The following is a 72089-nucleotide window of genomic DNA, read 5'->3' on the forward strand; positions in this document are numbered from 1 at the left end:
TGAGGTCAGTAAAGGGGTTATGCAAGCTATGGACGAACCAGGAAGAAACTGTTTAGTTTCTAATGAGGTCAGTAAAGGGGTTATGCAAGCTATGGACGAGTGGAACCAGGAAGAAACTTTGGCAGCTTTACAGCGCTACAGTATCAGCTAAAGCTACAAATGATTGATAAGTAACAAACTTCCTAAAATAGACGTCAGCCAAACGTATAGATAACAGTATAGTGACGGTCACTCCCACTATTCGTTGGTAAAAGAATAGCGCAAGAGTTGGCGGTGGGTGGTGATGACTAGCTGCTTTCCCTCTAGTCTTACACTGCTAAATTAGGGACAGATAGCTCTCGAGTAGCTTTGCGCGAAATTCAAAAACAAAAACAAACGAAGAGCATTGCTCTCTCCTGAGAAAGAACCTGCTTCAAGACTCCAAAAAGGCTCTCTCCCCAGGAAAAGAAGTTGTCTCTACTTCTATACGAGTTTCTTATTCAACATGTCTTTTACTGTAATGGGACATCAGACTGTTTTTCCCTTGAACTCTCTGTAAGTATTTAATGCCATTATTTCTAAGCATCGGTTATCATCTTAAGTATTATGAAATTAATTAATGTTTTGCAAAAGTGTTATTAAAATAGTCAAAGTTAATCTACTCAAGAAAATGTTTGTTGATTGTAACTATTAAGCCCATAAAAGTTAATAAAAGAAGTGTTATTGAAATCTTAGTCTCAGAGTTCTTTGTTTTAACTGTAAAGTTTCGAGTTAGTGCATTCTTACTTAAAAACAAATAAATCACACCACGAAGAATTAGCCGAAGCTCATACTGCCGGCCTGATCCAATCACTACATTACAATTACAAGGTTTGTGTTTCTACGTTTTACACAATATGGAATTTAAAATAGTTTTATAATTAAAATTTCTACATTGGTAATCACATTAATACATTTTTTCATTTATAATTGAAATTCCTATCATAATATAAACCTATTTTTACCCCTACTAGGTCTTCAACATTTACAGCGAATTATATGTTGAAAAATGCAAGCAGACGTAACAGTTTAAAAATTCAAGAATAGACAAATCTAAATTGCCAGCCCACTGATCACAAGAACGTGCTAATGGAGTTGGACAAAACGTGGATAAAACCAACTTGGTACAACATGACATCACATCACAATAATCAAATGAAAAATTTATATTTAAACTTTAATAACTTAAAACTAAAATTCGATTATTGCATGTCTGTCAAATTCTTGTTTGTGGATATTATTACAGATTTTATTTTCTGCTGTTTTATAACTTTCATATTGTCGAAATTGTAAAACAGGGATTTTAAAAATAATTCTATAATTAAATTGATAATGAATAAATTTAAAATTATGAGACATTTATTTTACTAAAAACAATTGTTACTGATTGGAAGTAGCTACTTATATATGTATGTTTATAAATAAAACAAAGTTTTTGTGGTAAACTCAAATTTTACTTGAAACGGTGAGTATAGGTTATCATCAACAAGAAACTTGCAGTGGTATAACACCAGACTTTGTTTGTAATATTTCTTTCTTGCACTGTTTTATAAGTACTACAGCTACATAACATTCACTGTATGGAAAATAGTTCCATTTTGTAAACATATGTGATCAGTATGTCAAAAAAACAACAACAATTCATCATACTTTTCATGTAGGGTTTGAAGTATCTTTTGTGGTTAATATGGTTAATGTTAAGAGTGCAGGCCTAAGGCAAACATATAGAGTGCTGTGTAACATTTACACAGAAAGAAATGATACAATCTTTTTTTCAAAATTAGCTTCTTGAGCCTTTAATAAAGCGAAATCTGGAACATTTTTTAAAAAGTTTAATCGTTTATCGAGCTCAAGCTTGATCAGTATGAGTCGGTGTGTACAATCATCAATAGTGTTGGTTCATTCGATGTTTATATGGTAACCATGAATTGTCAGAAAATGTATTACTTCGTTATAGGATTTTGAATCAAGAAGAGAGACAAAACATACCTTGGGAATAGGACTTATTTCCACTGCTTTTTCATAGGTTTTCAGTTTTTAATTTAAAGACACAAGTACTTAATCAGTTAAATTAATTTGTTATTATGTTTAACAAAACAGATTATAAAATAGCATCTAATGAGGTCATTGAGAATATAACAATAAAAGAAAGAGCGAGATTGTTTATTTTATATCCTTTATACAATTTTGGATTCTTTAACAATTATCTTTAGCTTGTTTGTTTGTTTTGGAATTTCGCACAAAGCTACTCGAGGGCTATCTGTGCTACTTCAGCTAGTACAAATCCGTAGTTGACAGGTCACGGATAGCCCACTGTGTAGTTTTGTTCTGTTTGTTTTTTTGAATTTCGCACAAAGCTACTCGAGGGCTATCTGTGCTAGCCGTCCCTAATTTAGCAGTCTAAGACTAAATGGAAGTCAACTAGTCATCACCACCCACCACCAACTCTTTCACCAACGAATAGTGGAATAAACCGTCACATTATAACGCCCCCATGTCTGAAAAGGCGAGCATGTTTGGTGTGAAGGTGATTTGAAATCGCTCCCCTCGAATTACGAGTCGAGTGTCTCCACAACCTGGCCATGCCGGGCCCTATTAAAAAAGTAGGAACACTTCTAAAAATATTACAAACTGATACTGAAGTCACAGAACTCAGAATGAAGTACAGTAACAATTATATTTATTTAATAATCAATAACATTAACAATTTATTTGAACATAAACGCATCATAAAGTTCCTTAGCGTACTATTATTTGTAAAAAAATGAATTACATTGGTATTATAGCAATATTAGTTTGGGGATTTACTAAATACGCCAAGGAGAATTCGAATCAATGAACACGAAAATGGTCAATGTAGTTACCAATGTCGTAAACAACGACCTTCATCCTTAGGGTGACGTGACAGACAGCTGAATGAAGTTGTGAACACGGGAAATTTGCATATTTGCCGGTAGATGGCAGCAGATAACCTTTGCTAATCTATAACCCATTGTTATTATTTTGCTGTTAATTCGGTTTAAAAGAAATGATAAATCTCTGCAATGATGTGTCATAACAACGTTGTTTTCATGCCCACAACTCGCAGTGTATGGGAAGTAAAGTTTTAATACCCATACCAACCGTACAAACATCCAACACTTTTACAGATTATTTTTTAAATGAAACTTAAGTGTAGTCAGGAGTTTGATTGTGAAACAGGTAACTTCTTATCTCCAAATAAAATATTAGTTACGTAGGTTGAGGTACCATTTTAAAAAAGGTTAAACTAGGCTAGACTCATTTTCATGCATCTGTGATAAGGTTTTTCTTAAATAATTTTAGACAAAGATATATGAATACACACATCTCATTATATACATATATAAAGACAGAAAGGTTCCCCTCGATGGTTTTGAATTTCACCAAAAGAAAAACAGTTTCATCATTAAAGTAGAACATTTATTCTTGTTGGTTCTGAAGTGGGAAACTTTCATCATTAGCAGTGTTTTACTAAACCTTACAAAAACATCATGTAGTATTTTATAATGAGACAAGTTTCATTTTAATCTAGAAAAATTCGTCAAGTTGGGTGTTTCTTGTTTTTTATGGTCAGACTGTAATGATAACTATAAGTCAACCCTTTAACATACGCGTAGATAGACAGACAGACAAATATCTAGATAGATAGACAAACAGACAGCTAGATAGACAATTAAACAGACGGAATTACAGACAGGCGATTAACTACACGGACATACAGATAGATAGACAATTAAAGAAACGGATGTAGAAACAAATAGACAATTAAACAGATTATGTACAGCTACACAATGAAACAGAGATGCGCAGATAGAAACTTAAACAGATGGATGTAGAAACAGACAATTAACTAGACAGATGTACTGATAGATAAACAATTAAACAGGCGTATGCACTGACAAATAGACAATTAAACAGACGGAGGTGCAGACAGATAACAGAATAAATTTATTATAATCTTTGTTTACATAATTATAAAGTAATACACATATATATTTTGTAAATTTTAGGTCAATTTATTTTTTTTTTATTTATAACAGCTCTTTTATTCTAGAGTTGCACTTTATAAAAACAAATGGAAGATATAGAGAAACTTTAAATCATGTAATACAACATGCGTAGCTATTGTATTCACTTCATATCAAGTACTTTGTTTCGTTCATGAGTATCGGCATACTTTAAAACACAAAAGGCACCTCTACGAGTTTCATTAGTACTTCTAAAATCATTACTGCAACATTCTATATATAAGGAGACTTTTTCGATATCCCATATAAGCCCTGTACAAGTATCGTTACACGAGGTTAGGTCCCACTGGCGTTTTCTTAGGTCTCACTACTTCTTTCTTGTATAATTCTTATTAGGAACTAAACAAGTACCTTTACACCTGTACGAGTATCTTTACATCTGTTTAAATCAGTTGCACCTGTACAAGTATTTTTACGTCTGCTCAAGTCAGCTTTAGATCTGTTTATATCAAGTCATACCAAGACAACCCCACTATAACACACAAAACAACCCCATTATAACACACAAAAGAATCCCATTATGATGCCCTTTTGTGCTACCTCAGCAAGTATTTTTATTGGTTAACAAAAGATACAGATTGAGGTATTGGTCTGTACTAAGTGGCACCACTACGTATTGATTACTATATATTGAGTGGCACCATTAGGTATTAGGATGTGTTATCCTAAACTGAGTAGCACCACCACCAAGTATGAATTGCTCTATACTGAGTGGCACCATTAGGTATTAAGGAATACTGTCCTGTATTGAGTTACACCACTGGATATCAGGGTGTTATTACCCTACAGAGAATAACAGTACTAATCACTTGATTCAGAGGTCATTATGCTGTAGCAGCAATTTGTTGGGAAGACATTTTACTTCATTTGTAAGTTCATCTTCTGTCAGACTGAACAGTTCCATTCCCCCTCTTACCTGTGCGGCCAGAGCTTTCCTTCTTTACTTCATTGTTCTAGATACTGCTCTGTTCCACGCTGTCCAAACCTGTAAAAAAACGTTCCAGAAGTTCTTCTATACTGAACGGTCCGTTCTCGGTTCTCCTTCGTTTCACGTGGTTCCAGATACTTCTCTGTACCGGATAGTTCCAGATTCAAATGTTCAAAGAAACATTCTCGAAATTTCCATGAAAATGTTCATGCACAGTAATGCTAGCAGTGTTTAGGACTTTAGATTTAAATGTGTTTTACAAACAGTTAGGTATAACCAACAGCATGAAAATAAAAACTGGCTATTTTTGTCGTTAATTAATAACTTGTTTATTTCTCAATTCAGCCTCAAACGTGGCTGTTTCTAATTAAAAGTACACACAGTTTATTACTGAATTGACATTCCAAGCCTAAACAAAACGTGTTACTTGTTTATACGAAACTAATGACTATACGCTATAGACGATTGCTCTAGGAGAGAGTCTCTGCCTTTTTTTAGGTTATCCCGGCATGGTCAGGTGATTACGACAATCAACTCGCAACTGAGGGTCGTGGGTTAGAATCCCTCTCACATCAAACATGCTCACCCTTTCAGCTGTGGAGGTGGTACAATGTTACGTTCAATCCCGCCATTCGTTGATAAAAGAGTAACCCAAAAATTGGCGGTAGGCGGTGATGACTAGCTGCCTTCCATCTAGTAACTAAACTAATGCTATATTAGGGACGGCTAGTGAACTTTTCTTGGTATTTATAGTGTTGTTTATACTATTGTTAAGTAATAAAAATTATATTTATAACATCGAACACAATGTTAAGTTATTTAATATTATGTTTTATTATTAGTATTTGAACGTACTCTTGTCATTCATTTTGTTTCTGACCCTTTTTTCTCATGAAAACAGCCTGTCATGATAGCCTTATTGTGACCTCTCTTCTGAAGAGAAGGATTAGATGAGTCTGGGAGAGCTGGTTCGAAGATTATTTAACATTCTTCTTGTATTCTACGTGTGATGTGAAACGGAGAGTTAATGAGGATCCTTTCAGCTTACGAGACTCCTGAACGTTATATAAAGATCTCATTCTTCATTATTTAAAAATATTTTCACAAGAAGAGCTTTCTCCTCGTCTTGAACAATCACCAGGACTTACTTAATACTGAAATCTTTACATTGTAATGCGTTATTAAATCACCTCGCAAATTAAAGTCACCAACACGTGTCTTTTGACAACGAAACTTCCATATAAAAGTCGAGCCTTGTCACAATATTAATAGTTCTTCTTGTTATTCTGATAGACTCAGATAATCATCGAGGCTTAAACTGAGATTATCGAGGAAGAATATCAGTTCTAAAGAAAGAACTTACGTGTGACTTAAGGACCTAGTTAAAAACCATAAAACTCAAACCTACACTTCCCTGAATTTCTCCCAGACAGTTTTTCTCCTAGTATTGAGTTTTAAGAATCTCTTATTAGTATTACTGGTATACTATAATTTCCCTGTTAGGTTTTCTTGTATTTGTTTGTTTTTCTTAACTGAAACTTGAAAGTTAGGGACATTGAAATTTTCTGAGTTACAACGTTAAATTCCGGGTTTAGTTCCCGCAGTAGAAAAAAATGTGCAGATAACTAATCGTGTAGTTTTGTGCTGTAAACAAACCAATATATATTTCCCCAACTGAATAGCGATAATTTTACAGTCTTCAATCCTAAAATCCGCGGTTCGATTCCTCGCTGTGGACAGAGAGAAAGTAGCTCATTGAGTAAATTTGCGCTAAAACAACAGCAGGAAATCCATCTCACAAGGATCTGAGTAAATAACGTAATTAATGCATCACAGTTATTTAAAAAAAAACATTGATTAAAAATAATAACAATAATATATATATATATAAAGTAACTACAGCCAAGTTAGAAACACTATCGTAATTATGCACACATAATTTAACGTTTGATCAAACTGCAGGTTCTGACACTGATGTTCTAGACACTTAAAGTTACATTAATTACTCCAACGTCACGTACAGAAAAATAACAATTTAATATCTGTAATAAATCAAGAGAAATAACCATTCAAACAGAGGCGAAAATATTGTTTTTGTTCAGAAAACAAAATTTATAGCAGATAAAGGAAAGTATACTATTGAATGTTCAGTGCCTTATAAAACGATTTTGGAGCCATACCACGTCGTTACAATCCATGTTGTCAGATCCATGACGACCGGGAATCTCGACAATATTAAAAGTTATATAACGTAGTTTCCATTGCGGAAGGCTCATTCGTAATATTGTCGTGTCCAAACCACACTTATTCTCACTAAAAGGTTTACATATTCCATCTGGTTTACGAGGACAACGATTTTGTAACGCCAGTTTCTAGGAACAGAAATCAGTATGTGCAACTTGTTCAGTATGTTTACATACGCAATAGAGCGATACCCGTTTCATTCTCCACTCACTAGAGGTATTAGATGGTTAAACGTTAAATATGACTGTAAGCCTTATATTGGTGAACGTTTACCCAAATGACCTAACTTCCAGATAAAGATATTTCTTTATCACATTTCTTGTAGTCGCCTGAGACACGTGGATGGCTTTTACTACTAATTTTTTTGAATTTGTGAACACTCACCTCTAACAAAATGTTGCACTTTGCTCATTATGGTTGTGATACGACTTGTTACAGGTCTCTTTTTGGATGGTCCTGGGGTTCATTTTGATCCATATTCTTTTGTTATCCAATGTAATTAAGTACAAAGGATATCTCCGTCTTGGAAATTCTAAATCCACGAACTGAATACATCTTTTCAGTCTAAATGTATGATATTTATGTCGGTAAAGCTATTACATATACCTTCCAAAAGCGGTCCGTTTTCTGTGATATTTCACTGCCTACGATACACTAAAAATGTCACAATGTAGTTCTGATACAATCCATTCCACCACGACTTTGAATTGCCTGTGGTTGTCACGGTTCTTGCTAATTTGCATATTCAAATTGTTTCAACTTATAGCATTCAACCCTGTATATTAAAAAGAATTTTATAAATATATATAGCCATTATTATTATTATTATTGTTGTTATTAAAATTTGTTTTATCTTCTACATCTTGTAAATAGGTTAAAATTAGTTGCAAAGTTCCCAACGGACGGCAGCACATATGAATAAGTAATACTTTTTGGTAACAGTTTTTCAAATTTCTTCGATAGAATTAAAATATACAAATTAAAAATTATTTTAACTTAAATCTTACGAAGCTAAATTTAACAAAAGATTCTAAATCATTCATCTGATAAATCTATAAATTGTTCAAGTTAATGTTAAATACTTGAAATAATAATTATAGCTAAAATCAAGCTTCGTGTTGTGAAAAATTAAACTTTCAAATATATTGCCGTGATCCGACCAAAACAGATTACATGTAAAAAATAGCCAACAAAAAGGACCAGGAGTTTTAAAACATGTAAAGCCGTGTACAATTCATGGCTTCGTAACTATTAATTACACAAACAATGCTGCATTGTATAAAGATGTGTAAATATTGAACGTTCAAATAGCTAACTTAAAAAACTGCCAAGTTTCCTAAGTGTGTCCTCTTCAACTTGACATTTCTAGCGTTTGTGAAAAATGATATATATAAAACGAAAACAAACACAAAAAACTACCCAGTTGGATATACTCCACTAATTACGTAAAAATCACTTTATGTTATCAGTTGTTTTAATTATATTTGGAACGAATGACAAACAAACCTCTTTCGTGGATATCCTTACGTTAATTATGTCTTGTAGTCTTGACACAATTATGAATCTTGCTTGATCAGAGTTTATTGGAAAGAATTTTTACGAAGGTTGTATCCAAATATTTTCCTGTAATTACTAATAAAACATAAACTGACAGAGAGAAGTAAACAAAAGTTTATAAAAACTGTAGAAAAATACACATCAAAGATGTTCAGGGTTATGTAATCTGTTCCTGTAGACAAATTCACATCCAAGATGTTCAGTCATGTACTGTACTCCTGCATGTATATGTACACATATATATATCCGATATGTTTAAAGTTATCTACTTTCTACTCGTAAGGCCCGGCATAGCCAGGTAGTTAAGGCACTCGACTTGCAATCTGTGGGTGGGTCGTGGGCTCGAATCCCCGTCACATCAAACATGCTTGCCCCTTCGGCCGCGGGGGCGTTATAATGTTACGATCAATCCCACTATTCATTGGTAAAAGAGTGGCCCAAGAGTTGGCGGTAGGTGGTGATGACTAAACTCCCTTTCCTCTAGACTTACTTTGCTAAATTAGGGAAAGCTAGCGCAGGTGGCTCTCGCCTAGCTTTGGGCGAAATTTCAAATAAAAAAGTACCAGTATGTATATACAGTCATGTGAAAAAGTTAGGACACCCGATGAAAGCCTGTGTATTTTTGCAACATTTTTGAATATATAGATATTTAATCTCAATTTTAACAACACCAAGAAATTATAGGAATATAACTAAATAATTAAAACTGAAGAAAAGACTTTTCAAGATCTTCGGTAAATGTAATTCTACAAAAATGCATATTCTAACTGAGGAAAAAGTTAGGACACCCCCCACATTTATTCCCACTTAAAATGGCTCAACTCACATACAGGTGTATCACACCAGGTGCAAATGATTAGAAGATCGTTACTCATCATTTTGAATGAGGCTTGCCTCATTTAGTTTGGTGTGCTCCTGACTCTTGAAGTGAGAGTGAGCACCTTGCTGAGAGCAAAAGAGCTGTCTGAGGCCATCGGAAAGAAAATTGTAGAAGCTTATGAGTCTGGTAATGGATTTTAAAAAATCCCAACGGATTTTGAAATCAGCCATTCCACTGTCCGGAAAATAGTCAACAAGTTGAGGGCTTTCAAAACAACTGCCAACATGCCCAGGTCTGGTCGTCCAAGCAAGTTCACCCCGAGAGTAGACCGCAAAATGCTAAAAGAGGTCTCCAAACACCCTAACATGTCATCACGGACCCTACAGCAGGCTATGTCTACTGTTGATGTGAAAGTGCATGCCTCTACAATCAGAAAGAGACTGCACAAGTTTAACTTGCGTGGGAGGTGTGCAAGGAGGAAACCTTTGCTCTCCAAGAGAAACATCAAGGCCGGACTGAAGTTTGCTAGAGAGAATGTAGAAAAATATCAGGACCTCTGGAATAATGTTCTTTGGACAGATGAGTCCAAAATTGAATTATTTGGACACAAGAACAGAGGACATGTTTGGCGTAAACTAAATACAGCATTCCAGGAAAAGTACCTCATACCAACTGTGAAGCATGGAGGTGGAAGTGTCATGGTTTGGGGCTGCTTTGCTGCAGCAGGACCTGGACAGCTCACAATCATAGAATCCACCGTGAATTCTATTGTGTATCAGAGGGTGATTGAGAATCATGTGAGACCATCTGTACAAAAATTAAAGCTGAAGCGGAACTGGACCCTGCAACACGACAATGACCCAAAACATACCAGTAAGCCCACCAAGGACTGGCTGAAAACTAAGAAATGGAGAGCCTTGGAATAGCCGAGTCAAACTCCAGATCTTAATCCCATTGAGATGCTGTGGGGTGACTTGAAACGGACTGTACATGCAAGAAACCCCTCAAACATTTCACAGCTGACAGAATTCTGCATTGAGAAGTGAGGCAAACTTTCTTCAGACCGATGTCACAGACTGGTAGATGGCTGCAAGAAGCGTCTCACTGCAGTCATTTCAGCCAAAGGGGGTAACACTAGTTATTAGGGGGTAGGATGTTCTTACTTTTCACATGACTTTACATATCCGAGATGCCCAAAATTATTTTACACTGTTACAACTTGTTTTGTTTTTTCACTGTTACAGATTGTTTTACACTGTTAAAGGCTTCGTATAGCTTATTTCTTTAAATTGGATGATTTCTTTTCCAGTTCTTCCCACTAATTTTTACACACCTTACAGAAACCTTAACCTAATAGTTTCTTTTTAAAAATAAAACGGAATATTTTGTTTACGAAATTTACATTTTTATTATTTTCACTGCATAATGAAACGCACTCCACTCTGTCTCCGTAATAAAACTGATGTTTTGCAGTCTATTTCAACAAATGATCAAGTTGTCAAGATTAACTTCATCAGAACCAAAAATCACGGCCATTTCTGTGACGATCAACCAATCAGACTTTGTCTAAAATCGGATACCGCGGCCATTTCTGTGACGATCAACCAATCAGCCTTTGTCTAAAATTGAATACCGCGGCCATATCTGTGAGAGTTAATCAATCACCCTTCCTCTAAAATTGGATATTTATGAGGGTTAACTACTCAGTTTTCGTCTACTAATCATATATTGCGGCCATATTTTTGAGGTTTAACATAATATTCATTACTCATAACTACAATCATATTATACAATCAAAAGGCCAGTCCAATTTTTGCATCCTAACGAGGAAATCTAAGCTTACAAACAGAGACTAGGACATGTTTTAATTTATTTCATTCCTTCACCTTACATCAACCAACAAAGATATTATAATGTAAATCAATTCTTACAAACTGTATCCAAGTATGAGTTTACATAAAAATAGTTTCTTGATTTTCGATAAACGTATGATTGAAAGTTTTTCAGAATTTTGGCTGTAAACTAATTTTATAAGATGTAAAAACTATTTGAAAGATATTTCAGTCTATTATTCTGCTAATGTTGACTTGTGTGTAACACTATGTTTTATGTGGACTCCTCATGATTGCTTTATAATAATATTTACAGGAAAATTATTTAGTAACAGGTCCCCCCTCAAGTGGTAATAGCTGTAAGGACAAATAAATCATGTTGACATGGTTGTCAAATACGTTTTTTATATTCATATATCATATATCTCAATATTTGTAACATTTGATCTAATTCTAAGCTTGATTACTAAACAATACAAATATATTTCACTAAATTATGCAGCGTTTTAATATTACCAGGGGCAAGAGAATAAAAATTATAACGTGATGATTCTAGAGTCTAACCTTGGAACCTTAAAAACGTATTTTCGAGTGTATCTGCTCTTTATTTAACGCCCCTTAAGAGGCACGACGGTAAGTCTGCGGGCTAATAATGTAAAAACCTAAGTTTCTATACCTGCGTTAAGCAAAGTAGAAATGACATATTATGTCGCTTTGTATTAGACTCTAAAAATCTTTTAACTGTATGAGTTATATGTGAGTTGCTGAGTGAAGTCTACTGTATGAGTTACATTGATTTACTGAGTGAAGTCTACTGTATGAATAATATGTGATTTATTGATTGAAGTCTACTGTATGAGTGATATGTGAGTTGCTGAGTGAAGTCTACTGTATGAGAAATATGTGATTTACTGAGTGAAGTCTACTGTATGAGTTATATCGATTTACTGAGTGAAGTCTTCTGTATGAGTAATGTGTGAGTTGCTGAGTGAGGTCTACTGTATGAGTAACATGTGATTTACTGAGTAAAGTCTACTGTATGAGTTATATGTGATTTATTGATTGAAGTCTACTGTATGAGTGATATGTGAGTTGCTGAGTGAAGTCTACTGTATAAGGAATATTTGAGTTGCTGAGTGAGGTCTACTGTATGAGTAACATGTGATTTACTGAGTGAAGTCTACTGTATGAATAATATGTGATTTATTGATTGAAGTCTACTGTATGAGTGATATGTGAGTTGCTGAGTGAAGTCTACTGTATGAGAAATATGTGATTTACTGAGTGAAGTCTACTGTATGAGTTATATCGATTTACTGAGTGAAGTCTTCTGTATGAGTAATATGTGAGTTGCTGAGTGAAGTCTACTGTATGAGTAATATGTGAGTTGTTGAGTGAAGTCTACTGTATGAGTAATATGTGAGTTACTGAGTGAAGTCTTCTGTATGAGTAATGTGTGAGTTGCTGAGTGAGGTCTACTGTATGAGTAACATGTGATTTACTGAGTAAAGTCTACTGTATGAGTTATATGTGATTTATTGATTGAAGTCTACTGTATGAGTGATATGTGAGTTGCTGAGTGAAGTCTACTGTATAAGGAATATTTGAGTTGCTGAGTGAGGTCTACTGTATGAGTAACATGTGATTTACTGAGTGAAGTCTACTGTATGAATAATATGTGATTTATTGATTGAAGTCTACTGTATGAGTGATATGTGAGTTGCTGAGTGAAGTCTACTGTATGAGAAATATGTGATTTACTGAGTGAAGTCTACTGTATGAGTAATATGTGAGTTACTGAGTGAAGTCTACTGTATGAGTAATATGTGATTTACTGAGTGAAGTCTACTGTATGAGTTATATGTGATTTATTGATTGAAGTCTACTGTATGAGTGATATGTGAGTTGCTGAGTGAGGTCTACTGTATGAATAATATGTGAGTTGTTGAGTGAAGTCTACTGTATGAGTAATATGTGAGTTGTTGAGTGAAGTGTACTGTATGAGAAATATGTGAGTTGTTGAGTGAAGTCTACTGTATGAGTAATATGTGATTTACTGAGTGAAGTCTACTGTATGAGTTATATGTGATTTATTGATTGAAGTCTACTGTATGAGTGATATGTGAGTTGCTGAGTGAGGTCTACTGTATGAATAATATGTGAGTTGTTGAGTGAAGTCTACTGTATGAGTAATATGTGAGTTGTTGAGTGAAGTGTACTGTATGAGAAATATGTGAGTTGTTGAGTGAAGTCTACTGTATGAGTAATATGTGAGTTGTTGAGTGAAGTCTACTGTATGAGTAATATGTGAGTTGCTGAGTGAGGTCTACTGTATGAGTAATATGTGAGTTGTTGAGTGAAGTCTACTGTATGAGTAATATGTGAGTTACTGAGTGAAGTCTACTGTATGAATAATATGTGATTTATTGATTGAAGTCTACTGTATGAGTGATATGTGAGTTGCTGAGTGAAGTCTACTGTATGAGAAATATGTGATTTACTGAGTGAAGTCTACTGTATGAGTTATATCGATTTACTGAGTGAAGTCTTCTGTATGAGTAATGTGTGAGTTGCTGAGTGAGGTCTACTGTATGAGTAACATGTGATTTACTGAGTGAAGTCTACTGTATGAGTTACATTGATTTACTGAGTGAAGTCTACTGTATGAATAATATGTGATTTATTGATTGAAGTCTACTGTATGAGTGATATGTGAGTTGCTGAGTGAAGTCTACTGTATGAGTAACATGTGATTTACTGAGTGAAGTCTACTGTATGAGTTACATTGATTTACTGAGTGAAGTCTATTGTATGAATAATATGTGATTTATTGATTGAAGTCTTTTGTATGAGTAATGTGTGAGTTGCTGAGTGAGGTCTACTGTATGAGTAACATGTAATTTACTGAGTGAAGTCTACTGTATGAGTGATATGTGAGTTGCTGAGTGAAGTCTACTGTATAAGTAATATGTGAGTTGCTGAGTGAAGTCTACTGTATGAGTAATATGTGAGTTGTTGAGTGAAGTCTACTGTATGAGTAATATGTGAGTTGCTGAGTGAAGTCTACTGTATGAGTAATATGTGAGTTGTTGAGTGAAGTCTACTGTATGAGTAATATGTGAGTTACTGAGTGAAGTCTACTGTATGAGTAATATGTGATTTACTGAGTGAAGTCTACTGTATGAGTTATATGTGATTTATTGATTGAAGTCTACTGTATGAGTGATATGTGAGTTGCTGAGTGAAGTCTACTGTATGAGTAATATGTGAGTTGTTGAGTAAAGTCTACTGTATGAGAAATATGTGAGTTTTTGAGTGAAGTCTACTGTATGAGTAATATGTGAGTTGTTGAGTGAAGTCTACTGTATGAGTAATATGTGAGTTACTGAGTGAAGTCTACTGTATGAGTAATATGTGAGTTACTGAGTGAAGTCTACTGTGTGAGTAATATGTGAGTTGCTGAGTGAGGTCTACTGTATGAATAATATGTGAGTTGTTGAGTGAAGTCTACTGTATGAGTAATATGTGAGTTGTTGAGTGAAGTCTACTGTATGAGAAATATGTGAGTTGTTGAGTGAAGTCTACTGTATGAGTAATATGTGAGTTGCTGAGTGAGGTCTACTGTATGAGTAATATGTGAGTTGTTGAGTGAAGTCTACTGTATGAGTAATATGTGAGTTACTGAGTGAAGTCTACTGTATGAGTAATATGTGAGTTACTGAGTGAAGTCTACTGTGTGAGTAATATGTGAGTTGTTGAGTGAAGTCTACTGTGTGAGTAATATGTGAGTTGCTGAGTGAAGTCTACTGTATGAGTAATGGGTGAGTGAGTTGTTTCTATCAGTATATTTCGGATAATTGTTTTGTTGATGTAATAATAATTTTTGTAAAGTTCTGAGATTCAAAGTTGATTTATATTTTCAAACCTGTTTTACAATCATATTTAAAGCAAGCTTGTTCTGTCTGAGTTTAGTATTCCAGCCCCCAGTATGGAAGAAAGGCACTAATTGAGAGCATAGAAAAAAGAACTATATCAGTACGATGGGACACTTCTTGTACACCATGTTTGATAGTGCAAATTATCTTTAGACTGAAAAAATGTAAAGTAGCACTTCACGTATTAAATGTGTGTTATAGTGAACCTATGAATATTGGTCACTGACTCACAGGTTCGGTAGTGACGTAAATAAAATCGATAATAATTACAATTCACTCACTTAATCTTATTCTCGCGATAGCACTCGTTGTTCTTGAAATGCAATGATAAAAAATAAAATAAAAGCATCCAGACTACTACTACATCTCTCATTGGCCTGATAATATGTTTGTTTGTAGTTAACCACAAAGTTACACAAAGAGCTCTGCCCACCACGAGCTTTTAGCATTGGCTTGTTTCTGTTTGCATTTCTCTTTCACTCTACTTTCTTTCAATTTTCAAGAAATTCCCACAGTAAATACAAAACTATAGTTAGAAATAGTAACCTTAACGTCAATTAGTAGTTTACTTACTGTGATAAAAATTTGTAAGTGTAAATATCGAGATTCAAAGGATGGAAAAGACTTTACAAATCATCAAACGAACTCGAAAGTTAATAAATAAATGCACTTATATTGTTCCTTGGCTTCTATTTTTTCAAAGTCCTTGAATAGTAGGCAGGAACCAGAGGATTGGGAGTCACCTAATGGACTCCTCTTTTCTAGGGAAAGAATAAACATTGTCACTGTAATTATAAGCCCATTCATTAATTTTAACGTCAGTTGTGGGAAACGTTTTGGAAAGTCTGATGGGAAATGATTTACGAAGTGTAAAATGTTATTCGATAGTTAGTATTGTTCCACTAGGTAAAAATATTGCTTTACAAATCTTACGACACTCTTTGAAGAGGTTAATGCTTATGTGAAAGAGGAAACGGGTGTGGATTTGGTGAATTTAGATTTTAAGATATTTATAAAACCTTTGACATGGTACCACATGAAAGTCTTTCTTGTACAAATTATTTCTGTGTGTGTTGGAGGAAATATATTGTATCCCTAGGTAGAAAACTGGTTAGATGGTAGAAAGCATAGGTGTAATAAATTAATTCAGTGAAACTGGGTTAATGTCACAAGCTCGGTGGTGGGTCTTTTTCTCTTTTGATTTACATCAATGGCGTAGCTACTAGATGACCCTGTTAAAAGGGCATTAATTATGACATTCTTTAAATTCTGACGACTACACACACATACAAATTAAATTAAACAGTATCGCATTTGGATAACGTGTGTCTGTACCTATAATAATTTTTCAGCAATATTATCCATAGATAATTTGAGTGAAATAAGATATACAGTCCTTCTTTCTGTTGTACTAGTTATTTTAGATCGCGCAGTTAATGTGTTGAACTGCATATTGGTAGGTGCAAAGTTACACTTATAACTCGACCAAACAATACGCTCCTTATTTTCAGTTGTGATCACGTTATAAAAGTACCAGTTTGTTAGATATATACCACTGTGTCGTTTTAAGTTTAATTTGAAAATGTTATTTAATTTACATTGTGTGAACGTTAAAGTAAGCAATAGTTATGGCAAGTTTGATTAAGTAATGGTTTATTAGTCATTTGTCGTGTAGTTCGATTGTTGTGAACTGAAATCAGGTTACTCAAATATTCTGAATTCTTCTCATTAATGTAATCGATTATTGATGAACCATATATTATCTGGTTGAGTGTAAAAGGTTCTAGGCCTCTTTTGGCTTATTGATAAGTATGTGTACAAAATGTGATAAGAAGTTAGTAAAAAACAGATAGATATTGATGGTGAGTTCAGCCAGAAAGTGTGTATAGTGGTGACTTTTAAAATGTAATAACCGCAAGTTCTATTGTAATAACTATTATTTTAAAACAAATGGACCGTGCGTTGTATATTTATTATTAAACATTTATGACCAACAAGTCACAGTCATCTGTCACAAAAACTCCTGTCCACATGTTTATCCGCATACACATCTCACTTGCTCTTAGGAGACTCTAGTAGCTTTGGCGATCCTTGTTTTCTTGTTGCTGCTAGAAAAAATGTGAGACCAAAACTATAACTTAACGTAGCAAATTTGTTTCAGATAACAGTCAAGTACTAATTCAGAGCGTCTTCTCACTCATTTTTCACACGCAATATTTACATGGAGTAGACTTTGACTTCATGGCTTTTAACATAAGGATAAAATACGTAATACATCAGAATTTATCTCACAGAAACAAATAAACTAACAAAGAAAAAGACTGGATGGTATAAAACACAGTTTCTAATTGTCTGTCAAGAAGTTTAGGTAATTTGGTAAAAACCACTGGAATGTATATCTCACATAGTCACCAAGCGGGGTAATAGTCGAAGGAATATTTCACACATAAACACAACAAAACAGAACCTATTCAGTAGAGTCACCACGTGGGGTAATAGTCGAAGGAATATTTCACATGTAAACACAACAATACACAACCTATTCGGTAGTCATGAGGGGGATAATAGTTAAAGCAGTATTACACATAAACAAACACGTACAATAAAAGAGGAAACACTGGTCGTTGAAGATAATCTTGTAGTTTAAGGATAAATCCCTCTTTAATCTCCTTTCTTCAACTCACAGTACAGCTTTTCTTTTGATAGTAGTTATCAAACACTGTTCGTAGTCAAGTGTAGATTTCACAAAGTGAAACATGACGTCATAACTGAAACTTGTCCAAATTTGAAACGTTGTGATACAATTAGATGCAATTTCAAAGTATATTTGTATGAACTATAATTATATTTATGACAATTATAATTGGTATTTATTAGGTTAGGTTAGATTCATTGTTGTTTAATTAGACAAACTTGGTACCAATAAGCTTCATGACGTCATACGTCCACATGACGTCATGTTTTGTTTCATTTCGTTCTGGCTTAGTAATTTGTTATTTGGTGTAAAAACGTCTGTTAAAAATTGTAAAAATAATAGGTTATCCTTTTCCTTCAGAAAAATATATTATTCTAATGGTCTAGCCTTTTTTCCACAAATCTTTATTTCTGACTTCGTTATGGCAGCACTGATCCAAGGTCAGCATGTCATTGTATGATGATAAAACATAAGTGCTTGAACGAGTTTTCATTAAGAAGCTATTTTGTGTTTGTGAAAATACTTTTGTTTGAAGTGCAAAAGATATAAGATATAATTAATGATTAGTTGTCACCCTTATAATGGATATGTGGCTCAATATCAGTAATAAATCTTATACTAGTAAAATTCTTTCTAGGTTTAGGCCTAATAATAATTCATCAGCGTAAAAGTCGCGTGCAAGCATTTCAATACAGGATGATGCATGGAGTACTGAAACAAGAAAGAAATGAAAGTATGGTGAAAGTTTTGTTCAATATGGTTTCACATGAACAGGTAATGAAGATGGACCTAATGGGTTGTGTGTTGAATATGGAAAAGTATTGAGTAACAGTAGTTTGCATCCAGCTAAGTTAAAACGGCATCTAGAAACCAAACACTTCCAATTAAAAAATCCAACTTCCTTGTATTTCAAAAGAAAGTGTTTGCAATTAAATACAAGTAAAGCTACATTTCGTTCGTTTGTCCATTAGGACAACAGAGTTTCTCTTATTTCTTCATGTCTTGTTAATTACCGTATTGAAAAAGCAAATGAAACTCATACAATTGCTGAAGATTTGATAAAACCATGTGCAAAAGATTTGATAGAGTGCACGACTGATGAGAAATTTTTTTAAAATATTAACTCTGCGCCCATTTCTGACAACTCGATTTCTCGAAAAATCAAAGATATGTCAGCAAATTACTTAACGGAGTTAATAAGGCGAGTAAAAGCGAGACCAACTTTTTCGATTCAGATGGTTGAATCAATAGATGTCGCAGGTTATGCGTTGCTGATTGTGTTTGTTCGCTATGTTCATGAAGCTAATTTTGAAAAAAGGCATGCTAATTTGCAAACCTTTGCCTACTCAAACAACAGGCGAAGAAATATTTAAACTGATCGATATATTTATGGAAGAACATGATATTCAATGGCAGCTTTGATCAAGTATTTGCAAAAATGGGGCTGCAGCTATGATTGGAAAATTTTCATGCACAGTGGCACACATAAAAAAGGAAAAACGCTGACATCCAGAGTATCCACTGCTGTCTTCATAGTCATGTACTTGCAACGAAACGAATGCCAGAAGACTTAAAAGAGGTATTGGAGATGTCCTAAAATAGTTAAGTTTATAAAATGAAGACCGCTTAATGTGAGGATTTTCAGTTTAGTCTGTAAGGATATGGGAAGTTTGTATAAAAATTTGCTGTTTCATACTGAAGTCCGATGGCTTTGTCGGAGAAAAGTGCTTGCTCTGTTTTACGAATTGCGTGAGGAGATAGATTTCTTTTTATCTGAATGCCATTTTGAACTTGCATACAAATTAAGAGACAAATTCTGGGTGCAGAAAGTGGCTTACCTTTAGGATGAATTTGCCTGTCTAAATGAAATGAATGTTACAATGCATGGTACCAGGGTAACGTACTTCAACGTTCAGAGTAAAATGGAAGTGCTTCAACGTAAGCTAAACTTTGGGGTGAATGTATACTTACGGAAGAACTTGATTGCTTCGAAAATCTCAGTTTGTTTTTTAATTATGAATGAAAGTTCTTTAAGTGAAGATACAAAAGTTTCAGTCTTGCAGCACTATCTGATTTGTGTACAACTGTTGAGGGGTACTTTCCCTCTAATTTAAAAAAAATATTGTGAATTCAAAATCCCTTTGTTGACTCTGCAAATACCAATGATTGTCTTTGAAAGAGAAAAAAAACAGCTTTTAGAAATTTCAACCGCGTGTGTATGTTTTTTTCTTATAGCAAAGCCATATCGGGCTATCTGCTGAGCCCACCGAGGGGAATCGAACCCCTGATTTTAGCGTTGTAAATTCATAGACTTACCGCTGTACTAGCGGGGGACGAAATTTCAACTCATTACACCCTAAACTCAAAATTTCAGCAGAAAGAAATTACACAATTTTGGATTCAAATGGCCATGGAATACATTGAAATAGGTGACAGAGCTTTGAAAATTTTAACGCATTTTTCAACAACATATCTTTGAGAGCAAACATTTTCACTGTATACAGCTACAAAAACCAAATTTAGAAACAGGCTAAATACTGAAGATGATCTGCGCTTACAGGTAATAGCCATAACTCCAAATATTGAACTACTTTGTGAACAAAATCGAGCCAGTCGGAGCCACTAATAAATAAATAAATACACTGTACTTTTACTGATATAAAATTTGCAAGCAAATATTTTTGAACAAGTGAGTAGAAGTAAAATATTTTCTTTAAATAGTGATATTTTTAATAAATTTATATTCTAAAAGCTAGTGACCGATCGTTTCTATTTTTAGTGTATCTTTTTTTATTAATGCTCCGAAATGTTTTTTTTTTCTGATGTGAAACTCCGCAGGTCTAAACGTTTGGGAATCCCTGTCCTAACACGTAAGTAAATATATATATATATATAAGCTTCTGGTACAAGCAATAACATATACAGCATACAAAATTATTACGAAAGTTTTGTTTTTACAAATATTTCAAAAAGTATAGTTTGATTTAGATGAAATTTGTGCATATTAACTGTCATATTATCATACAAAAGTTGTGCATTTTTCATCATATTCCACTGACAAATAAGAAAGTTATAAGAGCTTCCTAAAATGTTATGAATTCCACAGTGCCATATTATTAAGCAAGCCCCTGACAAATGAGTCTACATAACAAAAATATATCTCTGATATAGGAAAATATCTGTATATCACATATAGAAATAATAGAAAAAAAGCTTCTGATATCCTCACCGTTACGCCAAATATACTCGCTCTTTCAGCCGTGGGGGCATTATAATGTGAAGGTCAATCCCACTGTTCGTTGATCAAATAGTAGTCCAAGAGTTGGCGGTAGGTGGTGATGACTAGGTGCCTTCCCTCTAGCTTTACACTGCTAAATTATGGACGGATATCGTAGATAGCCCTCGAGTAGCGAAATTCTAAAAAACAAACTAAAGACCAAAAAGTTTGTGGTATAGACAAAAACATATGTAAGCAGCCTTTTAACGCTGAACTAGATGTATATATTATAACCATAAATGTTTAAGCCATAAACATATATATATATATATATGTTTATATACACACACATAATAGTCTCTGGTTTACAGAAGTTTATTCATATTACCCTCTAGTGGTACAGGGAAGAACTCAGATACATATATATATATATACTAGCCACTAATGAATGTGTGTGCGTTTTAACATTCATATTCCAGCGTATGTTAACTGCAATTCGCCCGACAGTATACATGGTTTGTATCAAATACAACAGCCCTGAAACAGGACACACTTTTAAGTTCATACACATTTTTCGTTTAATAAGTTAAATGGGTCAGTTATTACCTTCTACAAAGCGTAATATTGAATTATCATCTAATGAAGTGATTACAGATTAAATAACAAAAGATGAAAGAGGCACGTTATCTTGTATTGTCTTTTTTATACGATAAACAGTTTTCGTTCCTCAACAGCTAGTACTGAATAACAAAGAGTCATACCTGAGTAATAACAAACGGTCATTTTAATTTAAGTAATAACAAAGTCACCTTCTAATATTAGTAATAACAAAGTCACCTTCCAATATTAGTAACACCAAATTTTTGTGTCTTAATATTAGTAATAACAAATTTTCGTGTCTTAATATAAGTAATAACAAACTGTCATCTCCTAATGTTAAGGTCTGTGAATAGTAAGCTTACCAAGAATTCTGTTTATTTTTCTTGGAAGTTAAGGTTTGTGAAAAAGTGTATGTAGTGGTTATGTTGATTTAATCAAGCTACTGATAGAACGTGATCATTCTGTTTATGAAATATAGTTCTGCTTTTGTTTTGCTTTTTTATTTCTGTCGCTGCGAGTGCTCGACATTGAATAATACGATTGTGCTGCTTTACATTACAGCTCACGTACTACCACGTGGTAACATGTACATCTTTCGCGCCTTCACTCACATCCTCAATGGTAATTTCCATGCTTATCAGTAGCAACCAATGAGAAACTCGGTCGTTACTCCACTAGCGATCCCAGACAGCAAAATGGGAACTATTTTAAACACAAAGTGGATGAAAACCTTGAAGTTGAAGAACGTGCCGGTGAGAAAGACTTACCAAGTTTACATGAGTAGACACTCTGAAGACACGTTTTGTTTTGCTCGTTGTAGACAACTTATATTTAACAATTGACAAAATCGGAGACTTCACTCATTTCTGTGTACAGTTACTTTGTTTTAGTAAATATAACTGTCTTTCAAAATTTTATCACGTGCTTTATATTGATCGCTAGACATCAGTCGTTTCGCTCCTGTACAAGTCATAATACTGAACTCGATTTTCAGCACTTTCACAAAATATTTGAGTTTATTCTCAAAAGAACTAAGAAGTGTTGATACCAGTTTGTTCCATTATTAATTGTATAAGAACTAAGAAGTGTTTACACCAGTTTCTTTCGTTATTAGTTGAATAAGAACTAAGAAGTATTTATACCAGTTTGTTTCATTATTAGTTGTATAAGAACTAAGAAGTATTTATACCAGTTTCTTTCGTTATTGGTTGTATAAGAACTAAGAAGTGTTTATACCAGTTTGTTTCATTATTAGCAGTATAAAAACAAGAAGTGTTTATACCAGTTTGTTTCATTATTAGCAGTATCATCGACTTCGGAATTAAGTTATTTTTGAAGAGTAACATTAAACAGGTGAGTGACTTTAAGTATTTTGTTTTAACATGTTTTTATATTTTAAATCATAAGTAAACGATTCTCTCTTATCTAATTATTAAAACGTTGGTACTAAATAATTTAACATTTTTTTTTCTTTCAAACAAGACGTTTAATAACCATTATTCCACCTTAGAATATTTTAAGTGTCTTGAAATCGATAAATTAGAATATAACTGAAACATCCATGCACCATAGTTAATTTTAAAATGTTTCTTGATGTAATAATTTTTAAATACTTAACCAGGGGGCTGCTTTTTTAAAAATAAAAACGTTTAAATAATATCTTCTCATTTATAAAAATAAAGTAAAAAATAGTAACTGTGATCTATTTCAATACGTAAATTTTGTATCAGTTTTGATTTTTGGAAGTTTTGGAACGTTACTTTGTTAGAGTTGAGAATGTACTTGTTTTTTTTTTTGTTGGAATTGTACGTTAGACCATATATCTAGAGTTTGTGTTATACCTGAGATGATATAGCTAGAGTTACATTGTGATTCTTTCCACAAGATATACCTCATTTTCCCTGTCTATACAGCTTGCTCTTTCAAATGCTTACTTTTTATTGATTTATATAAATGTTTCAGATCGCACTAGTATCTATAGAGTAGATTAGATCATGGACAACTATTTAATAATTAGCACCCTTTATGGTTGTTTATTTCACAGTGAACGAGTTTTGTTTTCATATTTATTTATTTGCCTTATGAGCAAGGAATAGATATCCTAAGGAAACTGTCATAGTATATGCAATTTCAAACTGTGACTTACAATTTTAAATTGTTTATAGTCCGAAACATACCAAAATATTCTTAAATACTGTTTTTTACGTGACCATCCTCGAATAAAAAATAATTATTTTGAGTTGTTTGATAATACGTTATTTTTTTATTTATATGTTTTTCACCTCTTCTGATTCGTTAGTCGGCCCGACATAGCCAGATGGTTAAGGCACTCGACTCGTAATCTGAGGGTCGCGAGTTCGAATCCCGGTCGACACCAAACATGCTCGCCCTTTCAGCTGCGAATACGTTATAATGTGACGGTCAATCCCACTATTCATTGTTAAAAGAGTAGCCCAAGAGATGGCGGTGGGTGGTGATGACTAGTTGCTTTCCCTCTAGCCTTACACTGCTAAATTAGAAACGGCTAGCACAGATAGCCCTCGAGTAGCTTTAGGCGAAATTCAAAACAAACAAACAAGAAATTTCAAAATACCATTTTTCAATGATTCATAGAAATAAACTTCTATATCAGAAACTCACAACTTTAAACGTACTCTTACGCAAGATGAAATATTACGTTATCAAACTAAATAATAACACGTATGTTTGAAACTTTACTATAAAAAAACATTAATTCACTAAATATATATACGTATACAATTTATAAACTTTTTGAAACTTTATTATATAAAACATTAATTCACTAAATATATATACGTATACAATTTATATAGATCTGTCTAACTATGTTATTTTGTTACTTTGATTTGCGTGTTATGACGACATGTGTACTGATATTGGTATTTTTGTTTTTCATAGTTCTGCACCGTGGAAGCTCTGATAACAGGAATTGCGGACGAATGGGCGTCTGTATTGAGACCACGAAGGAAATTATTTACTATAGGTATGGTTATCGTATTTTTACCTGTTAGGTTTACCAATGGTCACTGAGGTATGTTCCATAATATTAAAAATCAATAAACGAGTAAAACGAAAAACCACAGTTGTCACAGTGTGGTTGTTATAGTAAGAAGTTAGTAATAACAATTGTAAAAGCATGGTTGTTATAATGAGAAGTTAACATAAGTTTCAGGGACAATAAGGGATATATTGGTCCACCTCAGCTGTCCCACCCTGTAAGCCAAACTAATACTATTAAAAACAATTAGTCATCACATGTCATTCATATATGTATCAAGTTTCTTTAAAACTCACTCAAATTTATTAACATATCTTCATATACTGGAAAATAAAGTTCTCATCTTTTATATTTCCTAAATCTATATTTGTGTCATCAAGTTCTATAATTCTCACTATTAAGTATGAAAAATGTTGATGCATCAACATTATAAATCCTTTTACAATCTTAAACATTTGAATCAGATCGCCTCTAACTCTTGAGAGAGAAACTTTTAAGGATCTTAATCTCTCCTCAAATGACAACCCCTCCATCCCAGGCACCATTTTAGTTACCCTCTTCTGAATCATTTCCAACAATTCCATGGCTTTCCTAGGGTAAGGAGCTCAAGACTGAACACAATACTCCTAATGCAGTCTAACCAGTGACCTACACAATGAAATTATAACATATTTATACTTGTATTCAATATTTTTGTAGATACAAATTAAAATCCTATTTGCCCTACCAATATTAGCAACAGCACGCTGCTTGGATTGCTTAAAAGATTGAGCAGCCATTACAACAAGATCATTTTCTTTCATGACATTGTTAAAATTATTCCCATCCAAATTATTCTTATAATTCAAATTATTATCACCCACATACAATATTTTGCATTTATCATAATTAAAACCCATCTGCCATTTATTCACCCAACTCATTAAGTGAGCTAAATATTTTTATAAAATAGCAACATCCTCTTCACAGCCAGCAACACCCAAGACCTTGGTGTCATCTTTAAGCATAAGTAATTTATTGACTTTCTTCATCAATGTTATTTACATAAGTCAAAAAGAGTAAAGGTCCTAAGACTGATCCCTGAGGTACATCTCTTGCAATATTAATCTAGTTTAACTGAACTTCATTTATATCAAACCTCTGCTTTTGAATCCAGCTACTGTTCTATACAGTTACTTAACTTATCCTAAGCTCCTGTAGAGATAAGTTTCTTTACAAACCTTTTATGTGGCACTTTGTTTGTTTAAAATTAAGCACAAAGCTACACAACGGGCTACGTGTGCTCTGCCCACCACAGGCATTGAAACCCAATTTATAGTGGTGTGAGACAAGAGACACGCTGCTTTCCCACTGTGGGGAATGGCACTTTGTAAAATGATTTTTGAAAATTCATATATATCACACCTACACCCTTACCCTTATCTACATGTGCAGTAACATTTTTAAAACATGCAAAAAGATTTGTAAGGCAATATTTTTCCTTACAAAATTATGTTGCTATCCAATAAAATTATAAACTTGTTAAATGACTTTGCAAAGTATCTTTTATCAGACATTTCAAATCTTTTCTCACAAATGAGGTAAGACTGACAGGCCTTTAATTACTTGGACAACTTCTATTACTTCTCTTGAGGACAGGAGTCAGATTAACCAATTTCCAATCAGTTGGTACTTGTACATTATTCAAGGGCTTAAAACCTTGTTGCAAGTGATCACATGACCTTGTTTAAAACCCTTGGTGAAGTATTATCTATTACAGAAGCCTTAGCATTCTTTAAATATCCCATTTTTTTAACCAGCTCAGAATTAAGGCAGCCATCTTCTTTGATCTCGTTTCCATTTATCAACTGTTCAAGATGTTAAATACAGCTTAAGTCTTCATTAGTAAAAACTGAAGCAAAATCAGAATCTAATAATCTAGGCATTTCATGATCATCAGACACGAGCCTTCCTTCATCATTCCTCATGGGTCCTATCTCCATAATGTTTACCCATAATGTACTTTAAAAAAGTTCAAACTGTTAATTTTTTATGTTTTAAGCCAAATTTTTGTTATAGACATTTTTTTGGATATCATAATTTCTTTTTTGACCAACTTTCTTGATTTTCTATAATCTTTCACAATACCAGTCAATTTAAATTTCTTTAGTGTGTGGTACTTTTCTTTGATTCTATCTCTTATTCCCTTTGTGAACCAACCTGTCTTTTTAACTTCCAGATCCCATTTTGTTTCTGTAAGGAATATGTTTATCTTGAATCTTTAAAAAATTATCTTTAAACATTTTCCACAACTGATTAGTGCCTCAAAATAACTCAGCTGTCCAATTCAGAACACATCTCTTTTAAATTTACTTTTTTTTAAATTTGGAATCAAAATATCATTATTTCCAATTTCCAAATGCAGCTGAATATCAAACATAATACAGCAATGATCACTTGTACCTAGGTGCTTCCTAGTTTACACCCTCTTAACCATTTCTATATTAGAATTTAACAATAAATCTAAGATAGCATTATTTACAGTAGGTTCCTTGACCAATTGTCAAGAAATCCATCTTAAAAAAGTTTTCAGAAACCTTTCTCCCTCATGGTTTGAGGGATTTTCATTTCCCAATCATTATATCTGTACTTGGAACTACCCTTAATTAAGATTTCATTAACAACTGAGATCTTTATCTTATTACAAAGTTTCTTCCTGATTTCATCAGTTCCATCTGGTGATTTATAACACATTCTTACTAAAAGCTTTATCCCTTGCTATCCACTAACAGAAACCCAATCTCCTTGCTATTATCCTTAATATTCTCAACTTCAACAGTAACTCACACTTCACATATACAGCCACTCCTTCCCCTTTCTTTAATACTCTGTCCCTATTAAATATCCTATAATCATGTATTTATCTACATTTAACCATGTTTCAGTTATTATAAATCTTCTATTTCTACCAGTGCCCTAAAGTCTTATACTTCTTTAACTTCTAGCATTACTATAATAACGATTAAGCCTACTCTTGTAACTTGTACTGATTTCTGATGTTAAATTTTCCTGTACATCTTAGTTTTGTTTTATTTAGTTTATCTTTACCCTTTATTAAATAGTCCTAGTTTAAAACTTCCCTTACAGCTGAGTTAATAGCTTATAGACGTGTATTAAAATGCTAATTCGATTTGTCAATAGACACCGCCAAAATTAATTTGAGAAATTCTCAACTTCCTCGTACATGAAAAGCACGTACGCCACTTGTTTTCAAAATATTTATTTTTCGGAACAAGTTAAACGTACGTACATCAAAATCTTCACATTATAGGGATATTATAAACACTACACACATACACACAAATATATATATAGTTATCTTCCTCTTGTCAAAAGTCCACTTAGGCCTATTCAGTTACTTTAAAATTTCAGTTGACAAAGCGAAGTTTCTTCTGTTACTATCTAAATATACTTCACTTACTTTATTATTGACTTGGGCCCGGGATGGCCAAACGTGTTAAGGCGTGCGACTCGTAATCTGAGTGTCGCAGGTTCGCATCCGTGTCGCGCCAAACATGCTCGCCTTTCAGCCGTGGGGGCGTTATAATGTGATGGTCAATCCCACTATTCATTGTTAAAGAGTTGGCGGTGGGTGGTGATGATTAACTGCCTTCCCTCTAGTCTTACCCTACTAAAATTAGGGACGGCTAGCACAGATAGCCCTCGAGTAGCTTTGTGCGAAATTAAAAAAACAAAAAAACAATTATCATGGACTTACCGCGGTTGTATCCTACATGTTTAAACTTTTATACTGTCGCTTCTTCCTTCGTATTTCCCAAGAATCGTTTGTTTAGATGTCAGAGTCTACTGATACTAATTCATTCACTTTAGAACTCTCTTTTCTGAAATAAACTATTATTTTTATCTTTCTTCTGCTGTTATTTTTCCTCTAACACATTAATAGTTAGGCCTATAGCAACCGTTCGGCCTTTCCCCTCTTACAACAGACAACTTCTCTCTCTCCTCTTGTCTGTCTACTGTTCTCGCTTATCTCACACTATTTGTATATTTTTTCCCAAATCGTCTGTTCATTATATTCTCTGCATCAATAAACACAACACCCAATACACGTCTATTTTTAAATCTCTTATAAAGTAATTAAAAGTAAACAACTAAACAATCGTAAAACATTCTTTCGAAAACTAAACAAAATTACTATTATCGAAACTAGACAGTCTTTTATATCATGGCAATAAAATGAACTAGAATACGATTGTGAATACTTGACAACAGCAATGTTTAACCAAGCAAGTGTCAATTACCAATATATTAATTTTAATTAGTAAAATACCCATTATCAAGACAATAACAGTTTCTTTGTTGTGGTCAAGGTATATATTCATGAATTTACTGATGACAGAACTGTCCAATAATATTTCCGTTATTCATAACCTGAATTTGTTTGATTTTTATTTTAGTTTTATTGTTAAAACTAATTACCTTTATTGTTTTCTTTTGTTTCTTATTTTGGGGTCTTATATTCATTTCAGTTGATGAATTATTTTTTACCAGTATCGTAATAATTATATTTTATTACACGTTTTATCTTTTACAGTAAGTAAGATTTGTTTTCAAAACATACATAAAATCAAATCATATTTACTGTAAAAATGACGTAATAAATAAAACTTACCATAAGCACAACTCCCAATACTATTATATTTATTCAGTAACGCTCCACTTCTGATATATCTTTTTATTTCTGTGGCTTTACCATGGTGTTATCTTGTATCTAGAATATGGAGACTGTAACTTGTAATAATATATATTTAATCAAAACGAAACTGTTAAGTAATAATTCTGACTGGATTTTGTTAAACTGATCGTATTATTCACTAAAATAATCTTTTTACTTTTCAGGGGGGCATGTACATATTTCAACTGATGGATTATTATTCTGCCAGTGGAATGACTCTACTGTTCACTGTTTTCTTTCAAACTATAGTTATTACATGGGTTTATGGTAAGTTTCAAATGACATGTCCTTCATTGGTAAAATAGACCATTGTTTTATACATCACTTACAACTTCTAATACATCTGTTTATTTCTATGGTGTAAATTTTTATGTTAAATGTGGTGATGTGTTATACGTACGTTGATCCTGGGAGGATCTGTTGTACACAAGCTAGCCCTAAAAGATGGTATATGTGAGTTAACTCAATAACGTACTGTTATACTATATGCAAGTTATCCCTAAAATGGGCTGTATTATTCTCAGGTTAACTCTAGAAGATGGTGTTTTATTGTTTTCTTTGGAGGTGTTAATTAATTATTCATTACGTTTAATCCGTGTATTATTGTACTCAATAGCCAATACTTTTGACAATTTAATTTCTTTTCATTTATTGCGGGATTTTCAAATGTTTTCAGTGTAAGCCAGTATTATTAATTAACAATTGGACATTTAATTTGTAGATTTGTTTGTCTTTTGAATTCAGGTTTTATGTCAAGTGTTTTTTCACATGAAAATTCTAGTTTGTAAATCAACAAATTTATAAAACTAGTAAATTATTACAGGTGTAAAATGTTTTCTAGCAACATTGAAGAGATGACAGGACATCGGCCCAACTGGTACTTCCTTGCCACCTGGGTCTTTGTCTCTCCAGCCGTTTGTTTGGTAAGTTTAATGCTGTGTTTTAAAGAAAGAATATTCAACGGTTTAATTAAATAAATAATTGAGTGTAATGGAGGACATGGATCTGTACATAGGTTCTCTGTAAATCATAAAGTGATCTTCCAACTTGCAGCACGTGAGAATATACGTTAACTGTAAGAACAGATCATTTATCCTACTTACTCAGTTACGTTTCTCATAGTATCAAAATAATATAAATAAATATCTTATCTTTAGTACCTAATATATATACAAATGATGTTAAATTTTATTTCAGTTTCTTTCAGAGAATGTTATTTCTAATTCTAAATACATATTCCCTTTAGGAAATATTTCTGTTTTCAGTTATGAGTCTGGTGTATGCAGAGACTTACGTTTATCCTTGGTGGGGAGAACTCTTAGGCTGGGGGATAGCCTTGGCTTCCATGGTATGGATTCCATCTTATGCTGTTTATTTCATGCTAGTCACACCAGGTTCTCTGAAGGACGTGAGTAGCTTTTAGTCTTTATCAAAAGTAAACTTTTAAAGATTATTGACAAGTTATTCAGACTGAAACCTATTGAAACTCAACACTAGGTTATTGTTTCCTTTGTAGTAGATTTTCAAAACTTGTATTGACTAGTGAGACAGTCTTAAAATTGGCAAACAAGATATTAAAGTACTTCAGATTTTTACATATAATATTATGTATGTTATTCTTTCCATATATGATATATACGATGATAAATGAAGTTAACAATCAGATTTGAAATTTATACCTCAACTGTTGGTTCCGTTTTTATTTCAGCGACTGATAGCTGGCCTAACTCCGAAACTTCAACCTTCTCAGAAATTAACCAAGACACTTGTTCAAGATTTCGAGCTTCCCAGAAGTAAAAACAATAAATTGTCAGACTCAGGAGATTATAAGTCGACAGCCCAAGACGTACTTCATATTTAACTGTTAAAAAGTCTATGTGATCATATTACAAGCACTAGATCTTCCTTTAGTACATGATCATATTACTAACACTAGATTCTCCTTTAGTACGTCATCATATTACTAACACTAGGTTTTGCTTTAGTACATGATCATATTACTAGCATAAACCAAAACTGTTTTTAATTGTGCACTTAATATTGGTGACAATGAAATCAGAAAAGCAAGTTTTATATTATATTATAGAGGAAACTAGACTCTAATGCACTCACACCACGTAAAGATGAACTAGATTATAATTATGATAGTTATGATACAATACCTTTGGCCATAGGTGTATTAAACCTCACTCAAGCTGCATCCAATTGTTTATGTTCAGTTTTTGTTTCTAGTTTACCATAAACAACAACAGATGTAACGTATATCATTTTACCTTTTTTTCTCGCACATTTGTAAATATTATGTCGTTATGATTGATAGTTAGTTTATTAGTAAAACCAACAATTAAAGTAGGTAAAATAAAAGTGAATTATTTGTAACTCCCTTCAAAATGTCGTAAAGAATTTATTCGTTATATTAATTTCACACTTGATTGTATATTTTATACAAATGGTTCTGTGCTTTGAGTTTAATTAGACGTTAGGTGATAATTAGAAAAGAAAATATTGAAATATTAGAAATAACACGATTTGTTTTGCATAAATATGTCTATTATCAACACACACTTGTAATTTAGTGTTCAGTGAACATTTTTTTTTTACATTTTCAAACCTTATAAATAGTATGTAAATACAATTTTTTACCTTTATTATATTAGTAATTACTGAACACTTCACTTTTATGAAAATCTTTGATAAATTTAATAATTTTCTGATATTGCAATTTACCCTTACACGGACAATAAATAAATAGTTTATTTACGTTTAAAAGCCGAGATGTGTAACAAAAGATGTTATGTTTTATTTACGTTTAAAAGCCAAGATGTGTAATAAAAAAATGTTATGTTTTATTTACAATTCAAGTATGTAGTTCCCTAACACAAAATATGAAAGTACTAACCTCATATTTCTGAGCATACTTCTATGCATATTAATAAACAATGGAATGATTTATTTCTAAATTAATATTTGTAGCTACTGTGTGTTTGTGTATTTCATCCTCTGTATATGTAATGCAAAGACTACCATGTAGATTCCATATACAGATAGAATTGGCGGTGAGTGATTTGACTTCGTACACGTGCGGGTAATAATCACAATAAATTTAATTTTACGATGAGTCTTTAATGTAGATTTCTGGTCCAGTGTCCTCCGGAGGTTCTGCGGTAAGTCTATAAACTTATGGAGCTAAAATTCGGGTTTTGATTTCCCACGGTGAACACAGTCTGATTTCCTCTGTCACAAACAGAAATCAGTTCCTATACTAAAAACTACCAGTAGTATAGTAGAACAATACTGTATTAAAACATAGATTGTCGGGTGAACCAAGGAAGCCTTCAGAGTAAATATTATCAATAACTATCAGTAATAACAACAATATTATATTAGAACATAGATTGTCGAGTGAACCAAGGAGGCCTTCAGAGTAAATAACTGTAAGTATTGACAACAGTATCAGAATAAAATGCAGATTGTCCAGTGATCTACAAAGGCCTTCGGAGTAAATAGTATAAATAATTACTTCAATTAAAAGATCAGATTTCACGTTTTATTATCAATTAATAGCAGTATAATATAGAAAAATATAAATCACGAAATAATATCAAATGGATATACAATTCAATATTAATAACTTAAGAAATAAACAATGTTCAGTCAGCATCCTTTAGAATATTATATAACACACGAGTATTTAGCCCGTGTTGTCTTGTGTTATACACAATACACACAATTTAAATCTTTATCTTCTATTTATAAACAGCACCGAGTGTTATATCGGTGTTCTATACTATTATACACGATATGCAAGTGTTAACACTGTGTTCTCTACTATTGGTCAGGTGGTTAAGGCGCTCGACTGGTAATCCGAGCGTCGCGGATTCGAATCCCCGTCGCATCAAACATGCCCTTTCAGCCGTGGGAGAGATATAAAATGACGGTCAATCCTGCTATTTGTTGGTAAAAGAGTAGCTCAAGAGTTGGTGGTGGGTGGTTCTGATTAACTGTTTTCTCTCTAGTGTTACACTGCTAAATTAGGGCGACTAGCGCAGATAGCCCTGTTATAGCTTTGTGCGAAATTCAAAACAAACAAATCAAACTATTTCGTTTGTCTCTTTACAACCAGTCTTTCCATTTACATCTTACTGTGAAGTCTCTCTGTAATTCTTACCTTAAATGCTATTATACAACTTAAGATGGAAGTGAAAACGTTATGTACTTTTATTTGAGATAAACAGATATCGATACAGATATTTGATTTGCGTTAAGAAGTGTCAGGCCTTTCGTTTGGCTTCCTAGGTATGGCTGGGGACTTAAAACGCTAGAAACCGCTAACCTGATACGGACCTACAAAGTTAACTATAAACAAACATCTCCTTCCTGCTTGTGCCAAATTTTGTTTTACAGATATCTTGTCGTTTAACATTTTCGAAGTTCATTCTCTACATTATATAGGAATAAATTTAATGAATCAGCTTTTTTGTTTAGTTGGGAAATAGCTCAGTGAGTCGTTCTTTTTAAAAAAAAAACGAAAGGAAATGGTATAAATTACATCAGCTGGCGAAGAACGACATTTTAGTATTAATGTATGTCTAACAGTAAGACACACCATTCTTTTTGTCCACCAGATTTTCATTTGAGGCCATGTATTAGATGACCTGATAGGTTTTGTTATGAAGCGAAAGACGTGTTTATTTTATATATCTCTGTTAATCAAATACGATTCACATTTAGTATCGAAATGAAGCCGGCTGTGTTTTAATCTTAACCTAAAACATACATAACAGTAAAAGAGGTACATGTACTTACTTTAGGTGTCTCAATTTATTTTATAACCACTATTTCAAGTTTCATAACTGTAAACACATTTTCAAGTGTCGTAGTGCTAGACTTGACTAACAATTGTTCAAATTGTAATACTCAAAGAAATCAGGACAAATCGTCGCATTTTTTATAAACAAATCACTACACGTCAATCATTATTCGCACTTGTTGATAAACTCAACAACACTGAATGAATATTTTATCTCTACACATAGCCAATATCACTTCTCAGATTACTGGTTTTTGTTCTCCAAACAACTGGAGGTCAATATTACACCTTAAGCGACTGCCTATTGATATTCTAACATGTGGAAGGTACAATCAAATCATAAGTAAACGTTGTTTTGTTGTTGTTATAACGGTTGGAAGTGAACACTACACCTTAAGCGACTACCTATTGATATCCTAACATATAGAAGATACTATCAAACCATAAGTAAATGTTTTTGTTGTTGTTGTTATAACAGTTGAAGGTGAAAATTACATCTTAGGCGACTGTCTATTGTTATTTTAAAATGAGGAAGCCACCATCGCATCGCAAGTAACTAATTTTTTCATTTAACACCAAGAGGTTTTTAAGTGACTGATGTTTATAAAAATAAGGAAACTGGAGTAAGATTTGTAATGTACGTTTTATTGAGACACAAACAGAACTGACCGACAAAACGACCTTCAGGTTTTTGGTAACATTTCTTTAACAGACCTGTTATGACGTCAAGGAAATAAAAATTTGTACGGAGCAAAACTCACTTTAGGATATATTAGGACTACTGTATTAACTAACTTAGGAAAAGAGTAGACGCACGGGACATGAACTTCACACAGCAACCGAACAACAAACAACAGAAAACACCTTTCTACTCTACTGTTCATGGTTTTTACTTACTGCTTGAGGCAGCAAGTCAACAACCAACCATTCAGTAGGAAGCGCCACTAGCATAATTTTATTAAATCAAAGGGTGAACAAAATCAACCAATAAAGTGCAGAACGAAGAGAAATCCTAATTTCTGACCAATCCTGGCTTTAATAAATGCACATAAGAATAAGAACGACTTTGCAATGATGGAATTATTTTGTTAAATATATTGTTAGTTTTAGTATTATCTTTCTGAATTTCATTTCTAGGTTTTTTATGCTTGAAAGTTTGTTTAAAAAATTTTGAAAACTATATAAACAAAGAAGAAATTGTGGCAGTTTAAAATACAAAAATTTTAACATACGAAATTTAAAAATGGATCAACTTGAATAAAACGTAAATATACATAAATGACATCTCTTGGAACGTACAGTTACATAATGTATTTGATTGTACTGAATTAATGTCTCCCTAGATGAATTATTGTGTATATGTGCACATGAAAATGGTTTTAAATGATACAATTTAGGGTGTGGGTGCACATAGAAGTTGTGTCTCATGGATTAAATGAAACAGAACATTTAAACAAATATATTTTACTGGTTTTCTGAGGTGTATTTATTTCTTCATCGCTTTAACTATACATGTATATAACTGTATGCTTTTTCAACTATATATATATATATATACATATATATCTTGACAGTGTATTTTGTTTTCTACAGCATTTGTTTGTGTTAAAGTTACGTCTTTTGATAACATATCTCCTGAAAATGAAACATCAGAAACCGTCAGTGTAGAAAATGGAGTGGAAATGATCACAATACCCGAGGAAATGAACCAGTCGGTAGTGATCACAATACCTGATGAAATGAGCCAGTTGGTAACAAGTCCAGATAAGGAGAAAGAACCAGAACGTTGGGAATGGGAAGGAAAACTGGACTTTGTTTTAAGTTCTATAAACTACGCTGTCGGTCTTGGAAACGTATGGCGATTTCCATACTTGTGTTATGAAAATGGTGGAGGTATGTGTCTTGTGGTTTAATCCAACATAATATACATGAAACCTTTACCTTACTAAATGTTAAATCGATGGTTCTAATGGATTATATGTTGTTGTTTGTTACTTAGGGGCATTTTTGTTTCCCTATCTCATCTGTTTAGTCTTGTGTGCTGTTCCTCTATTCTTTCTGGAAGTGGCCATTGGTTAGTACCTCAGCATTGGTGGTATCGGGGTCTGGTATTTGATTCCTATCTTTAAAGGTAGCTATTGTTGTTTACTTCTAGTGCCTTAGTATTTTTCACCTTTTCCGGATATATATAACTCATACTTGTGTCTCAAATATGTCAACAGTTCATATATTATGTAATCTATACTTTCACTAGGAATTGGCTTTGCTTCAATGGCCATCATTTGTCTCTATAATATCTACCACGTGGTGATAATAGCTTGGACTTTATTCTACTTCGTGTTCTCAATGACGCCACAACTGCCTTGGGAATCGTGTGGTAATTGGTGGAACACAAAATACTGCATGAAAGAGGGAACCAACATTACGAATCTCAATATTACAGCCACCGAAGCAAAATCACCTGTAACCGAATTCTGGGAGTAGGTTTAATTTTTTATTTTTCAGATAAATCTTTTATTTTCGATCAATAAATAAAAGTCGTATTTGGATCTAGTGTTTTCAAAATATTGTTTTCTATGTATATATATACATATATATATATTACAATGGTAGTACAATTATATAACTATTTTCTATCAACATAATGTTATTATTTATTCATTTTCCACATTTGTACACTGGTTTTTAGTCCAGTTAACTGTTTACCAGTAATTTATATTTTTCTACTTTAATTTATGAAAAATATATTGTCGATAGTCCAAAATGTTTAACTTGTCCAGCCACAGTGGATTTTCAACATTTATTTTAAGATATACCACTATGTAAAATGATAATATAATTTATTTATTAACTTATAATATATGTGGTTTAAGCATGTAGAACAAACAACTAATCCTTTACATTTAAGTTTCAATCTAGGAAGATCTCAAAGTAATAAAGATCTTCCCAATTCTATTGAAATAGATTCCATTAACAAACATTCATTTACTAATGTCAAAATAACTATCTTTGAAAATTATACAATGTAAATCTACTAATAAAAAGAGGAAAATATTTTGAAGAAAAAACTCCTTATTCTTATGAATTATACAATGATTTTCAAAACAAAACTACTGATTTTTAAATAAACTTATTTGTATTAGAATTTCAATTGAAATAAATACTTGTAATAGTAAAAAAAAAAAGAAGTAAAGGTGGCTTCCTAGTGGCATAACGGTTTGTCTGAAGACTTATAATGCAAGAAACAGATATCTCAATGTGTATCTTTGTGCTTAACAATGATAAAGTTAAAGGTAAAAATATAAAAAAAATGATTACTTTTGATAATTTGTATTAGAATGTAAGATACTTCTTTTGCAGATATGTTAACACTTAAAATTAATAATAATAGAAGTTTTTATATAAATGATAGAAAATTTAAATATTTGTAAAATAATTGTTAAATTTTGAATTCAAACATCTTTCTATTAAAGTTTAATTTTAAATTTGATTAAATTTTGTTTAATATCATTTTTAAGTAAAAGAGTGGAGGTTGGAAGTTTCAACTTTTAGAACTTTTAGGATGCTTTTATTTCTACGATTATTTTGCATGTGGAGGTTCTATCTGAATATTAAGCATAACTGCCTTCTCACAATTGGCTGCAGCCCTATGAAAGGCAGTAGGAGTTGAGATATTACGTTTGTAAGCACTCAAATTCTAACCCTTAAATGATTTTACATACCTGCTGACTAGTCTGACATCAATGTCTGGATTTTATCTGATAAAATAATGTAATGACCACTTACATTATTCGTTGTGACTCATGGTTGAGAAATAAGATAGATAATTCAAAATAGCTGTTTAATTTTAATTCTGTTATAATGTTTGTTATACGTATATTTTGTAGAAGTTGGTTAAAAATACAAGCACATCATTCAAAGTCATTATACGTAAAAAGGTAATTGTTCCAGGGAAGCACACTTCCTCCAGAGGTACACATGTTTTAATTAGGGAAGTTTAGAAATAGTGTTTCAAAATTATTTTGCATGTGAGTCACTATTCTCACAAACTACCATTGCCTTTGTTTCTCTTCCTTTTCACAATATGAGATTAGTGATTTCAGTACAATATGTGTCAGTGTGTAGAATTCTGTTCAAAACAGGTGATGCTTACTGTAGCTACATCTAGGAATAGGCTTAACTAACAAGGACTGTAATAATAATGGACACCTTATGTGCCAGTTTATTATGCACCATGTACCTTGTGAGAATTTTACCCAGTTAACCTTGTTATTGTTAATCTTGTAAGATAAATTTTAGGACATATATTTCTAGGTATAATTGGTTTTTAAATAACCTTCCTTGTTTCTATTATTGGCTTGAAAGGTACTTACAATACCATAGTAGACAGTTTTATCATTTAATACTCAAAATTAAAAATTATGAAACCCTAACTGAAATTGGTTTAATAGTACATTTCAATAAAACAGTATTTATTACTCTTTTGAAGGCGTCGAACATTACAGATTACTTCAGAAATACATGACTTGGGAGGTGTGAACATAGAACTGAGTTTGTGTTTGTTACTTGCCTGGTTTCTGGTTTATTTGGTCATCTTGAAAGGACTACAGAGTAGTGGCAAGGTGAGATTTAAACTAAAATAAAACTTCGAAACAAAAGAAAAAGGAAAGATTGCATAAAACAGTGTTACAGCAATCACAAGGAAAGATAACCTAATGACATAAAAAAACCATTACAGTAACCATAAGAAAACATCACCTAATGACATTAAACACCATTACAGTAATCATAAGGAAACATCATCTTTTATTTAATCCAATAATCTTTAATGTTTCTAGCATTAATTATTTCATATCTTTGGACTGTTTTACTTTATTATTTGTTCATTGTTTACAGATTATTAAGGTGTCAGCAGTCACTCCATACGTCATTCGAATCATTCTTCTTATTCGTGGAGTGACGTTAGAGGGCGCTGGAGACGGACTACTTTTTTACGTTACTCCTCAATTCGACAAACTTTTGGATCCCAAGGTTCGTTTATGTTATTGTTATTATATTCATATGTAAATGTTATTGTAATTACATTCATATACTCATGTTATTGTTATTGTATTCATATGTAAATGTTATTGTCATGATATTAATATACTAATGTTATTATTATTACATTCATATACGATATAAACACAAGTAAATATTAATGTTAGATGTTAAAGGTTGTTGGACAGAAGCAATGGCATATTCTTTTACCAACGAATAGTGGGATTAACCATATATTTTAATGCCCCTGACGCTGAAGACAAACATTAACAACCAGGCTGGACAACAAATTAAACTTCCCATCTAATGTAACTGAAGTTTACGTCTTTAGTGAAAACAGTGTCATTGTTAATCAGTAACTGTCAAGCGACTTTTTTTTTCGTTTATTTGCTATCAAGGTTTAATACTAGTTAATAATTCTTTAATCAAAACGCAACGAAACTAAATTAGTGTTAAATTTAAAGAAGTGAACTCTTTGTAATCAGTATTAATTTATTGTATTAATGTTATTAGGTCTGGGTGACAGCAGGAGCGCAAGTGTTTTTCACCTTTGGTATTGGTTTCGATTCCGTCGTAACTCTTGGAAGTTACAACAAGTTTAGCCACAACTTCTTCCGGTAACAAAAAAACAACAAACAAACTTTTGAGAAATGTTTTCTTATGTGTTAATGTAATTATTTAACAATGATTCGCACAAAAATGTTCAATGTAATAATTCTCTGTACTCTGTATTCCTTATTGTTTCAGTGTTTCTGTTTCCATGGATATTATTGTACACTTTGCACACATTCATTATTGTTTCTATATCTTTATTTCTAGAGACGGATATATTTTTTGTGTTATTAATCCTGCTACCAGTATATTTGCTGGTAGCGTTGTATTTTCCGTCCTCGGGCACATGGCATATTTGAAAGGCGGCGGGACTGAAGTTGCTGATGTTGTAAAGTCCGGTAAGATAATTCAGTCTTCTAGTGCTTCAGTTGTTTATATAAACAGTAAAAGCTCTGTTTCTGTACAAAATAAACGTGTAACAGAATATTTCAGAACAAACTTTATTAATATATTTTTTTTAAATCTTGGTTCTAAAACATTTAAAATGAAACGTCTATTGGTAAGTTACAGTGTATCAACATCTTAACATAAACTAAGTATCATCAGACAGTGACCTGCTGTGTTATTTTCAGAGTACAAACACGGTCTTTGTTCAAATTTCATCTAACATGGTGTACTTTCTTCAGGTCCAGGGTTAGTTTTCCTTGTTTATCCAGAAATTGTTCTACAGTTGCCACCTCCCCCTTTATGGTCAATTGTGTTCTTCCTCATTCTGTTAATTCAGATAATATGTTGATGTATGTTATTTGATAGCCAGGTGAGAATATAATATGTTGATGTGTGTTATTTGACAGCCAGGTGAGCATATAATATGCTGATGTGTGTTATTTGATAGCCAGGTGAGCATATAATATGTTGATGTGTGTTATTTGATAGCCAGGTGAGCATATAATACGTTGATGTGTGTTATTTGATAGCCAGGTGAACATATAATATGTTGATGTGTGTTATTTGATAGCCAGGTGAGCATATAATGTGTTGATGTGTGTTAATTGATAGCCAGGTGAACATATAATGTGTTGATGTGTGTTAATGTACGTCAACATTGTGAAATATTCAGGGACTAAACACTGTCTTTCGTTTTTGTTTCAAATTTATACGTTTCTCTTATCGTTTGCTTGGTGAGAGTTTTAACGTCTTGTGCGTGGTTCAACGTATGGGATCTGCTTGGAAGTGAAATAAACAATTTCAGCAGTATAAAAACGTGAGTAACATTTTACTCAATTACACATTTCAACGAAGAACAAGAGATTTTCGAGAGAACCGATAGGTAAGGGAAAACAATTAGCAAGTTGCGACTGTTTTTTGGGATTTAGAAATTCTGCCAATCCCTCAATGAACGTAAGGCTAGTACGTGAAATTTGTAAAACTTGTAGTTGATGAAATGAAAGGATATCATTGTCATTAATTGCACTGACAACCTGAGTAGCAACAGGAGCTAACGGTAGAAGCTACGAACTGTTTTACTCCATGACTCCCATATATTATTCCCTGGTGTGCGTGTAACATATAATTTTTCAGTTTAACAAAACTAGCCCTTCTGGTGTGTTGCTAATATCATATATTTTATTTCCTCCTCTGCCCTATCAAATATTTGGTTGCAAGTCATGTGTCGAGTTACAATACAATTGTTAATACGTGTGTATGCTACATCCTACAATTGTATGTAACTTGCTACATATAACAGATATCATCTACACGATGGATACCTCCTATGTTTTCCTATCGTGTTACATATATTAGTAACAAGTTACATGGCTGTTACGTGTTACATTTTTTAGTTATGTGCCACATGTCACAGTAATGAACTATATCAGCTACATGGTTAATATCTCTTGCAGTTGCTACATATGTTTGTAAGTTGTTACAGATGTCACTAATGAGTTACGTGGTTGATACCTGCGACAAATCTCACCACGTTATTCTAGTCCTAGTTCCAGATTGTTGTGTGTTTCAACTGCGACCTCTAACACATGTTTGTTTTGTGGTACATATACTTGTTGCTGCACGTCACATGAATTTACATTATGTTCTATTTTATATCTGACAAATCAAACAATGGATGCGAAACCACATATTGTTTAACTGTTTATCGCTGGTTAAATATTTCAATATGCAATAAATTTCAAAGTACCATTCTTCAGTGATCAATAGAGATAAACTTCTATTTCAGAAACTAATAACTTAAAACGTCCTCTCACGCAAGATGAAGTATTACGTTATCAAACTAAATAATAACACGTATGTTTGAAACTTTATTATATAAAACATTAATTCACTAAATATATATATACACTGCTGGCCAAAAGTTTAAGGCCAATTAACACAAAAAATTTGCATTTTGCATTGTTAGGCTCAACCACTTGTTTGAGTAGAGCTTCAAAAGATGAAAATAAGAAAAGGGAAAATAAAAATAAAAATAAAAAACTTTTTTAGTATTTAATAGGGAAATATGTGAACACTAAGAAATTAGTCTGAATACTAGCTGATCAAAAGGTTAAGACCATACCAGAAAGAAGTCCCAAACAGGGTAGGAAATGCCCAATAAGAGGTCTCATTAGTGAGTTGCACGGCCATCATTGCGAATAATTGCAAACATTCACTTTGGCATGGTCGATATAAGATTTCGCAGAAGGCTGGCTGGTATATTATTCCAAGTGGTGAAGATGGCTTGACGAATATCATGCACTGTTTGAAATTGACGTCCATTTCTATAGATTTTTCTTACCATCTACCCCCCAAACATTTTCAATGGGGTTCAGTTCGGGCGAACACGCTGGATGGTCCCAAAGAATCACGGGTATTGTGGATTGCAGCGTTGTTCTGCTGAAAGATCCAGTTATTTCCACACAAGCGGGGGCCTTCAGTCAATAAAAATGCTCTCGCCAACATGCCAATGTAGCCAGCTGCTGTTTGACGCCCCTGTATAACCTGAAGCTCTATTGTTCCATGGAAGAAGAAAGCACCTCAGATCATGATGGAACCTCCTCCACTGTGTCGTGTAGAAACTTTCTCCGGTGTGATATCCTTATCGTGCCAGTAACGTTGGAAGCCATCTGGACCGTCCAGGTTAACTTTTTTCTCATCGGAAAACAAAACATTCTTCCACTTTTCTACGTCCCATGTTTGGTGCTTCTCAGCAAAGTTTAACTGAGCTGTTTCGTGGTGTGGAAGGAGGCGTAGCCTTTGAAGACGTTTATCATTTTTTAAAGCCTTTCTCTCGTAGGTGCCGTCTTATTGTTCTTGAGCTGCATTCTCTGTCCGTAAGGACCTTAATCTGGTTCGACGATCGGCTATTGTCCTGCCGGACAACCCGTCGAAATGTTCTTGGGCTGACCTCTTAAAATTCTCGTTCCGTATCCCTCAGGATCTTTTAAGAAATTTGCAACAGCAGTTTTACTTTTACAGAAGAACGTAAAATACAACAGGCAAAACAACTTACAGGCTCATTTTGTTTTATAAAACAATTTTTTGTTATGTGGCCAACCTTACCCCATTTAAAACACTGCAAGTCCTCGCACTTATTTTGTCCACTTCGCCAGTTTACTTTTTCATTCATACTCTTACTTATCATACTTATTACAGACTGCTTGTACCTATATATCTGTTGCTCTCTTGTATCCTCGATTAAATCTAATAAGGTTTCTCGTTGGGTATTGGATTCATTAACATCACTCCGAGCTCTATCGCTAAGCGACCTTCGCTGATACTCAGACTTTAGTGTATCTTGAATCATCATCTAATCTAAGTTCTACGTAATCTACTACCTTGCTCTTGTAGCTTTATGTCCAAACACTCGAACAGACTCGCCTTTTTCTTGATTCATATTTCGTAATTGTACCATGATTGTGCTTGGCCTTTCTCGTTTACCATATTCCTATGTCAGCATACGTGTTACAAACTGAAAATCTACAGTTTCACGCAATGCCTCAATGAAACGTTTTGCTTTTCCTGCTGTTTTTGTCTCAAAATGTCTGATTTCTGTGCGTCAGTCCAACCAGATATTCTAACAGCTTCATTTAATGCATCTACAAAACTTTCGACATCCTCGTCGAACTTATAGTGAAAAAAAGGTATCGTGCCCGTTAAGTGTGTCGTACCTCACGAACCTACTTGAGTGACTGGATCTGACACAGCTTCCACATTATCATCAGCCCCTCTGGTAAGAGTAGTGTCTAGTGCCTCATGAACCTACTTGAGTGAGTGGATCTGGCACAGCTTCTAGATTATCATCAGCCCCTCTGATAAGAGTAGTGTCTATGCCAGCAACAGCCATAGTTACTTATTTAATTTTATTTTCTACTTACCCAACTTATAGAACCTTAAACTAATTTCTCTACCTCAACCTCTTTCTTTATTTTACCCAACCTGTTGTTATTTACTCCAAAAATATCCTCCAAGACTTCACCAATCACGTAACGGTGACAAGGCAGGCCGAGTGGTTGGTTTAGTTTAGCTGTTGGAACTTCGACTGATAGTACGTGTTGTTACACGACTTATTTATTTTTAAGTGAGGATGTAGTGGGTGAGTGGAGCACACAGATACTAACTCGAGACTAACTGCCCTCCTCTAGTCTTACACTGCTAAATTAGGCACGGGTAGCGCGGATAGCCCACTTTTAGCTTTGCGTGAAATTCAAACCAAACCACGTCGATAGAACAGCAGAATTAGTTGTCATCAAATGGTTAATAAAGATAAATTATTGTTAATCAAGAGCTTGAAACCATTGATGTTGAATATAAGTACAGTTGGAATTTCAAAGGTATTAAAGATATACCGCTGATGTATTTTCAAGGTAGCTGATGGGGGGAATAATCTTCCAAAACTGATATTTCTCAAATACAGTTGACGAACTAACCGATAGATTGGACTAGATATTTGTTTTAGTATTTTAAACGATTTATCTACTGAGCAATTAAGAAAGATAAATTAGAAGCGGAAATACTAAATATTTTAAAATCCTGTATGGATATAGATTGACGCACCATAGCGAGTAGAAGACAACTAAAATACAATTTATAGATACATAACATTGAGTAGGAAGCTGTCCAATGACTTTGTACTTAGTTATCGAATATCCAGTATGTTAGCTCAGTAGGTAAACCACTTGACCATTCTACAGGGTATCCAGGGTTCGATACCAACCTTACTAGTAAGCAATGTAGGGGTGAAGTTTGTAGAGCACTTGCATAATGTACGACAGATAATATGACATAAAAATGAAATCACCACACCAAGAAGCTTTATTCCAATGAGAGGACAAGACTTTATTTTAGTAACACACATACTAAAACATATAAAATCATAAATTCATTTGAAAAATGAAACTTGAATAAAATTCTGTACTTCTTCAGACAGAACAGTGTAAAAATAATACATGTAGTGTCTTCTTCACAGATAATTATTGAATAATCAAGTATGTGTTGATAAACCAGGAAGCTACGGACGAAAAAAAAAGACAGAAATACATCACTTCTAATTGTACTACAGTTGGTCAGCTACAGAAATGATACACGTAAAGCAATGTTTCTAATATTGTATTTTTATATTGCACTGATTTCTGATTTGAGTGGCAATGAAGATATGGTGAATAATGGGAGATTTTTAATTTTATATTATTGGACTAGGTGAGAAATAGAAACCAGTATAAATAAAGAGAGCCAGCAAAATCATAATAAACAAATTTTATCATGAACCACAGCAGTGTTTCATAAAATGGATCACAACAAAACCGTATAGAATGTGACGACGAAAACACCTTAAATAGTAAATATTCAATTCAGTTCAAACACTTTAAACCCCTTGTTGTTTATAACTAAGACTATACCTATATAAAAATTTGTAAAAAAGAAAAGCAGTACAAAACGACCCATTTAAAAATGTTATATATGAGGTGAAAGAAGAATTATCAGCCCATAACAGATAAATATATTTATATGTAACATGTAGATATTAAATGCTTTCCACGTTATATACTTGGTCACCTCTAGTGGCACAGCCGTGCATCTACGAATTTATAACGCTAGAAACCGAGTTTTGATACCCATAGAGCCCATGTAATTTTGTGCTTAATTCCAAACAAACAGTCGGTGTTTTTAAGAAGCCAGCCCCTATATTATACATGAAGAGAAGTAGTAAATAAATCAATACACATGATATCAACTTTTATTTCACACATCGTAGAATAATTACTTTAAAAGACACGAAGAAATATTTATTGTGACATTTTAGTCTCATGTTTTATTTGAAAGACTGCTATTGTACTTGTAAAATGTTATACTCACGTAGTGGAGGTTGTGTCTTGTATATAGTTTTCCTTTACTATACATACATAATGTCGTTACACGGCAGCTATATTCTCAAACAAATCTCCATCTGCAGTTTAACATTTTAGATTTAAAACAACTGCGATCAAATAGTCAATAGTGCAGTAAATAATCACGAACCGTAGCAACTAGGTATTAGTTATGTTTATTATCATTACAATGTATAAAGTTTGCTACCTTACCCAGTAATCCTTTGCCCATAATCCAGTATACAAAATAAGAAAAGTAAAAACTGAGAATTTACAAATCTGCAAATAGACGCCATAAAAGGATTAGGAAAGAAAGTGCATTTTGAAAACACCAAATATAATTAAAGGTAAAAGCATGGAATCAAAATAAGGGTTTCTAGTTTCAGTAAATAATGTTTACAGTATCTCCAATCCGGGTTCCTTGTTTTGTTTACAATCAATATTTACATATTTTTAAATTCCCATTTTCATATTTATTTCGCCTTAACAAGTACAGCAAAAAATATAGTTTATTTGCCACAAAAGACAGTCGTTTTTACTGGAGAGTTCTGTTTGAAGTTCTTGTGAATGTTTGAGAGAAAATCATCAGTAAGATTGGCTGTATTGAGCTACTCTTCAGATTCAGTTTGTTAGTATTGTGTTCCAGACAGTAAATATCACGTTGCTCAGAGTCCTTGATAATGTAAAATTTGTCCAGAATGACTATCACTACGCATATTTTTATTTATTTGTAGATGTTCAGCAGTCCCTAATTTTGAAGTTAATACACTACAAATGAGGCAGCTTGTTAATATCATCCTCCGTGATCTCTTGGACAACTCTTTACCATGGAATATAAAGATGAAAAGTCACAATATAATGTTTAGGGACAACAATGGACTTGTGCAAAGCACTAAATAGATATAAATTAAACTCTACTTAAAAAGTAGCTTTTGTAAGATAAATATTAATTTTAAAGATAAATATATGTATATATACACTTTTTGTAAATGTAACCAAGAAAACCGGAACTACATCGTTCTTGTTTATTTCAGTCAGAATTAATTATATTAATTACCAATAATAATGTTGAAGTAATAGATAAAAATCAAGGATGAGATGGACAAAGTGAATTATAAAGAAAACCAGCAACTCTGAGTGAGGAAGTAACCATTGTAAGTACTTAAGAAAGACCGAAAAAACAAAGAGGTTTTTTTCTAGACTGACTCAAGTTAACCGCTATTAAAGAGTTTGAATATTGACCTTGTGACTGGTATAGTAGAGGACGTTGTTTGACTGACATTAAAAAGTGAACAACCGTCAGACAATTATCCTTTCATAAATCACTGAAAAAAAACCCAACGGAAATGCAGTTTCCTCCATGGGAAGAAGTCAAAACATCAGAGAAATGCCCTACAAGTATGTTCTTTTGAAACGTGAATTTGCCCAGCATGGCCAGGTGGCTGGGGCGGTCGACTTGTAATCTGAGGGTTGCGGGTTCGAGTCTCCGTGGAACCAGACATGGTTGTTCTTTTTAGCCGTGGGAGCGTTATAATGTGATGGTCAATCCCACTATTTGTTGGTAAAAAAGTAGCCCAGTGGTTGACGGTGGGTGGTGATGACTAGCTGCCTTCTCTCTAGGTTTACACTGCTAAATTAGGGACAGCTAGCGCAGATAGCCCGCATGTAGCTTTGCGCAAAATTCAAAACAAACCAAACTACGTCAATTTAACTGTAACACGCACTATGCCTGCAACTGTATTTTTCCATATTCAGATATAAAGAAACGAAAGAACAACTTCAACAATGCTTTAACATTTAAAGCGTTAAACGAAAACAACAACTAATTGACATAATTTTTATTTAAGAAAAAAAATTATTTCACTTTCCCTTACTGGCTTCACATACTACTGGGAACTATAGAATAACTTCAGGCTCTTTGCATGAGAGCGTATGAATGTTTTCTTACAGCAAAGCCACATCGAGCTATCCGCTGAGCCCACCGAGAGGAATCGAGCCCCTGATTGCATGAGGGAAATTTACATATTTTCAATGTACAACATTGTTGTAGATTATTGGTTTATATTTATTTGAGTTATAAAAACACATGTGAAACACTGAGCGGCATATTCTAATTTATTGTGGTTTCAAAGAAAAATCTTATATTTGGTTAAGTAAAGCGTAATAAAAACTGAATCGTGTTCTGTTAGGAACTTGTTATCATTCATGTGGAAGTGCTGTTACAGCTAAAACATTCTTCTTTAATAGACAATATTCCAATTTATGGTTGTTTAGAACCAAATTCTAATTGGTTAACGTTGACAATGTTTTAATATCTTAATAAAACATATTTAGCATTCTTTCAAATTGTACACGAAAAATTTCTGTAAAACCATCTAACAAATATTATATAAAACCTAATCATATGCCACATAAGACAAGTGTTTTTTTTTCGTATAGCAAAGCCACAAAGGGCTATCTGCTCAGCCCACCGAGAGGAATCGAGCCCCTGATTTTAGCGTTGTAAATCCGGAGAGATACCGCTGTACTAGCGGAGGGCGCCACATAAGACAAAGAAACTTCCTTCTGTCAAGAACAAACAAACAAAAAAATGAAAAAAGGTCACAATGATTTGTGGAGGAAACTGGAAGAGATGTTTTATTTTACAATATTTCATTTAAAGGTGAGGACAGAAGTTTAGTTAAAATAATTTATTTGCTATTCATTAAATTTGAATGTTATTTAAGCAAAATAAATGGCTTTTCATGGTTTTGCAAAAGGGATTTATTTGCACGTAACATTTGAAATTAAAATATATTAATAAGTTTTACCTTTCGCAAAATTGTAAAAATTAGATTTAAAAGTTTGAAATAACGACAACTTTCTTAAACATGGACTTCAGTTTAAAATAAAATGCATTAGTAGGTATTTAATTCGTTGTTTTAGGCCAATCTATCTTTTCTATTGCTAGAGGTCTTGTACTTTCCCAAAAATGATGTTTTCTTCAATTGTAACATAAAAGTTTATTTAGTTCTTGTAGAAGAGAGTTCGTTAATTCTAAACTAGTTTTGTAGATACATATAAAATAATATTACACTGTCTTAACAAAAGGTATAGCACATAAGTGGAGAAAGATAAGGCTGATTATTTTATTCCTATAAGTGAACACTACACTCTTTGTTCCTCGGTGGTTTAACTAAAAGTTTACGGACCTACATTATCAAATTACACTGCTTAATTAGGGGCGGCTAGTGTAGATAGCCTTCATGTCACTTTGCGCGAAATTCAAAACAAACAATTACAGTGAAATATATCGAAACAGGTTAACTGTTTATTCGCTAACTGAGAAAGTTGTTAATACATATAGAGAACTCGATGAAACAAACATCGGAATTCCTCAGGATATCATCTGCGGTTTGTGATTTGGTTTTATTTATCTCTCCCGTTTTGTTTCTCTTTTATATTTGGTTGTTTTTATACAAAGTTTCGTCTAAAGTATGATGTTATAGTTTGCGTTTAGTGGTGTGAGTCCGTAGATATACCGCTGGGGTATCACTGACTGGTTAATACATCAGAAACCTTTTGACGTATTAACTATATTACTACTGTTTGACGAGAGGCCTCTTCAACGCCGGAGATGACATATGTAATGTGACTAACATATAACATATTCTCGTTTGTTTACAATTATGCATTCTTATAATTACCATAACATGAAAAGTATCTAAATGTTAATATACTAACTGGAAATAACCAGTCTCAGGATATAAGAAATTCTATGAACTGACTTCCCAGTTTTGTTAAAGTGAAATAAGTTTTCCAGAATTTAAAATTCATTTTTTAACTTGCTATTTTTATTTTTCATATAAAAATTTGTTCTATTGTTATTATGTCCACTACTATATAAACATTGATGTCTAGAGATAAAGGTTGTCAAACAGCATGTTAACAAGTGTTTGTGGGTACGTGTTTATTATATATTTGTATATCAGTTCCAAGAAAACACTATTTTAGTTTCACAAAAGTTAACATTTTACAAAACTATTATAAATGTCTGCCATTTTTAAAACAAAATGTATAAGCTATTAAACTTTCTATATAAAACCTTATATTTTTATAAATATATTAATTTCACAAAACGTTTATTTTTTCGTGTTTTCAACTTTAAAGGTAACAGGGTACCTGTTCCCATAAAGATGATACAAGTTGAAATATTCTGCAGTAACATAAAATTAATTACTAAATCACTCACGGTTCTCAACTGCCTGTGATTTGTATGATTAGTCAGTAACAATAAGGTTATACAAACAATGTATTTTATTGCTTGATTCACTGAAATCCTATTTATCATAAACAACTAAGATGGTAACTGTAAGATTCCCTACGTAGACAAAACTTCCCATCACTTATTAATATACATACCTTGAAACACATGAAAGTTTCTAACAGTTAATATTCTAACTACACTTAACTTTCCTATATATTATACAATTAAACGTCATCATCATATCCCATTTCTTAATTTTTTTTTAGTAATAACTTATGGATGTAATGATAACAAACTGATAATAAAAGAAAGTATATATATTATAAATGAAAGTTGAAGCCTCAGTAGATATTCAAACCCACTCCCACATACATTTGTTTCTTTGTAAATTGAAAGTTTTATAACTTCCTAAACACTGTATTATTATATTAATATTTATACTAAAGATTGTTTAATTAATTAATTTTATTGATTTTTGTTGAAGATGAAATATGTGTAGTTCAAAACATTCATTACAGATGTTTACATATATTGCTAAGGCTCTAATATTCCTTGTCAGTTTTGTTTCTATGTTCTGATTGCTGGCAAAAAGTATTTCCATATAAGATTAAAATAAGCAAAAATAACACACACATCACAGTGTTAAGTAACAATGAAAACTTCCTTATTATTTAAACCAACAAGTTCCATTTTATATACTAGAGACAAATTCTCAGCTCATACTAACCCAGAACAGATGATAATCAGATGGTGCAAGGACTGGAAAATAAGTAGGATCTGGAAGTTTCTCCCAGTCTATCTCTTCAATCTTTATAAATGTGATCCTTGCTGTATGGAGCCATGCATTATCCTGGTGTAACACAATACATATACGATTGACCAAAGCAGGCCTCTTTCTTTTCAGTGCAACAGTCAAACGCTCTAACTGTTGACAATAGAAGTCTGATGTAATCTTTAGATTGAGTGGCAGCAACTCAAACTGGATCACACCAACGATATCCTACCAAATGCTTAACAAGGCTTTCCTAAGGTGGAGGTCCATTATGGGCTGTGCTTTAGCCAGTTTACCTACACTGAGCCATTGTCTGAGACACTTAACATTTTATAACATATACATTTTTCATCTCCAGTTACTAACCTGTCCAAAAAAAAAGCAAGGTATGTTCATGGAAAGAAGTGCAAATGTCCACTCTTGCTCCAAGGTTGGCTACTGTCAAATCATGGTGAACCCATTTTCCAAGTTTTGACACCGTTCCAAGCTGTTACGGATGACGGTGAACTGTCAAATGGTTTGAAATTAAGCTTCTATTCTAGTTCTTCAACTGTTACAGCACAATCTTCATAAGTTGCTGCCAGCAGCAAGTCACCATTAAACTCAACAGGATGACTTGAACATGGACCATCACTTAAGTCACCTGATACGAACTTCTGAAACAACCTTCGACATTTTCTTTCATTGAGAGACTCCACACCTTGAATGTTTCCATGTAGTTTCTGCTGCACTATTGATTTTTTAAACTCATAAAGTATTATATGCCTAATGTGCTCCTCAGACACATCCATCTTCATGAAGGTTTATTTGATTAATGCTCTGAAAAGTAGAGTTAAATTAATTTCTTTTATTTGTCTGAAGAATTTTATACATGTCCTACTACATAATCTCAGTCATTAAAGCATTCTACAGAGACAGAAATGATGATGCACTTTCTGCATTAAATTTTCAGACAGTACTTATGAGATGACCTGATACAAATGCAGTTAAAAAAGAGCCTTAATAACAAACTGTGTGATAAGTAAATTTTTATTGTTGAGTTATAAAAACTGACATGACTATCATGATACCTGTATCAGTCAGTAGACATGTGGGATCTGAAGATGTAATTTCAACACATTATTGTTTTAAACTTCCTTTTTTAACTACTGTTTTATCAAACAACATTTAAATCAACATAAATCATTGACATTTACAAAACAAATTATATGTCAATGTGACAAACCTCATTACCCAATTATTGCAAGGATATACAGTCTAAATAAAACAAGGCCAAACTAAGAATGAACAATAAAAGTAGCAATCAGCTTTTTTATAAATAATATAAAAATGATATGTATACTAAATAATTGCTTTTTTAAATTATTAAGTGATAGTAGACTCTGAAGTTAATTTGTAACATTATGTTTGTTTATATACATTTTGAACAATGTTCTAGTGCTTGTTCATTCTAGCAGACAATATTACAGTCATTTATTTGTTCAAAAAAGTTTCTGTATATCACACAAAACTAACAATATTTATACCAAAGGATATCACATCACCTCAAACAAACAGGAAAGTATAATCAGAAGTACAGTATATAAAAACTTTTTATACACTTACTATTATTCTAGTCTAACCTTCTCCATAAATAATCCAGAGTAAGACAGCTATCTGAACTCCTCCTCTTAGATGAAATCAGCCTGAAAGGCTCAATTACTTTCTGGTATATTTTGTGTTATAAACTGTATATGATATATCATTTGTTAACATACATGAGTCTTTCATAAATAAATTGTACAGTTTTCGGCATTATATATGCAAAAACGGCTTGTTTGGGTTGCGAAAATATCTTACGTAGAAGGTCGAAACGTTGTTCGCTCTTCTACATAAAATATTTTCTCAACCCAAATGAGCTGTTTTTGCATATATTTCTCAACAAGTGGGTTTTCTCAACATCACTGAGTTTTAAGCATTATAGTAACTAACTCAGTTTATTTTAATCAATACCAGCAATATTTAACTCTGTCATGCATTAAAGGTAAACCACAAAAAAGTAAAGATTACCAGAACATTAAGTTATCAAGTATGAAGACAAAATGAGTGATGCATTTCCAGGGGGGGGAGTAATACATTAAAAACATTCCAAGATACACTGTATTCTGACACATATAAAACATATGATGTTATTATCCACAGAAAATTATATATAAGGCACATTTTTTTAATTTTTTGTTGCATTTTACAACATTTATTCTACCTTTTCATGTAAAACTTAACTTATAACTTTATATATATATATTACTGACCTTTGACCTTACGATAAGGTTGTTTCCACTGTTCTAAGGCTTGAATATAGTTGATCCACAAGATGACAGACCACAGACAGTTTCAGATAACTTGTTCATGAGTAGAGAAAGAAATGGAAGTGATTTTCAACTGGGTGTCCTACAGACAAACAAGAAAGAAAGAGAGATTTCAATATGGTTAAGTATTATCTTTTTACAAGAAGCTATAGTTAACTCAATTATCCATGGAGAGATTATCCAGTTTATCTTTTAAAAGAATCCTGAGAATCTCACAAGTTGTTATACAAAACTTCAGAACTAGTTTTTACATTCTGTGTTCTACCATTCAAAAAACTCAAATAAAACAAAAGGATAATTTAAATGAAAATTGTGAAATCTGTCAGGCTGAATATCAGGTCAAACTACATTTCTAGTACTTTCATCTTGCTAAGAAATACACAGATATACAAGTTTTCTTTGTTTTGTATTATCCAGGATCCCTTTTACCCTCCATTACCACAGATAAGATATATATATGTATACATATGCAACAGAGAATTTTAATTACAAAATTTTAAATGTTTATCATTAACTGTTATTTTTTATATAAATCACCTTACTAGTAAGTAACAAGGACAGTCTTTGAAATCACTTGATCATAACTCATACGATCTACTCGTAAGAATTCTGTAGCTGATTTAATTCATTTTGTTATTAAAGTTACTAGCAGTGTAGTTACAGGTAAATTAAGCAATGAAAGTAATATAACACAAAGTATTGAGTAGTTTAACTGATTATAAGTTTCCAACTAAGTTACACATCCAAAGTGTTGACTATGTTACAGTACAGTAATTTTTAATACACAAATCAGTGCATATTGTACAACCACATCCGATATAAACTAGTATATAACTGACTTTTAATAAGTGCAACTATTTTTCTTGTGTTCTAGAGGACCAGTATTTTGTATATAATACAATCACATTCAATTCTAATATATTACACATGTATATACATTATTACTATTTACAAATAAGTCTAAGTTTCAGATACTTTTCTAAAAACACAGAACAGTTACAATGATTTATGATAATATTATGTTATAGTTCTACTGTAATTACTTGTACTATCTATTTTTTTAATTTTTCCTGTACACCAAACTATGCAATCAGTGTTAGCTGAAAATAAGTAACAAGTGTGTTGAATTGATTAATCTAAAATGTATTGCTGAATGAATTTAATAAAGTTATTTATTGATATATTTTTATGATGTATTCAGTGTATTTTACACTGTGTTTGATTAACAGGCACATAAAACTGTCTTACTTTCATATCTATATAGTAACAATGGAATAAAACCTAATCATTTAAAAAACCCTGATTACAGTTTTCACAAAAATTTTACTCATTATTCATATCACATCACAATTAATAGTTAGTATAAATATCCACTGACAATACTGTTCACAAAAAGTTATCATTTGACAGCCCTACAGATACAACTATGGTATAGAGATATTGGGATGTTTGAATACTTGTTTAAATAATTGTTAATGTTACATAATAAATTACTTTTCATTTTCTAATGTAAATAAGACTATACACACATGTTGGTTCATTGCATAACTATAAAGCTTACCTAAAAATAAAAATTAGAATGAATAATTTCAAATATGAAAGAAACTAAAGAATGATACAACTGTAATTATACAAACATAAAACTGTTTATAAGAACATATTTACAACTCAGAAATTAACACTGTCAGAAGTCAACATATTCTGCAAAGTTGTGTGTAGAATTCATAATTAATTATTACACATCTCAACTGGCAAGAACTTATGACAATGTTAACCCAATGTGATATTGTTTTTCTTACCATCCTGGACAGCTATATAGCGTTTAAGCAAGCAATAATGGATGTAATAAACTCTTTATAATACTAGATCTTTTGTGTACAAAATTTATACACTTACTTGTAGAGTACCAAGAAAGGTATCATCAAACTCCTTGTACACTTCCCAGATGGTATCACCTTAGGTAACATAGAGGCCTACAGCACTGACTGCGTATTGAAAAACATACCAAACATTTTCTGTGCCATCTTTCACTTCCACGCCTTCAAGAGAGCACATTCTAACCAGTGATGTACAGCTGATGATGTAAAATAAAAAAATAACGTATACAGTTAAAAATACAATATCTTATTTTGAAGACTGCCTCATTAATATTTAAACTACTTAAAATGTATTCTCCGTTACGGTTAACACAATTATTACATCTGCGTCTAAGTCTTGAACGAAATAAAACATGACGTCATACACTTCTATGATGTCAAATAGCTCATTGGTGCTATGCTTATCTTATTAAACTACAACAAATCTAACCTAACCTAACAATTACCAATTCTTACGAATATAATTATACTTCATATAAACATACAATGAAATTGAAACAACTGATACTGTATCTAATTGCATCACAAAGTTTCAAATTTGGAACAGTTTCAGCTATGACGTCATGCTTCATTTTGTTTCATTTTCTTCGAAATTTAGCCGCTTATCCAGATCTGGCTTTTAAAAGACACTTGTCAACACTACCCAGGGTTGATCGATGGTTCATACGAAGATTACTAAGCTATCTATACGATCTTGAGAAGGTGCTATATCTACAAGCAACCAGTGACACCACTGTTGATGTTAATTGAGATTGTATTAACACTTTCACCGCAAGAACTTCCCCTGAGCTAAATAAAATCGTCTGGCGTTAGGCAGAATAAAATACTAAAAGGCCCAATACGCTTGTTATATTAAAGATATATTTTAATTTTTGTACAGCGTAACCTGATAAAATTTTATAGTTTTATGGTAAAATAACAACATTCTAAAATTTCCTCGCGGATCCCCAGATGACGGTGGATCCCAAGGGCATGGGGGAGTATCACAATCTTATAATGTGTTTTTATCACTGTTAGTTAGCTGTGTATCGCTTTCAACTTTAAATGTTTGTTTCTTAGTAGCATGTATTTGTGTACTTTGATCGAATCATAAAACATTTGTAATTCTCTCTATTTTTATATTAAATATAACACATACATACAGTCTATATGTAAAAGGTTAAAGTTGTATGTATAGAATAAATCTACAGACGACAAATAAACGTTGTCACATCAAAAAACTTGTTGCTCTGAGATCTACACCAACAAATCGTCATTCCTGTAGTCGCGAGAAACAAACCTTTATTTATATTCTATATACAACTTGTTAACTAGATTTATAGTATAAATTTTCGTTTTCATAACTCAACTAAGAATATCATCTTACTTTTCCTGCTGTTATCTCTCACTTATCAGTTTCATTTTTCTGTTATTTTCCTTTTCGTTTGGTTACGTCATTTCATTACTTTGTTTATTTGTTTTGGAATTTCGCACAAAGCTACTCGAGGGCTATCTGTGCTAGCCGTCCCTACTTTAGCAGTGTAAAACTAGACGGAAGGCAGCTAGTCATCACCACCCACCGCCAACTTTTGGGCTACTCTTTTACCAACGAATAGTGGGATTGACTGTAACATTATAACGCCCCTACGGCTGAAAGGGCGAGCATGTTTGGCGCGACGGGGATGCGAACCCGCGACCCTCAGATTACGAGTCGCACGCCTTAACACGCTTGCCCATGCCGGGCCTTATTTCATTACAACAATTTAGTCAAGAGTATTGTTACACTTCCAACCAATGTGAAGAAAGACAACAATAAAATGGAACCATAATATTACTGAATATTTGTACATAGTAACTACAGAGACGAGATATTAAATTAAGCGGCCCAACTTTGAGAAGAAAGAACAAAATGTGACAGCAAATAACACTGGGAACACTGATTTTGTTGCATTTAAAAAAGACCTTTCTATAGTCAATTTGAGTGTGTTGATTTCAAATCTGAAGTCGGTTTTTGTCTGCAAGCTACAGATTTTATGCAATTTGACATTTTTTATTTATTTTTTAATGTTTCGTTATTATAGGAAATTATAGGAATAGCTTATCAATTTCTTTGTGTATTTTATTCAGGTAGGAATTTGCGTTTGTAGCTTTTGCGTTTGTACACTTCATCTGGACAATCTCGTTTAATGCTCCAGCAGTAGTCAGCCATCATACTTTTGTCCCAGCGCCCTTGGTAGCGTTCTTCCATGACCTTTAGGTCTTGGTGGAATCGTTCTCCTTGTTCGTCACTCACAGCCCCCAGGTTGTCAGAGAACTTATCAAGGTGGATGTTCAAAAATGGACGTGAAAATGCTTATACATGGTTTACGCAAGTTCACATTTGTACAATTTCATTAACCTCAAATTGCATACAAACTAGAGCTTGTAGAGAAAAACTAATTTCAGATTTGAAATCAGCGCCTAAAACTCCTTCAGAATCAGTTAAAATATCCAATGCAACTCAAAGTTACTGAAAAAGTGTTCCCAGTGTAATTATTCACCTTGCATTCCACGGGTATTTCGACTAGTCCAATTTGTAGGTATAAAGTTTTGTTTAAATATTTTAATTGTATATTCACATAAGGTCATTTTATAAAAATGAATTAAGTTCTTGAAATGAGAAGAAAAAAAAAGTCAGACAACTAGTAAGAAATATTCACTTTACTCTGCAACCTGTGAGAGGCGAGGCAGTTACTGTAAACTAACTACTGTTTTAGAAAGCGTTGCACTAAAAAATAGGAAAAGGCACTATTTTCTGAGAGAAAAATATTCTTTTTTACGGTAATTAATGGAGAGGAAAACTGCTGTGATTGTGATAACACAAATACTATTTTTGATCTATTAAGTATGGTACCGTTTATTTAAAAATCAACAGATTTTTTAACTGCATTCCTCAAAAGTATATCTATAAATTACATCAATAAAGATATAATCAAACGTTCAGATTTAGTACCAGTGAAAGTCGAGTTCTTGCAACAAGGACAGTACTTGAAAATTCTGTTCTTTGATAAACAAATGTTTGTCGTACGTATCGTAGTTATTTTTATAATTGTCTGAATTTAGAATACCAAAGTGGGAATTTTTTTTATAGATTTTTGTTTGTGCCAATAAATAGGTAGTGACACAATGTGTTTATTATTTCGGACACATAGATACAGATATGCACTCCATGTCCTTAAAATAATAGTAAGATCAGAAAATATCACCAAATTATTTCTTGATATTGGATTTACCAAAAATATACATCTTCAACATTACACTGCTGACCAAAATCTTTATGCAGTGACATATATGGAAGCGTCATAAACCACGAGAAAGTCTTCTTCCCAATTTTGCTAACCTATATCAAAAGGAAAGGCCGAACTTACACCCTGAACTGCCCTCGAGGCAAAATGTAATTTTGATTTGGGACACTTAACTGTGCGATTACGCATTGGGAATGCATTGTTTATACTTTCTAGACAAGAGTGGAGATTTCATAGTTTAAAGGAGCTTGATCGATGTTTTCAAATGTCGTAGACACACGCTACCAAAACTATAGGTTTAATATATTTCTGCTCTTTCATCAAATTTAGTTTTTGTGTTACTCAAGAGTGTTACACGCAAAGTAAAAGTTGCTTTGTAGGTAAATCTTTTTATCACAGAAATCAAGACAACAGATAGTACACAATACATATCTTTTTTAGTTCAATTTAACTGTCAGCACTAATACTTATAACGTATAATGAGAGTTTACAAAATGCCAAAGACATACATTCCTCTTTATGTTTTCATGGTAAGTTGTTTTACGTCAGTCTTTATGAACCTTGTTTAAATTTCTGGTGGTTCAATTAATTAAATACAGAAGTAGTTACGAAAAGTTATTTAATGATTTAGAAAATAAAACATGAGTTTTAACTCAATGAACACGGGAAAACTGCTTTGTGCAGAACCATGTGTGGAAGCGCCCTAAATCACGAGAAGATCTTCTCTCCAATTTTAGCTAACCTATATCAAATAGAAAGGCCAAACTTTGATCCTAAAATGCCCTCGAGGCAAAATGTAATTTTCACTTGGGATACTTAACTGTGCTTTTAGGCATCGGGAATGTATTGTTTATGCTTTCTAGACAATAGTGGAGATTTCATAGTTGAAAGGAGCTTGATCGATGTTCTCAGATGTCCTAGACACACGCTTCCAAAACTATAACTTTAATATATTTCTGCTCTTTTACCATTGTTAGTTTCTTTTGTTATTCAAGAGTGTTACATGCAATATAAAAATTGATTTGCAGATGAATGTTTTTATCACAGAAATGAAGAGTACAGGTACTGCTCATCTTTCTTTGTTCAATTTAACTGTCAGCATTAATACTTATAACGTATACTGAGAATTTTCAAGATGCTAGAGACATACACAATATCTATTGATACAGTCTTGGTGAAGTTGTGCTTCCCGTGGTTTCTAAGACAAAATTTTGGGACTCCTCTTTGACCGTAAGCTGACCTTTATACTACACATCAAGAAGCTACGAGTAAAATGTACAAGAGCACTGAACATTCTCTGCATCTTCCTTCCACCATTTGGGGAGCAGATAGATGTTCTATGCTAAAGATACATCGTACTCTTATTCGATCGAACCTACATTTTGGGTCTCTGCTTTGTGACTCTGACAGAACCTTGGTATTAGAGATGCTGTGCCTCGTTTATTTTCAGGGACTTCAGTTCTTCTCCAGTCCAGAGCTTATACACAAAGTCTCATGAACCTCCTCTACACCTCCGCCGTACATACAGCAACATGTTCGTATATAGGTTCAGACAATTAATTTCTTAATTGGGATTACCAGTATACTCATTAACTAAAAAAAAAGGTGTTAGGATTTATCACTGTTTTATTAGAAATTTTACGTGTTCTTTTTATTTTTAAAGGAAAATAGGCTTACGTCCGACAGAACCAACACACCTCATTACCAGAATCTGTCATATACACGAGTTTTTATCTTTAGTGGATGATGAATATGTTGTTATGTGTGGTGTTGTTAGCCAATTAAAAACGTCAGTAAAGAGGTAAATAAGACAGTAAATGACACGTGTGATATTTTTTCCTTTAATATTAATTATAAGGTAAATATAGCAGTAAGCAGTATGTTTCCACATTCAACTATACAACATTACCTAATCCAGTTACCATCAGTTATAGCTGCTATTGTAGGAGGCCCAGAATGGCCAGGTGGGTTAAGGCGTGCGACTCGTTATCTGACGGTCGCGGGTTCGCGCCTGAGTCGCGCCAAACATGCTCCCCTTTCAGCCGTGGGGCGTTATAAGTGACGGTCAATCCCACTATGCGTTTGTACTAGAGTAACCTAAGAGTCGGCGGTGGGTGGTGATGACTAGCTGCCTTCCTTCTTGTCTCACACTGCTAAATTAGGGACAACTAGCACAAATGACCCTCGAGAAGCTTTGCGCGAAATTCAAAACAAACAAACAAACAATACAATCTAAAAACGTGTTGATTTAACAAGTGCAAAGTCTTGGCTAAAATCATGAGAATAATGTTTGAGATCACAGGACTTCAGTCTTTCCTAAATCTTTTCAAGAAAAACTATTTATTTTGTTCTATCTTTCTGGGATAATTCTCTGGGTTACCATACAAGTGTTACATCAATACCTAATTATCATTTAATTACAAAACAAACGAAATTTAACAAAATAAACGCAACTCAAATGTAGATTTCCATAATTTCATGGATCGCTAAATATTAACACTGATATATTTCTGTAAACATTACAAGATATCACCTCAGCAATTTACAGTACCTTAGATATCATACAGGGACAGGCATGGCCTTATGGTTAGGGCACTCGACAACTCCCAATCTTTAGGTCGCGGGTTCGAATTGCATTGTTGAACATGCTAGCTCTTTTACTGGCCAAGAGTTGCTAATTTGTTATGTTGACTTCAACTTCTACTCTGTCATTCCTAAATTAGAGACAAATAGCGCTGGAAGCCCTCAAGCAGCTTTGCACGAAATTCAGCAAACAAAAGAAGAAATAAGTATGTAGAGCACATTCTAAAATAAATCTTAATTTTCTAACGTTATATAGTAGATTATGATGTTAACGAAGTCGTAAATTACCCTCCACTTTTAAATGTCGCTCGTTCATGTGGCGAGGACTAATCAGTCGCACAGTGAATTGGAAATCGTAAAATTAAAAGCTTCATATTTAATAATGAACTAAATGGAAGTGGAACCTAATGGTGAAAGGTAAGACGAAAAATAATAATATCCTGTTAATAAAAGTTTTCTATCAGCACTACCGTTGACATTTTAAGTTTGACACAGTTTACATATTCTCTAAATCTTTGAAACTACTTTTAAGTTAACAAGAAATTAGATAATTTGTATGAGTGTTTATCTTCATATGTTTTTGTCCTTTCAGATCATATGATAATTGCTCAGAGAAGTTTTGCAGTGAGATGAAAATCTCGAACCAGGATTGAGCCTGAAAGTTTTAAACGTTACCAAAAGGTGACAGGAAATCAAACCTTTGTACGTCATCACATCCGCCATTCTTGGTGAGTTTGAAATATTTTCGTGCGATACAGCTAAAACAATTTAACTTGTTTGATCACGGCAAAATATAAGACTACCGTCTCAACATGTGTTTTAAATATATTTGTTTTTTTTATCTTGCTTTATGGGTAAACAGTATTTTAAAGTACTATTTGCATTTGCAGTTTTACTTATGCTTTAACCGGAGACTTCATGAGGCTACTCGTAATTTAGAAAATCACGTGCGCGATACTAGAATTTCTCTCGCACACAAACTGATAACCCGAACTTTTTTCTTTACGGATCAGAACATATACATGTCATTTGTTGTTTTTTTTTAAGGGTAATGCAACCTTAATAAACATTTTGTAGGATTAAATACCTATCATGAAGTATATCAATACTTTTTTATTTTCTCTCTTCAAATTTAGTTTAAAGTAAAATTGTTTTACTTTAATTATCTGTTTGAGGAAAGAAGCATTATTTCGAATGAGAGTTTGGTTGTTAGATATCCAGCTTCTCTAATCGCTTCAAATTTCATAGAACAACAGTTTGACCAAGCTACTATTACTGCCATCAGATTATCTAATAAAGTTAAGGTTTTTTTTTTCTTTGACTATTTCAACAGAATGTACTTCATGATCACGAGAAACCTACTTGAAATAACAAGATATTTCAATACGGCAAGAATGGGTATTAAAACTTTTAATTAAAATAAAGTAGACAAAAACTTTTCAAACTTCTAAGGTCATCTTCAGGTTAACAAAAAGAGTTTGCATATTTCTGCATTTTCTTTAGATGATAACTTACAGCTGTGTTTTTGAAGTCCCCTTGTTTATACACATATATTTCGCCACAAGAAACAAAATAATAAAGCTACACAAGTTACTAGTACTATCACCTTCTATAAATACATGATATTTAGACATCACTAAGGTTTTGACATTCCCTGTTTTCAGTCTTCTTTTTGTACTTTTCCGTTTGTCGAACCTGTCGATCATTTCATTCAACAAAAAACATCACTCTGATAAGTTGTACCTGAGAATTTGAGATTGAAATTTACATTAAGATTTTGTGTGATTGGTAATTCCCGCAAGGATAGTCCAGAGCTATCTGTCCTAGACGTCCCTAATATAGCAGTGATATATTACTGGGAATGCAGTCAGTCAACATTATCCACTGACAAATTGTGGGGCTTCTCGTTTTAAAAAAAAAACTGTGGGATTGGCTGTCAGTTATAAAGTTCCCATGACTAAAAGGGTAATCATGTTCATTAAAGTGGATCCAAACCCGCAGTCCACAGATTACGAGTCGAAGACACTGATTCCCAGGCTGTGCAAGGCCCTGAAAACGCAATAATTAATATCACAGTCTGTTGGTAGTAACGACAGTACGATCAAGTTGTTGCTCATGTGATGTTTGAAGCGGTTAGACGAGTCGACTGTTTAACTCAATTAAAAATTGTCATATACAGTAGGAATGAAATTAATATGAAAACAATACACGTTTTCTAAGTTTATTTGTACAAGTGAGAGATATATTATGTGTATTATGTGATAAGTTGCCATGTCGGAGATTTCTAATGATTCAGGCTTAAGAGACGATAATTTTGAATCAGAAACCAATAGAAAGGCAATCAGTCCATATCATTTACCGTCTGAAGAGTTTTTCTTAAAGAAAAAGTGGCATTGGCTGTTACTATTATAACGCACACATAGCTGAAAGAACGAAGCATGGTTAGTAGCACCACTTCTGAAACACAAGACCCAAACAAAATAAGAACATGGTGGTCCTTTAGGTCATATAGGCGTTATAATCTAACTTTCAGTTCCTTATGAATAGCCCAAATGTTGCCGGTGATTGGTGTTGACTAGTCGTTTTCCTTCTAGTTTGTCACTTCAAAATCAGGGACTGCTGACACAGAGTCATCGCAGAATTAAAAACAACCAAATAAATCTCACAGGTCTTAGTACCTGGTATGGATTATATCGCATCCATTCAGACCCTTCATACCGAAGACGTCATACTGTATAAAACAAAATGCAAGAAAACCTAGGGGTCAATTACCCATAACATAACTAGCTATTAAATCTGCTCCAGCCGCAGGTAGTTAAAAGAAATTTCTTCCACATTATTTACGAGAAGTCCATTGAGCAGCTTATCCGCAAACTACCTTTCAGCAGACTGGTGAAAAAATAGCTCAGGACTTCAAGACTGACCTGCGATTCCAGAGCTCTTCAAGTGGCCAACTTGGTGGGCCTGTTTGAAGACACCAATCTACGTTTTCCATTTAAAAGAGTGAGAATCATGCTTTACGCGAAATTCAAACTTATACAAAACATCTCTAAGATATCATTTCATCTTAAACTGTGCTAAAGTGAAAGATATCAGAATTTAAATATTTTTTTAAAGTACGACCAGTCTTTCTGTAACGCCATCTTGTGCTTTAGAGAAGCAAGAAATTATTTAAATTCGAACAATACTGCACTTGGTGTATAAGACGATCACAGGTATAAGATGAATATAGATTTTTGAGCAAATTAAATGTATTTCATTGAGGTTCGGATATGGAACAACCTCTATTGTCAAGCAAGTCTAGGATGTGACGTTTGTAAAGAAATTCTTTGAAGATATTTTTTAACTGTCCAACCTGCGCTTGGGATTATGAACGTAACCACAAGTGTGATTTTTATGCTCTTCAAACGCTACAGACGACTCAATTGGGCATAACTCAAGTCACAAACATGTAATAAAGAACTTTACAAAGTTTTCATCACAGCATAGCTTATATTATAAAAAATACTAAATTTTAAGATATAGTGCTCTATTTTAAAAACATATTTACAAACAAGTGTACCTTACAGACATTAATGTTTTTATATAAAATTAGTAATATTTTAATATGACGTATGAGATCAATACATTTCAAGTTTAAAGTATCTCGATTAGCTGTAACAAGCATATGAGATTAACTTGTATTTATGAAGATTCGAGACAAATGATAAATTACAAATAAGTTATTGAAACGCAGTAGTGGTACTATGTCAACGCAAAAAGTTAGAAAAACAATATAGTTTTGGTTAAATATGTTAGTAACCGGATAGATAACAATGTTTTATTGCTCAAAATATTTATTTATACAGTAAGGTAACCTCTGTTTGAGGGACATATTTGTCTATAGTTGTGTTTTTGGTGCAGCGGTAAGTCTAAAGGTTTGTAACGCTAAAATTAGTGGTTTGATTCCCTTTGGTGTACTCAGCAGGTCGCCCGATGTGGCTCTTGCTGTAAGAAAACACACACTCACCTCAATAAGTATTGCTTTACGGGCGTTATAAACTGACAGACATTTGCACTTCCTCCACTCTTATACTATTGAAGTAGTGACGGCTATCGCAGGTAGCCCTTGTGTAGCTTTGCGAAAAATTGAAAACAAAACAAACATATCACGACATACTTATCCACTGTACCAGTATTTTTTTATATAATTGTTTAATTATACGTATCAGTAGCCTAACCCTCCAAGTATCGAATGTTACAGTCTTGGATAAAAAAGATTTTTTTAAAAATTCTATATTGATCTTAATGTCCAAACTCATGTAATAACATCGAGTAATTGCTCGAGATGTAACAGAGAATGTAGCATATGACGGGATAAACAAAATTAAGAAACAAAAATAACTACATGTTTTTTTGAAACAGTTTTGTAATTTTCATAATAAGTATTTAAGAACTCGAAACACTGTTAGTTAATTAATTTTTCACCATTATCTTTTATTTTGTCGTTATAAATTTGTCAGATTACACCCGTGTGCAAATTAATTAAAACAAGACGGAAAATTACGATTTTTTTCATCAAATTTTTGCATTTTATTTCTGAGAATCCGAAAATTACTCACAAATTAATACATGATATGACCGCCTTTATTTTTCAGAAGATCATTAATCCGCTTTGGCATCGAGTCCACGAGTTGACTGCAATATTTGGATCGCGGTACCACACCTGAATTAGATTATCTTTCGTAGTACAGTCTTTTCCCCGAAGTCTTTCTTTACAAATCGCCCAAAGATTTTCAATAGGATTTAAGTCCGGAGAGTTTCCAGGCCAGTCCAGCACCTTTATTCGCGTTGTAGCCATAAAATTCTTCACAAGTTTCGATGTGTGGCACGGAGCTAGATTTTGCTGAAAAATGCCAGATCCATCTGGAAATCTCTTTTTTCAATTCTGGAACGACTCTTCTCTGCAAAACTTCGATGTACTATTGTCCACGCATCATACCTTCTACGATATATAAGCCTCCGACGCCATAGTAGCTGATAAAGTCCCAAAACATCTTCTTCAAGGGATGTTTTACGAACTTATTGATGTGAGATTCTCGAAGTTTGTCACCTGGAGATTTGCGAACATGCAGACATCTTTGACCCTGTACAAAGAAATGAGTCTCGTCACTGAATAACACCTTCCTCCATTGTTCTTGTGTCCATTTCTTGTATTTCAGACCCCACTGATACCGATTTTAAAATGACCATTTGTTCACTGAGGTGGTCTCCTTTTAAAACGTATTAACACTAAATAGACTGTGATTAACAGTAATAAGAACTTTTTTAACGAAGCTCAACAACTGCTATATACCAAAAATAATGAGAGGTCAAATATTTCTCAAAACGTCATTTGTATGTCCAGCCTGATACTATATGTAGTTTTTGTGATTTTTATCAAAACAACAAAGTGAGCTGCTCCAGTGTGATTGAAGCAACAATACTTTTATCAGGCCCGGCATGGCCGGGTTGTTAAGACGTTCCACTCGTAATCTGAGTGTCGCGGGTTCGAATCCTCGTCCCTCCCAATATGCTCACCTTTTCACCCTTGGGAGTGTTATAATGTGATGGTCAATCCCACCATTCTTTAGTAAAAGTATAGCCCAAGAGTTGGCGGTGGGTGGTGATGACTAGCTGCCTTCCCTCTACTCTTACACAGCTAAATTAGGGTCGGCTAGCGCAGATACCTCTCATGTTGCTTTACCTTAAATTTATAAAACCAACAAACAATACCTTTGTCACTATTGTTAATCAAGCTTTATCACTGAGCATCAGTTCATGACGTCACTCAAACAAGAATATTTTATGCTCATAGTAACAGCGATATTTCACTTATAAACAGAAAAGAAAGTTAAATATAAGGCGTACAGTGAAATCAAGAATAATTATCTATGTCTATTTTAAGTGAATTGATGTACATTTACATTAGTTTACTGCTTGCTTCCTGTTCTACGGTAGACCACAAAATTATACATGGTTTAACTGTTACAATAATCTGTTCAAAAGATATTCATAATACAGAAAGAATAAAATGGTACACACCTCTGAATGAAGTAGTGACTAGTAGGGAGAGAATACAAAGGAAAGATGGCGGCGATTTAGTGTTGACTGACGTGCAATTCGATGTAGAAACGGTGAAGGTTATTACAAACATAATGTCATAGGTAAATTAAAAGTTTTGGTTTTAGGTCTACTTACGTTTATTAAACGTTACTAATTTAATAGCAATAACACTTAAATCGAAATCACCCATCTCGCTTTTAAATGTACTTCAGCCATTACCTTTGATATTTTACCCACCATGTGTATTGATTAAAAAATAATTTATTTTGCCTATGTATACGTAAGATGATGAATATGATAATAATAGTATCAGTTTTAAAATTTTATATTTATTTTTGTTAACAACCAAGCCAGTTGTTTATACAATAAACAGTTCGGAAAGCATTTGCATTATAGTTTAACTGGCAGTATCGATTATTAATATCACCATATGCTTGCGATATTTTTGTTTAAGCTCATTTGAATGCGTTGGTTAGAGTTATGCAAAATGTGGTTATTCTGTTTTAGCAGTCAACAATGTTAAAAGTAAAGATGATGCTCTTCGTCAAATCAACCTCACGAATATAATGTTTTCGTTAAATTTACTAAACCTAAGAATGTAAGGTATCTCACTTATACAGACCACGTTCGATCTGTCTTTAGCTTGTATAATGTGGTTCCAGATTGTTAATACAATTGCCGTACGACTCTTGTTTGTTTAGATCTATATTTATATTTACGTATAAACATTAGATATTTTAATTTCAAGCTTAGAGTTTTTTTTTTTTATAAACGGTGGTTTTAATGCTATAAAGAATTGATGATTTGTGATATATATTACATAGAGTAATGCATTCTCTCCCTGAATACAGTGGTAAGTCTATGGATTTACAAATCTAAAATCAGAGGCTTCATTCCCTCGGTGTAATCAGCATATAACCCGAAGCGACATTCCTATAAGAAAAAAACACACACGCATACAGTATTGTGTAGAAGTGATAAGTTTATTTGTTTAGAATTAAGCAGAAACCCACACAATAGGATATCTGGGTTATCCCCACCAAGATTATTGAAACACGGTTAATCATTTACATGTTACAATTTAGAAGTGTCATCTTCAAATTATAATACACACAACAATATTTAATAAAAGTTACAAGGTTAGATATAAAATTATTTTACTTTGTGTCGGTTTAAAGCGGTTTTACTCTTGTATTAGTAGGAATTATTAGGTTTATTGTCCAATGATGTTGGATTTTATAGTATTTTGTTGTTGAATTTTTCTTGTGTTATTCGCTGGGGTTGTTGACTGAGGTTCTCTATTTAATCGTCACCTCAAATCTCCTTCCTTGAGGCCCGACATGGCCAAACACAAATAGCCCTCGTTTAGCTTTGCGCAAAATTAAAAAAAACAAACTATCTCTGTTTATATATGTTTCAATAATAACTTTTACTTTGGTTATAATATTAGGTACATAGAATGTCTACGTGATGTTATCATTCAAAGAAGAGGCGAAAAATTCGTAAAAGTAACTATATATATATGGAATTGTTAACTATTTTACCAAAACAATACCACTCTGTCGTATATATGTTTTTATGTAAATATAAGAAATATGGCCAAGCGTGTTAAGGCGTACGACTCGTAATCTGAGGATCGCCAGTTCGCAACCCCGTCGCGCCAAACATGTTTCAATCCCACTATTTGTTGGTCAAAGAGTAGCCCAAGAGTTGGCGGTGGGTGGTGATGACGAGCTGCCTTTCCTCTTGTCTTACACTGCTAATTTAGGGACGGCTAGCACAGATAGTCCTCGTGTAGCTTTGCTTGAATTTGAAAAAGAAACAAACAAACTTTACTTCGAGTGTATTATGGGTTTCTAGTAAGAAGAAAAATAGTGGTCAAGTTAGGGATTTTAATATAACGGTCAATCCCCTTACACAGTTTCAAGATGGGATCAAACATTCAGACAAATGGTATTTGATAACTGTGTTTCCTTTAGTATATTATTTCAAAATTAGGAACAGCAAGCGCTAGAAGCCATCTCGAACTTTCCGCGAAATTGAATAACAAACAAACATATTGGTGTGATATGTATTGATATATATATCAATATATAATTGATAAATCGAAATCACCCATGTGATTTATCAATATGATACATATTGGTATCATATGTTTGTTCATACACATGTGTGCTTCACATCATTACCAAGAAAACCTAAAGATATTTAATTAAAACGCCATGTCTACCAAAAGAGCTTCCCGCTTGTACATCGGTACGTCTACGGATTTACAATGCTAAAACCAGGGGGTTAGATTCACCTCGGTGGACTCAGCAGATAGCTCGATGTGGCTGTTAGAAGAAAATATACACACACTCTCCAATCTTCACTGCAGTATACACTGTATACAGTATTTTGTTTTTGAACTAACATAAAAGTAATTTGTCAAAATAAAAACAAATGTTTTAATATAGGATTATAATAATATTTGATCATCAAAACGTTAGCATTTCTGAATAAAAGAATTGTTATCAAGTTTGCGAAAAACATCGTGATCAGTGGCTACAGCGTTCAATGTTTGTCATCGAAATGTTGTTGTTATTCACATATAAAATTCACACTGAAAATCCAGTAAAGAAAACTTTGTAAAAAATTTCTGTCAATATTTTTGTGTTGTAAAGAAAACTTACCAGACAGTGGATACGATTCATTACATATAAACATATTAAGTATCATAATAAGTGAAGAAACTAATTATAAAGAGTGAAACGGTAAGTGAACAGCAATTAATCAAAGATGGTTTGTTTGATTTCTGTTATATATCCTTACACCTTTTGTGATTCGAAGTTAATATAACTGTTTCATATTGAGTTGTATAATGAGTTAAATATCTTGAAGAGAATGGTGGGATATTTATCTAGTCTGATAACGTGTGTTTGGAAAACCAGTTGTACCCTTGTTATATTGTCTAACAAAATAAATGTGATGGAAAACCAGCTGATTTTCTGTTATATAACTATATATTTCTCCTTATAACATAAGTATATAATTATGTACTTATTTATATATCAGTGAGAATGAATTCATAAAACTGTGTCTTGGTGATTATCTTAATTGGATTGTAAATAGTGTGTTATTAATAGTGTTAAATAGGATTTAAAGCAGTTAGTTGATTTCTCGCTGTATAATTTAAAAAAAATAAGTATAAATGTCCTGAGCTTGTTGGATACCTGTTGGTAGCTAGTTAAACCCACCAGAGGGCACTTTGACAGAAGGCTATGACAGGCTGTTATGACATGGTAATTCTACAAAATACCCCTTGGTGATACTATGACGTCATCATATTTGACAATTTAAAAAGGTGAAGTATAGCTGAAGAAACTACATAAGTTCCTGTTCGATGATCTTTTAAAGTAAGTAACTCAGGAACTAATGAAACTAACTGAATTCCCTAAAGTAGAATAACTTTACTGGTAAAGAGTTCAAATAATATAATACACGTTCCTTTTTCTATGTTATTTATTCGCTTAAATTGTAAATATATATATGTATACATATATAAGTAATTGTCAACTTTCTAAAGGTTATTATTGTTTAATATGTTTGATTTTTGAATTTCGCGCAAAGCTACACAAAGGCAATCTGCAGTAGCCGTCCTTGAATTAGCAGTGTAAGACAAGAGGGAAGGTAGCTAGTCATCATCACCCATCGCCAATTCTTGGGCTACTCCATTATTAACAAATACTGAGATTGACCGTAAAATAGTAACGCCCTCATAGCTGAAAGTGCTAGCATGTTTGGTGCGACGGGGATTCGAACCTCAGCTTACGAGTCGAACGCCTAAACCCACCTGGCCATAACGGGTAGTGTTTAATATGAAAATGCATTATAAATGCAAGAAATGTCGTATTTGTATCTCACAACAACTGGTACGTGTATTAACGTTTTAAAACGTTATTCTGTACTTATCAATAAAAGTGTTGATACCCATACCAGCCGTTCTGAGATACATTTTTATTTTAATTGGATTTCTCGTCATGAAGAAATATCGTGCTTATTGAATTAAAATTTTAAATATGTTAAATTAAAATTATTGTTGGGTTTAAAGAATCATACACATTAAAATTATTGTTAACTTACTGCTTCCCTTCGCGTCAAAATCTAGAGTTCTCAGATTTGCTTGGTGGACAGCATTCATTTCAATCTCTCTCATTGCTTTGTGGTAAGTTACATGTTATTTTCAATTTATTTATAATTAAAGTATGTGGAACACAGGAATTAATCATTTGATGATATTGGGGTGGAAGAGTATCTGACCTCAATATCCAATTATCTTTTAACTCAACAGTAGGATTCTGTGTTCATTTTTTGCGCTCCAATTTTGGTTTCTGTACTCACACTGCTGTTAGAAATATATGTGAGGTACTATATTCATGTATCAGCCTTCTTACGAGATACCATGTTGATAGATCTAATTTCAAGCAAGGTATTAATTTGAGATCTCCACCTTTATATGACGTATTATTT

The 72089-nt window shown here is 33.0% G+C and overlaps 2 protein-coding genes and 2 long non-coding RNA genes across 5 annotated transcripts; 3 read left to right on the forward strand and 1 right to left on the reverse strand.

The window, feature by feature from the left end:
* The first annotated feature begins 30477 nt into the window (after positions 1–30477).
* On the forward strand, positions 30478–31813 carry LOC143246070 (sodium- and chloride-dependent GABA transporter 2-like). The gene is made up of 3 exons (XM_076492292.1): positions 30478–30572; positions 30896–30997; positions 31358–31813. Exons 1-3 carry the CDS (start codon positions 30480–30482, stop codon positions 31508–31510), a joined length of 348 nt encoding a protein of 115 aa, XP_076348407.1. The 5' UTR covers positions 30478–30479; the 3' UTR covers positions 31511–31813.
* Positions 31814–36141: 4328 nt separating this feature from the next.
* On the forward strand, positions 36142–36943 carry LOC143245877 (sodium- and chloride-dependent GABA transporter 2-like). Its single transcript, XM_076492129.1, has 2 exons — positions 36142–36352; positions 36714–36943. Exons 1-2 carry the CDS (start codon positions 36142–36144, stop codon positions 36941–36943), a joined length of 441 nt encoding a protein of 146 aa, XP_076348244.1.
* A 2047-nt stretch (positions 36944–38990) lies between these two features.
* Positions 38991–49328, forward strand: LOC143246930 (uncharacterized). Its single transcript, XR_013026238.1, has 4 exons — positions 38991–39081; positions 39356–39490; positions 40013–40449; positions 48847–49328. It is a non-coding gene; the product is annotated as an uncharacterized LOC143246930 (long non-coding RNA).
* Positions 49329–50686: 1358 nt separating this feature from the next.
* Positions 50687–56429, reverse strand: LOC143246929 (uncharacterized). Of its 2 annotated transcripts, XR_013026237.1 has the most exons (4): positions 56294–56429; positions 55670–55847; positions 53717–53855; positions 50687–52244 (listed from the first exon to the last, which is right to left on the reverse strand). It is a non-coding gene; the product is annotated as an uncharacterized LOC143246929 (long non-coding RNA). The 2 variants fall into 2 exon arrangements; XR_013026236.1 differs by lacking the exon at positions 56294–56429 and having other exon boundaries at positions 55670–56173.
* Between the last annotated feature and the right edge of the window lie 15660 nt (positions 56430–72089).

The sequence above is a fragment of the Tachypleus tridentatus genome, chromosome 3, assembly GCF_004210375.1.
Source record: "Tachypleus tridentatus isolate NWPU-2018 chromosome 3, ASM421037v1, whole genome shotgun sequence".
NCBI lineage: Eukaryota > Metazoa > Arthropoda > Merostomata > Xiphosura > Limulidae > Tachypleus > Tachypleus tridentatus.

Excerpts from the sequence above, each read along its gene's own strand:
- LOC143246070 (XM_076492292.1), top strand. The coding sequence starts at position 30,480 with ATGTTTTCTAGCAACATTGAAGAGATGACAGGACATCGGCCCAACTGG. Across the intron at positions 30,573-30,895 it reads TCTCTCCAGCCGTTTGTTTG|GAAATATTTCTGTTTTCAGT; the intron begins GTAAGTTTAATG and ends TATTCCCTTTAG. Across the intron at positions 30,998-31,357 it reads GGATAGCCTTGGCTTCCATG|CGACTGATAGCTGGCCTAAC; the intron begins GTATGGATTCCA and ends TTTTTATTTCAG.
- LOC143245877 (XM_076492129.1), top strand. The coding sequence starts at position 36,142 with ATGATCACAATACCCGAGGAAATGAACCAGTCGGTAGTGATCACAATA. Across the intron at positions 36,353-36,713 it reads GTGTTATGAAAATGGTGGAG|GAATTGGCTTTGCTTCAATG; the intron begins GTATGTGTCTTG and ends TACTTTCACTAG.